Source organism: Lactuca virosa, chromosome 2 (genome assembly GCF_052849685.1).
Source record: "Lactuca virosa cultivar CGN04683 chromosome 2, Lactuca_virosa_CGN04683_v6, whole genome shotgun sequence".
NCBI classification, from domain to species: domain Eukaryota; kingdom Viridiplantae; phylum Streptophyta; class Magnoliopsida; order Asterales; family Asteraceae; genus Lactuca; species Lactuca virosa.
In genome coordinates this window covers 16,502,894-16,574,982 of record NC_136427.1, presented here as the reverse complement: position 1 = coordinate 16,574,982, position 72,089 = coordinate 16,502,894, and the positions used below count along the sequence as shown (strand labels likewise).

The 72,089-nt window shown below is 38.6% G+C and overlaps 2 protein-coding genes across 2 annotated transcripts; one reads left to right on the top strand and one right to left on the bottom strand.

Moving 5' to 3' along the window:
- The first annotated feature begins 29,674 nt into the window (after positions 1-29,674).
- Positions 29,675-33,792, top strand: LOC145158930 (mechanosensitive ion channel protein 6-like). The gene is made up of 5 exons (XM_079077791.1): positions 29,675-31,406; positions 32,154-32,277; positions 32,368-32,661; positions 32,955-33,157; positions 33,274-33,792. The coding sequence occupies exons 1-5, from the start codon at positions 29,890-29,892 to the stop codon at positions 33,560-33,562; spliced, it is 2,427 nt and encodes an 808-aa protein (XP_078933917.1). The 5' UTR covers positions 29,675-29,889; the 3' UTR covers positions 33,563-33,792.
- Positions 33,793-49,851: 16,059 nt separating this feature from the next.
- Positions 49,852-50,271, bottom strand: LOC145157263 (uncharacterized). Its single transcript, XM_079076326.1, has one exon. It carries the CDS (start codon positions 50,269-50,271, stop codon positions 49,852-49,854), a length of 420 nt encoding a protein of 139 aa, XP_078932452.1.
- Positions 50,272-72,089: the final 21,818 nt, after the last annotated feature.

The window sequence follows — 72,089 nt, the reverse complement described above, 5'->3', positions numbered from 1 at the left end:
TTTTAGGCATCTTCCCTAATTAAGTTAGTGCCCGTGTCTATTCAGGTGTACTTCCTAATATATTAGACACACTCCTCATGATCATTGCTTAGCATTCTAAGTTTAATTCTAGAAATAAACCCTTATTCCTAGTTCGCTTAAACTAATGCTCTGATACCAACTGTGACATCCCCATTTTCACGGCTAGAAAAGACCGATTTTTGTTTATGCTTTATAAAAATCAGAGTACCTCTTTTAATAAAAATGTTGCGGAATTTGTTCACAGAAAAACATGATAAATGTGTTATCAAAGCATTTCTGAAGAAATGTATTTTATTCATTTAAAAAAATTGGGATGTCATTGTTAATACATAAACATAAGCATAAACAGAACTTACATTCATTATCACTAGTGATTTATATCTCCTTAATCTCGCAGTGTAATGTAACTTCATATCGACACCTGTGATACAAATAAACTGAGTGGGCCAGGTTGGGAAACTGGTGAGTACATAGGGTTTTCAACCCACAATAATATAATTATTAAGTTTAAACATCAAATAATCAACCCAATGAACCCATCCCCATTATCTTCTTTACTCTTGATGATCTACCCTAAGAATTCGCTATTCCTCGTTCATTCATTCCTAAGGATCATCCTAAGAAATCAGCATGAAATCCATCATTGTCAGGGTTTACTCAACAGGCGCTAAGTCTCATAGTCGCCAGGATTTAGGCACTAAGTCTCATAGTCGCCAGGGTTTATACAATAGGCACTACGTCGCATAGTCGTCATGGTTTAGGCACTAAGTCTCATAGTCGCCAGGGTTATCACGTTTATCGACAGTATCGTTTCCGAGAATCCACTCGCAATACATGTCAATGAGTTTTTAGAGTACAGCTGGTGAATACACAGTTCAAATACACCTACAGGTTACGAGCCTGCTAGTGTTCCACTGGACTGTCTAGAATAGTCTGTGGTTGTCATCCATACTCTGCTAGATGACGGGGCCAACACTTGGGCAAAAGGCTTCTTTCATGGTTCACCTCTCACCCTTATCTCATGGTCTATATCACCTCTCATCATTTTGTATTTTGTCACACAACAACTATTTCATCTACCCATGTTTTACCCAACACATTTTGTAGATATAAAAAATATATACAGTTTAAATTATTTAAAACATGTATAAAAATCTTTCACCCAGCATAGACGGCAAGTATACAGACAATATGCACACATAGCATGTAATTTATATTAAATACTTCATATCTATGTGTAAGATGAAAGTAATTATTCACTCACCTGGTAAGGTGGTGACTCGGTACTCGGACAGCACTTCGTTATCTCAAAACAATTTTCCCTTGACAAAACCTAGTATCAATACCACTAGGCTTTAGTCTATCGTTAACCGCGACTAATTAATTGTTTAACTATTATTACTATTATATAAGCGTTAAGCAACATTCTTATATAACTCATAATAATAGCCCAAATAATTATTTTAAGGTCCTAATAATGTTACTATAATTAATTAGAAGCTATATTAAAAATAGCGTAGGCGTAGCTCACTTACAGCGGGTTTTCTCGAAAACCGGGCTTCGCTTGGAGCAGCGTTTCCAAACCGAAACACCCCTTTTTCTCGGGACTTCGGGAGCCTCGGGGCTTCCTTTGGGTGCTAGGGGAGTTTACCTAGGCTTAGGGAGGGTTTGGGAGCTTTAGAGAGAGAAAGAAACTAGAGAGAGTGAATTTTGGGGTGAAGAGAATGGCAGCCTCGGCCTTCTATTTATAGCAGCTGATCGTCGGACTATGCTGGGCGTAGCCCTCAGCTATGCTGGGCGTAATCTTGGATAAGACTGCTACGTGGCGAGTCTTCGGTGGGGCTACGTGTTCACTTCTCGGACCACACAAGACCGAAGTACGCTGGGCGTACTCGGTTTCGGACTCGGGGCATAATGCGAGGCGTCATGTTGCAAATCCGAAGCGAGCCCTGATCATCATCGAACGGCTGGAATTCAGCCACGTCATCGATCTCGCAACAGATTTCGCAAATTCACTTTCCGACTTCTAAAAATCATAACTCTCGCATACGAGTTCCATTTTCGACATTCTTTATATCCACGCGTAGGCGGGAACATACTCTACAACTTTCGTTTAGACTTCATTGGCTAATTTTGAATTTATTTTAAAATTTTTATATTTTTAATAAGCCAGGACAGGATTTGTCCGTTAAAAATTCATAACTTCTTCATCCAACATCCGTTTTCGTCTGTCTTTTTATCGTTACGCTACTATTAACAAGATATTTGATTCTCGTTCAGGTTGTGTCGGCTAAAAACCGCTCGATCTAATATTCGAACTTCGGGCTATACACTGCTAAGCCGAAACTTCGAAAAATCATAACTTCCTCATACGAAGTCAGATTTGGGCGTTCTTTTTATGTACGCTCTCGGTTTAACGTATTCTACGACTTTTGTTTAGATTACTAAGGTCAAAAATCCCTCTATCGCAAATTCGCTATTTACGTCTCCCGGTGTCGTGCCGGTTTTGCCGAAAAACTTCGACGGGCCATAACTTCTTCGTTATAACTTGGATTTCGGCGTTTTTTATATGTACGGAACCCTTGAGACATATTCTACAACTTGGTTAAGATTATTTTTTCTAAATAATCTTTTTTCGAAAATTCGTTTTCGACCCCTATTATCTCTAAATTGACTAGCCCGGATCTACGGGTGTTATATATATGTCTCAATATAGAAGTGTCTATCACTCGCATTTGAATCTTCCGTCAATTCCTTGTCAAAGTAGTGTGAAGTGTAATGACCGTCAATTCCTTTCCACTTTCAATTTTCTTCTCCTTGCTCAGAATATTTCGATACTGTCTCCTTAAGTCTCATCTTCTTTTGAATTCACTTTTCAAGACAAATGAAAATTTTTGAGATAAACATAAAAAAATAAAAGTAAACTTAGCACACTAAGAAATAAAAATAAAAGTAAAATACGCTCAAAAACACTATTTTTTTGGATTTTTGATTTTTATGAAAAAGAAATAAAAACATAAATGAAAATATTTTTGTATTTTTGAAATTTTATAAATTTCTTTTGTTTTGTTTTGTTTTTTTTTAATTCTCCCCCTTAAATTTATGCATATAAGAAAATATGAACAAATTTAATCAAAAACAAAAGTAAAATACAAAAACTTTTGGGATCAAAGTTGTCATGCAATTTAACTTGCCCTTTATCACTGAACTTCATATCATTTCCCTGATAATTACCTACCAAAGAAAGACACATTTTTTAATAATTTTTCTAATTTTTTGTATTTTGATTTCTCCCCCAAAAATTGAGCACGGGAAAGAAATAAAATAAATGCGCAAAATTAAAAGAAATTTGTCTTTGGAATGAATCGTTTTAAGAAAAACTCAGGAGCATCGAAAGAATTCAAACCGAAAGTCAGCAATTGAAGACGCAAGCAGCAACGAATTCAGCCTTAGCTGGGTTTCAGTCTCGGAACAGATCCAAAAATTATTCACATCATTAAATACAATCCTCATTTGTGATCCTCTCCTTTCTTCCTTTCCCACAAAGGACACATACTCTCAAACAAAGTTCTGAGTGATGTACAGTTGAGAGATGCCTCCTATCATGTGCTTGGAATAGCCACTATCAACAAACTGGAGTCTGATGATATTCCTCCATAGTTGCTCCAACACAGTGTGGAATTAGTTGGTCTTTGGAACCCAATCCATTTTGAAACTGGGGTGACCTTTTTCATCTTTGCAAGGAACTCTCTCCCATGACATATCCTTCTTATCACAAACAGAAGATGAAGAAATGTTAGAATCATTAGACGATTTGGGAGATTGAACCTTTGGGACCCATCTGTAGTTGGGTTTAACTCATTTCTTGTTCGAGCGGATGGGTGCCTCGACACTTGATTTTGAACTTGAGGCCGATCTTCGAGATGACTTTGATCTAACTGATCTTGGTTTCACTGGAGCATCTCTTGAGCTTGGCTTCTTGGCCGGTATTCCTTTCTTGTTCTTGGAAGCTTGATTCTTGGCCTTTTGCGCGTTCCAGTCACCATTGTGCGATTGTGACCTGGAAGGGTTTCTTTTGGAGGATCTCCCTCTTTGCGCGTTCTGCCAGCCTTGTGCATAGTAGGGAACGTATGCGCGATTTGGACAATTTCTGGCAATGTGTCCAGGTGTTCCACAGTGAACACATGTCTTTTTCTTCACGTAGGAATTGTTTATGCTTGCCCCTGGTAGCACGCCCTTGCCTTGTCTCTAATTGTTCCCACAAGCACACTTGCAACAGACACTCTGTTTAGCTTGAATTGGTGGCCTGTATTTACCAACAGCAGGTTGATTAGAAGTAACTGAGTTAGAAGCAATAGATTTGGAGTTCAAGGAGACATTGGTTTGACAGTCAACAGAATCAACAGAACTAGAAGTAGTTTTGTTCTCCTTGTCCTCATCTCCCACTACTTTACCTGCACAAGAAGTAGAATCATTAGTATCCTTCACCTCAACGCCCTCAGTTGGCCCTGATTGTTCAGTCTTAACTGCAGCTGGTGCAGGGGGTTGGCCATACTGAAGATGTGCTTCATTTGCAATTTCCTCCTCAATTAGTGGAGTAGAAGTGTAGTTATCATTAAAAGGAGGTGGAACATCGTGATACCCTAGACCCTTGTTTTGATTATCTTTAAATTTTAGTTGTTTCTCAATCATAGTCTCAACTTTCTCACTTGACACATCAAACTTTTTGAAGTTAAAATCTGCATTTTCAAATTTGTTTTTCAATGTGTCAAGCTCGGCAGTTAGACTGGCATGTTGTTCCTTAACATAATCATAATTCACACATTTATTACTGTATTCTTCTTGAAGTTTTCTAAAGTCCTTTGTTTTGGCCTCTAGTTGTGCTTTTAAGGGTTTTTGACCTTTCCTTAGTGTATATCCTTCATATTTAAGGTCCTCATTTTCCCTTTTTAGCAAATCAATTTGTTCCTGAAGAAACATAATCGTAGCTTCACAAGATTGAGAGCATGAAACTTCATTGACCGAGATGTTTGCGGAACTCATTGTTTACCAAAAATGCCCTTAGACTTGAAAACTCGAAAGTCAACCTTAAAAGTCAAATTTAAAAAGTCAAACCGAAAAGCTAAAAGTGAAAATTTGAAGGCTAAACGAGAAAGTCAAATTTTAAAGTCAAAGGTCAAACTTGAAAGTCTAAGTCAATTTTTAGGGTCAAAAGTCAATTTTAGGAAGTCAAAAATTAAAAGACAAAGCTTTGGGTTGAAAATGAAACTTTAAAATTTGAAAAGTTGATTTTTGGGCTAAAATTGTCAAAATTGCGAAACTGGACCGAAAATACGATATTTGAATTAAATCGGGAAGAAATATAACATGAGGCTTGCTAGATGGATTGGTAAGGCGTGGGTTGTGTATGCATGTGACCAGGGTTTGAATCTTGCCACAAACCGGATTTTTGATTTATTCGCTGCTGGCCGCGAATGCAAAGGCTGGATCCGAAGTGCTGGGCCGATAATTCGTGGACCGCAAACGAGTTGGGCCAAGAAATCTTCGGAAGCCGAAAACGTCGAGGAACCCTAATCCGAGATTTCGGCCGCCGTCATGAGGACCGAGGTCTGACCGAAAACGTGAAACCCTAGCCGTAAACGAGTTTCTGGCTGCAAACTCTAGCCGCAAACGTGTTTCCGGGCGAAAACCGCCGCCAGACCTTCGCAAATTACGTCAAAAAAATGCGATTTTCAACATTTTTAGCTCAAAAACTCGATCAAATACTCATTTTTATGAAAAACACGAAGAACAAACCCCCAGTATTTTGTCAAAAACTATCCAAAATAAATAAATCCTTCAAGAAAAAAATGAAAAAATGCTCCAGATCTTGCCAAAATGATTGATACAATTCAAGCTCTGATATCAACTGTAAGTCCCAAATTTTGCTTGATGTATCAATCAGATCTACTTGATGGTGCGGAATCCCAATCAAGTGGATGATGCAAGATCAAATATGGAAGAAGGAGAATAAGAAGAAGATGAATCTATGATGTATTGATGATAAGATTGATGCTCCAACACAAGATTCACACACACACACGCACTCTTCTTCTCTCTAATTTTCTCTCTGTACAATATGATTATGAATGAATGCTCCAGTTGACTCCTCACCCTTATATATATATATATATATATATATATATATATATATATATATATATATATATATATATATATATATATATATATATATATATATGGACCGCAAACTCAAGGCCCAAACCCAATGCTATACCGAAAACACATGGGTTTTCGGTCCAAGCTAAAAATCAACCAAATATTATTTTCGGCCCAAGACTAAAAACAATAAATGCTTAGAAAAGCAAAGTATAAACCATATTTTTGACCCAACATTGTCTATATGATAATTATATGAAAGACCAGGATCTGGCCCATTGCAATTGTATGAAGGACCAGGATCTGGCCCCCAACACTTGTATGTAAGATCGGGATTTGGCCATCGATATTACGAGGAAAGACCATGATTTGACCCATGATAGTAAGTGACTGTAAGACTATGATTCAGCCCATAACATTCATTATCTTGTGTGTGGTATGTTGTACTTTGGGGAAATCACTAACCTTTGAGCTTACAGATTTTTTTATGGTTTCAGGTAGTTCTTGTCCGAAAGGGAGGGGCTTGACGTGATGGAACAACATCCTCCTCTCATGATTTCCACATTCTGAATAATTGTACTCTGATGTTTTGAATATTATAACTGGGTGTTTGATTTTGAACAACTTATGAATGAATTGATAAAGTTGCAAATGAAAAGTTTTATCATTGTTTTTGAGTCATTACACTTGAAATAATTCCATGGTTGTGAAGTCTCAGTTTAAAGGTCCATTCTTTGTACACTTCTCTTGCATTAAAGTTTCCAACTAACATGTAGATTTCACAAACATCTCCAATTATGGAAACATTTCCATATTCCCATATGACCATCAGATTTGACCAAGAAATGTATCAATCCAAAACAGTTCACTATGGTCTGACATATTAATAATATACTCCTAGCTATCTATAAGAAACTAATTCTTCATTAAAACCTTAGAACATTCTTGACAATTGTTTAACAACTCAAGTCACATAAAATTCGAATCCTTTTCACACAATGCTAAAGGAATTTGAAAATTATAATAATCGTATATTATTGCATATGTAATTGATCCTATATCCGAAGCATATGGGCTCTACTTATAATTACAAGGGTCCAATATCTGTTCAATTTCATGCTTAATATTTCCATATATAGAATCTCCAATGTTGAAACATTTCAACATGCTATTCATACATGCCTTTGACTAAGTTAAACTATACAATCTAAACCTTTAGATTTGTAACGAAGTATGAGTGCCCTCTCCCTTAAGTTCACTTATAGCGAAACAGTTCCCAACTTGTGCAACTTGCAAATTAGAGACATTGCTCTATATGGATAATACTGTCAACATGTAATACCAGCAGAACAGTTATACTCCCACTAGCTTTAAAACGTACTCAAAAATCACTACCCTTTGACTTTCTCATGGAAATGCAGATTCCTATTTCGCATTACTTCATTAAGTCTCCAATTAGACTTCTTAAGCTTATGCATTTTGTCTGGATAATGTATGTGTTCAAACCCTTTCAAGACATGATAAACATATCTCTTGAAAGTTTAAATAATTCATCGCCACTCCTCACAATTCGAAATATGAAAAGGGATGTCATAATTGTTGGGTTTTGAGCACTATCACACTCCTATGGTGCACATGCAACCCTAAATGCTTTGGATCTATGTTTTCTCTAATTATACATGCATTTTCTTTTTCCAAAGCATTCTCCCTAGCTAGCATACAATTGAAGCTATATAATATAAAACTTAATTTGGATGCTTAACTCTTGAGTAGGGTAGAGTTCTTGACCTTTGAAAGCTTGAGCACCTCAAGTGTGATGCCTATATTGGTTCGCAAACACCAAAATGCAAGAGGAGGTTTTAGGAGAATAAGATGCTTGACTCCAAAGAGTGTGTAGCCGATTTTGGCTTATGGGGGGCACTATTGATAATGTGGCAAACACTAGGGTTACACTTTGTAAACCCTAATGCTCCATGACTTTTCACATTCTTATGCTCCATGGGTTAACCTCCATGGACTATCCATAGATTATCTTATTCGTTTAGCCCAACCATATAGTCATGGATCATTAGTCCACATTACAAGAATGATTGATTTACATAATCAATCCCCATATATTTAATTAGTCTCTTTTGATCACAAAATTAATTCCAAATTAATTCTTGATTAATACTAATTAAATAATATTAATACATTATACTAATAATATATTAATAAATCACAAATAACCTTATTCTCAAAAAAATCCTTCCTATCAGATTGCACTGGTGAAGGCAACCCAAAAAGGAACCATGCTACAATCGGGTCAAGTACATACCAGTTATAGTTATGGGCTTGGACACCAAATCCAACATTAATCATATTGTGAATTTGAGAATGCACTTAATACCACCAATATCCACATTGATCTTTATCAGATCTTTAAAATCTATCAGCAAAAATATTTCCTCATAATCACTTCCATGAATTAGCGTGAAACCTTTTGCCACCTAGATTTAAAGGTGTATACATTCCCATCCATGTGGATCTATCATTTCCATCCTATAGTAATAAGACAAGGTTTAAACCAAATTCAAAATCAATTTTCCTTCACTATTTTTAATTTCTTGCCTTCTGGCAGCTTAAGGGCCTACCGGTGCTTCCATGTTGTTAGTAGCTCACCCATATTGACCAATGTACTTTCACTGACCAACGTGCTTTTGCTTTTGCAATTAAATGTAGAACGTAAAACTCATAAGCCTTACCAATTCAACTAGAAGTGCACAAAAATATGTCAATTAAACACAACAGGTTTACAACCTCTGGTCATCTGCTATTGACTACTAAAAGGTTTGTTGTCTATTGACTCTTGAAACTCTCAACACTAATATGGCTCCCGCTGACTTCGTGATATATGACTTTTTTCTCTCAAGGAAGATTCCTTGATGAGCTAAAATAAATATTCAAAAGTCCGTCTGGATACTCGACAATAAAAGCACTTCATATAATAGGTCTTAGTTTATCTTTTGTTTCTTGATTAACGAAAACATCACAACTCCAATTATATATATGTTTAGAGTAAGAAAACATTTGTAGTCTACATATTACTAGGAGTTATCATCCTTCTTAGTTTAAATTTGAGTTTCAATATATGATTCATACTTACTAGAGTATGCCTTTAAAACTTGATTGGAACAAATTATGACTCATCTTATGATGGAACCATTTCCAACAATGTTGGATTTCTCTTCTTACTCATACAATTGCACTAAGATGTTCTTGGAGAATTAATTGTGATACAATTCCACAATTATTAAGATGATCGTAAAACATGAAACTAAAGTACTCTCCTTTCTTTTTCAGATTGGAGAATCTTTTATCTTTCTGCCTAATAAATTCTTTTATTCGTTATGTTAGTCTTTGAATCTTTTCAAAAGTATTAGAATTCTGTCTAATCTTATAAACACAACCATATTTACTGAAACATCAGTAAACCATTACGAATAGAGTTATCGTCCCTTGTGGTGGATCTAAATAGTCCATATCAACATGTACTAGATCCATTAGTCATTCACTTGCTTCACATAAGCATTTGAATAATGAATTTAGTTATAATTTCCAATGAAGAATATTCTCATATATTATATAATTCGACTTGTACAACACCAAGTATTTGTCCAGTTGGTGATGAGGTTTCTTTTCATTTGGTCAATTATGCCAATACCACAAGTGATACCACAAGAATCAAATCCATAATTAATATTTCTATCATTAGAAACATAATTAACCTTTTCATTGATGCCATTGCAAGGAAACAAGATAAGACAACTAAGTAAACCAAAACTTTGCTTTTATTGAAATAAATGAAAAATTGGAACTTGTCCTTACAAAGCATGAAATGAAAAACTATAGTTCTAAACATCCCAGAAGAGTAATAGAAATCTATTAAATTATCCTAACTCCTTAGTAGTAGCTCCAAATTCTGACCATCGAACCATGCAACCAAAGTCCATCTTTCACGATCACATTTAGCTCACTTTAATCAATCTTCCTTCCTTTTTTTAGATCTTGTAATGCCATCAAAATGTGATAATCACATCACGTATTAAGATTCTAAGAATAGGAACTTATGGAGTTAGATAATGGATGTACCTAAAGTAAAGTCATATGAATTGACTTCCCAATCTTTACGGTCCTTCAGGTACTTTGGGCAGCTTCGCTTCCAATGTCCCTTCAATTGATAGTAAAAAAATGGACTTATTGGGGTCAACATTGGGAAAGATCTCAGAACGAGCCTTTCTCTCTTTACCATACGACCAAACGGGTTGTCCTTGGTCGATCGCTTTCGATTGGGAAGAGAAAACTTTTCTTGATCACAAAATATACCATTGTCAATGTCCATGGAAACCTTGGAATTAGACCCTACAAGCATTTCTACTTTACTTGTGTTCTTAAGAATTTTTGCTTTAGCAACCATCAACATATTTGTTAGATCACTTAAGGTCACAACAAGATTCCTTATATGAAAGTTCTTAACAAACAGACCATATGACTCAAGAAGCGAGATAAGAACCAAATTAATGGCTTTCTCCTTTAGGAATATGACACCTATCCTTTCCAATTTGTCAATGTATGATTTCTTTTCAAAACATGCGCACACATAGAATTTCCATCTTCGTGTATACATGCCAATGGGGCTTGAGTTGTTTCATATTTCTCAACTCGAGGAAAACGTGATGTTAGGAGATGAGGAGATGGAAGAGTTAAATAAGGATGGTGTTTAATTCCACCATTTCCTAAGGAAGGGAAAACATTTTCACCTTGACTCGAATGTGGAAGACCATCTCCAGAAGATTGAGGAAAACCATTTCCATAAGAACGAGGAAGACCATCATTGTCTTGATTTAACATCTAAAATTTGGGAGAAGAGAGAATTAAAGTTAGTTGATTTTTAATCCTTAATTATTAATCCAAAATTTTAAATTAAGGATAGGATCCATATTTTCGATTCGACCTTTGAAGATGGATGTCATAATCAAATTTGAATCTATTTTAGGTAGGTAGAGTCGAATCACCAGTTTCAATCATATGAAACTCCTAGTTCTGTGAGATTTATTGAATCTTATCAATGGCATGTCTAATCTTTATTATGCTCTTACCAATTGTGACTGCGATGTCGGGGATCACAATTAAGATGTGAATAACCATAAAAACCCACTTAAACACCCTCGATCGATTTATGATCTCCCATTAATGTGTTGGTTAACCACACAAGATCCATCAACAATCATAAACATGAGTTGTTTCATCATTTCACATGTATAGTCCCAAATTAGTGTGTCGGTTAACCACACATGCTCCACAAACGACTCCTAAGGAAAGGATATGCGTTTTCATGGATTAGCATACAATTTCACGTTTTTCCTAAAGTAACTAAATTGAGATTTTAGAAGGTTTAGTTACTTTGTAGTATCATACTTTTAGAGGTTATGTCCTATCAAACCAGTTCGACTAACGTCTCTCCACCATACAAGGGAGAGGTCAGTGAGAGTGGACACCCATTCAATGGTCATTTTATAGGCTATTATCCTTATAATCCTCTTAGAGTATAGCTTTGTGAATGAGGCTTACTAATGATTTGACTGACTTATCTTATAAGTATAATATATTAAACTTTTAACCATATATAGTATAAGGTGTATTGTAAATACTTTCAACAATATTTAAATATTAATTATCTAGATTATCATATAATTAATTAATCAATTTAAACATATTATGAATTTATAATTATCTTTTTATTACATTACTATAAAATTAGTTATTAAATTCATAAGAGACAATTCAATTTAATATAACTAATCAAAAATTATCAAATAAGGATATCTCCTAATATTTAGGGTTTTAAGGATTATCACACAAGACATTCAAAATTCAGAATCTAACAGAATCAATATTGGATAATTACCAAAAATAAAACCATAAATCAGATCTGGAAGATAATTACCAAAAATCTGGAAAAAAAAATTGTGCTCACGTTGTGAGCACTAAACTCTCACGTCGTGAGGTCAATATTTTACGAAAAAAAGCTTAATTCGATTCAACTAATATGGAATCAATGTTTGACAAGCCTAATATCTGATACCACTGATGGGTTTTATAGAAAACAAAATTGTAAAATGCGGAAAACGATTAACAATTAATAGGGTACATGCATCCGATAAAAGATCTATGTCATACACTTTCATAGCAACATACAATTAACAACTAAACCTAGCATAACCCTAGTGTAATTCGAAATTACCAAGTATAGAGTTACATACCTTTTGATTTGTTGTAGTAAACAAATCACTTCAATCTCCTTGTAGTGTAGGTCTTGGAAAGCTTAGCACCAAAAGGATGGTGCCTCTAATGGCTCACACCCAAAACCTTGAACTAGAAGACAAAAGGAGAGAGGAGATTTTCGGCCAGAGAATCATTAAGGAAGAGTATGAACGGAAATTTATGGACTTGGGGTCCTATTTATAGTTTAGGTAACTTATGAACAAAGCAAGATTTGAGTGATTAAATAATATATATATAATCCCAATTCAAATCATTTCCTTATTTACTACCATGAGTGTTCTGAAAACCCTAAAAAGGTTCCCAAAACCGTCCACCATGATGGTAGGTTCTAGAATTACATTTCCTTTCTTAACTATGAAAAATTAGAATTCACCATTTGCACCTTTAATTAATTCTGATTAATAATTAATTAGTTATAATTGATTTCACATTAATTTATTAATCATATAAATTAACAAACCAATTTTCTATTTTAAATTAATATATTAACAAATTATTTCCTCATAATTTCCAATTAGTTTATCAATCATATAATAATCTAATAAATTATCCTTTCTCTATAAATGCCTTTCTCTCACCTGACCCTATCCCTAGAAGCATGCTTGACGTATGCATCAAGTCTCATGTTCTGATGAAACATTGAGCAAAATTGAATGGCTTACCCTGATTACATAGTCATCAACGTAAGAGTTACTTGTCTGGTCCTTAAATGAAAAAGGGTTGTTCATGTCCCTGACCTCCTAGTCTGAGGTATGATATGGTACCATTATGATTTAATGGTGAATCTTTGATTCTAGATTTCAACTTACTCCATGGTACGGAAGTTTAAACCACTTCTTTTTGATGAGTTAAATTGTTAATGATTCACGCTGATTTCACCTCAATGTGACTAAAACAATCCATTCTCTCCACAAGTCTTCTAATACGGAACTTGATGATTCACTGTGAAAAACCACACACTGATAAAAGTTTGCAATTATGTGCCGATGATTAGCCAATGTACCATAGACTATCACACGCACCAATCCATTCTTGCCGTGATATTCTTCTTTAAAATTTTATGATTCAGCATATGATACCAGATGCCGATGAGAATTCAAAAAATATTTGCCGATGGGTACATTTCATTCCAGAATATATTACATGCAACATACTACTCTTGCCATTTTTCTTCTAATAAAAGAGATTTATGATTCAACGTATGACACCACACGTCGATGAGATCTCACAATACTATGTCAGTGAATGGCAGTTTAAGCCCACACTATTAGGAGACATCACAATCATACTACACTACAAGTTGAAACTATATTTTGCTCGAAGTTAGCTATTGATGTCAAAAAGGGGGAGAGAATCGTGGTAAAGCTGAAAATCTTGCTACTAGAACTACAGAAAAGCACATTCTAAGGGGGAGTCGACTCAAGCTGATGTTAACGTTCTCAGCTCAACTCAAGCTCATTATCTGTTCGTCCACCGTCTGCTGCAATTCATAAATGCTTGATAATTCATTCATCTTCTTAGGGGGAGCATTCGTTAAAACTGCAAGAGTCAAGATTTTATTCTTACTCTCAGGGGGAGCACGAGCCAAAATCATTCATTGAAGATTAGTTTTGACATCATCGGATAGGGGGATATTGTAAGGTCACACCTTATGATCTGACATGTCAAACACACAACACGCTGATAGATCAGTGCCAACATCTACTACGTCTACATCGCCAACGTATCAAACTTATCAACGTCAACTTATAGTACAGTTATTCGATTGTAATCTTTTTTATATTATGTAATGATATAGATAAGTATATAATAGATCACAGATCTGGTATCTTTATGATTACATCGATTCTTAATATAGATTAGACGTAATCCCTTGAATCACGGGATATACATGTATAGATTAGTATATATACAACATTAGGGCAAACCCTAATGTTTTGATCGTGGCTTTGTGTCAATCGTCTTTGTGAAAAACCAGTCTTCTTGGTGAAGACAAATCTCTTTCTTTGTGAAAAACCAATTTGGAGAAATTTTGTGTTATTTACTTTCTAATTATAATTTTTCTTAGATTAGTTTTACGGTTGTTCTTAATACTTGAAGTGTATTTGATCGATACAAACCTTTAATGATCGCCTGAATTATATTGAGCGAATGGTGGCGATTCTCGATAGGAAGACGAAGGCCTTAAGCAACAAGGTGTACCCCTGGTCAAGGTGCAGTGGCAACACCAGAAAGGCTCAGAGTGGACGTGGGAACCCGGGTCGAGGATGCAAGAACACTATCAATATCTATTTCCAGTTAAGGATTTAGAGGGCGAAATCTAGTTCTAGTGGGGGAGAACTGTAACAACTATTTCAGGTAAATGGTTCATTTATTCTTTTAGTCTAATTTAAAATGAAAAATCATGGATTTTAGGATGATCATTACGTATGGAAAGAGGCCTCACAACGTGACCATCAAGGCAGAAACATGCATCCATTCTTGTGGGCCAAGACGTGACGAGCAAGTGGTCATGATGTGGCGACCACCTGAGGGCTAACCCTAATTTCTCTGTGATTTGCGCTTGATTTAAGGGATGTGAGGGGCTAGGGTTTTCACATCCTCAGCCTCCATCACCTCCCTTCTACACTAATCGAATATGCCTCTATTGTTGATCTTGAGAGTTCTTTTGGTGGTTTTTAGCTCCTTGTTGAAGATTAAGATTCCTTTGGTGAATTGTATCAGCAAGCAAGTCTCCTCCTCACCACCTTGTATTGTTTTTGGATCTATTTTAGTCCTCAAGTTCTTGCCTTTCTCATTTAAGCATGCTTGATCTGAGTTTTACCTACTTCTCTCCACGTATGGGTTGAGTTGAATGCATGGAATCCATAAAGTTAGCAACTTTATGGATCATTGAAGTCCTTTGATAAGCATAAGTCTCATATCTGAAGTTCGATGGTGGTTTGGACTCCATGCATGAAGTCTTGGTTCTTTTTTTCCCGTCTTGACCTAAGTTTGAGCTATAGATGTAACACCATGTTCCGAATCGTTTCCTAATTCGGGGTTGTGGCCCAAAGATCGGTTATCATAAGGCTTAGGGCCTTTGGAAAATAGGCATTTAGACCCATTTGGTTGCAGGTCATGTAATATGGATGATCCTGTAGTTCGGTGTGTGTTTTGGAGACAAGGGGTATATCGGTAAAGTGTCAGTTCGGTCTTTTTATGAATTTTGGATTTTAATTCGGGAAGTTTAAGGCAAGGATGAGTTGATAGAAGTGTAGAGCTTCTTGTTACCTTTCCGTGGATATAAGGATCGTCAAAATCGGACTCAGAATGAAGAAGTTAAGGCCTTTGGAAGTTGGTGGTTTAAAACGCTAAGCCTTGTATGTAGGGCGTACTAGGCAGAAGGGATCACGACACTTCATGGATTATGTTGGGCGTACTGGGAGTACGCGGGGCATACTCCAGCCATATGAAAACCCTAATTTTTAGGGTTTGCACCCTATTTAAGCATCATTATATCATCTTTTCGATATTTTAGACCAACCTCCATCTCCCATTACCCTGAAATCGAAACCCTAGAGTGATTTGGTGAGTTTTGAGCTTGAAAGAGTGTTTGTTGGTGGATTGTTAAGAAGAAGAAGATGAGCACTTGAGGGGATAGCTTGAGCTTGTAGATCCAGGATCTTTTTCTCATTTGCAAGCATTTTGAGGTAAAAAGCTCTCACATGGATGGTCTTTGGTGTTAGATATAGTTTATGGGGTACTTTGTGCACTTTTGGAGACTTTTGAGTCAAAGGTGAGCTTTTGATCTACTCTAGAAGCTATGGATGCTAGATCTTGGCTCCATTTCATCCCCATGTTCATAAAAATGTCAACTTTATGGAAGATGGTGGTCCATGCAAGCATTAAGACCTTTATTAAGCCCTTTGTAAGCTTTTGAGTCCCATTAAGCCATGCATGAGTGTAAAGTTGCCAACTTTACGTGATAGGTAGCCTTAAAGAATCAGATCTGATAGTTTGGCACTTTGTCTAAGTCGATTAAGTGCTTAATGAGATGGTTTGGTAGTCTAGGGAGTAGGTTAGGCATACCTAGCAGGTATGTTGTGCGTACTGACCCCAGACGGAGTACGGTTAGTGTACAGGCTGAGTACGCCTCGCGTACTAAGCAGATGGACGTTGGGCTTGGTATTCTCGGTTTGGGCCATTGTTTGTTCTTTCTTAGTTTGGGCCTTGTTGGTCCATTAGACTTCTATTTTGGGCTTGTAGTTTGTATTTTTGGGCTCCTTTGGATTTAGGCCCATGATGGGTTTTGGGCCCAATTTGGAAGATTGGGCCTTGGAAGTAGTTGAGATAAAGGGTAGAATGGTCTTTTACCCTTTTTATGGGCTAAGTAGCTTAGACTATTGGTTATAGGTCGGAACCCAATTAATAATTGGATGTCATTTGATGTTGATAGCGCGGGGATTTTCCAGACCAGAAGTCAAAGATTTATTGGAGTGTTTCATCAGCTAGATGTGAGTCTCCTCACTGTTCTCGTGGGTCGAAGGCACCAATGTCGGCCCACTAGGTTCTGAAATGTTAGATGTCTTTGTGACTCTTGCATGGTATGTTGGGCTAGGCCCATAGATATGTGGGGCTAGGACAATTTGTATGTTGGGCTAGGCCCATAGATCAGTAAGGGCTAGGCCCATTGTATGTTAGATAGGTGCAAACTGTCTTTGTGACTTTTGCATTTGTATGATTGGGCTGGGCCCATTGATTTGGCAGAGCTAGGCCCATTATGGTAGGTTGGGCCCAATATGTGTATTGGGCCCAATATGCATATTGGGCCCAATGTGAGGGCTAGGCCCAATGGTATGTATGGCATGTGGTATTTTGGGGAACACACTAAGCTTTGTGATTACGGTTTGTAACACCCATAAAAAATCAAGCCAATTTAAAAAAAATTTAAATCATTCAAAACCAATAATTATTACAAATTTGTTTTCAAAATGGTTTAGTGTAGGAGTATCCCAGAATCAAATCATAAAACATAAGGAGGTGCACGATCATGCCTTCTCCTTCCCACTGTCATTAGATGTACCTAAAACAAAATCAACAATTGTAAGCCCGAAGCTTAGTGAGTTCCCCCAAAATACCAACGCCATACAAGCCATAACTGTATCACATAAACAACCAACATGCATAATGAGTCATCAACCTGACTGGACTGCCTCGCAGGGCCATCAGTCTATTTGGACCGCTCTCCAAGCCTTCGGCACATATGGACCGCCTCTTAGGGCCTTCAGCCTATCTGGACCGCTCGTCGGGCCTTCGGCCCAACTAGTATGCCCTAATCGGGTCTGCAGTTTATCCGGTCCGCCCTGGGTATGTTGGCCTACAGCACAAAGCAGGACCTACCTCAACCCAAACCCTCAATCCAACAATCATGTACACATAAATATCATACGCTAGCTAGCATGTACAGATAGTCATACAGATCTAACAAATCACTAACATAATATTATCCTATAACGAGGATACCGATCTAACAGATCACTAACATAGCATAATCCTATAACCAGGATATCGATCTAACACATCACTAACATAACAACCATCCTATAACCAGGATACTGATCTAACAGATCACTAACATAGCAACTATCCTATAACCAAGATACGAATCATAAAGGGTCGGCCTTGGTGCCTTAGACCCTGTTGATATAGTGAGAAGAACTCACCTCACGACGTCGAACTGTAGTGATAAGATCAAACTCCCGAATCACAGGCACGAACTCAACCACCTATAACCACCATAGGACCAAGTCCATCAAAATCCCAAATTACCAAAATACCCTCAGAAGTCAACCCTTGGTCAAAGTCAAAGTCAACAGTCAAGTTCAACAGTACATGTTGACCCAACTCGTCGATTGTAACTCACTGACTCGTCGAGTTCTTCCAGAACTCGAGAAATCGTGAAAACCCTAGTTGACTCGCCGAGTTTCCAGACAACTCGTCGAGTCCATGCGATGTCCAGATGTCGGGGAAAAACCCTAACTAACTCGTCGAGTCATCTACCTGACTTGCCGAGTACCTGCAGAACCAATACAGGCAATCTTCATCTGACTCGTCGAGTTGCCCTGCAACTCGTCGAGTCCCTCTAGTCTATTTCTCATTCAGACGTTTTTAAGCTACCCCAAAGCTCCTAATTGCAGATCTAACCTCCTAGGGCATGGTTTCCACATAAAGTTGCAAAATTTACATACATGCAAGGTCCTAAATATCAAAACCAAGCGAAGGGAGAAGTTTAAGCTAAAGAGAAGGGACAAAGCTTGATAAATTCAGTAACTTTATGACTACAAGGACCAAGAGTAGTCCAGATCTGAAGTTACAAATTCAGATCATGCCCAATACCCGAAATGACCCACAAATATGCTAAGGATGGCCTTAAATCCATGAACAAGTAACACTAGATTGATAAAGATAACAACTTGTTACCTTCAAATGGAAGCCAACATGGAGTAGGTACTGGATCTGCAAGCTTTTCCTTGATCCAAGCTCTTGAGTCTTCAAGCTTCTTTCACAAATGCACCAAAACACTCTTTTAGCCTCACAAAACACTCAAGAACAAGGTTTAGACTGAATAAGGTTTCTTCTGGTCGTCAAAAGGTGGTAAGGGGTTGGGGGAAAGGACTTGAGTCCTTTAAATAGGGTGCAAACCCTAAAAATTAGAGTTTCCATGCACAACCTCTACTCGTCGAGTCGGGGTCCTCCGACTCGTCGAGTAGAAGTCATAAATCATGCGGGCTGACTAGGTTCAACACGACGAGTTGGGGCACCCAACTCATCGATTTCCCCTAGTAAAAAGAATATAAAGCTTTCGAAGATTATACCTGGGGGTCGGGATGTTACAATTATCCCCCACTTGAACTAGACTTCGTCCTCGAAGTCTGCTGTGGTGAACAACTCCAGATAATGCTCCCGCATCTCTGCCTCCGGCTCCCAAGTCCACTCGAATCCCCTCTGATGCTCCCATTGTACCTTTACCAAAGGTACTTCCTTATTTCGTAGAACCTTCATCTTCCTCTCCAGAATTGCCACTGGTCTCTCCATGTAATTCAAGCGCTCATTAACCTGAATATCATCTAACGACACCACTGCCTCCTCATCCAGAATGCACTTCCGCAACTATGAAACATGGAAAGTGCTATGAATCTGACTAAGCTCCTCTGGGAGATCTAGTCTATGCACCACCTTGCCAACCTTTGCAATGACCCTGAATGCCCGATGTAACGGGGACCTAATTTCCCCCTCTTCCTGAAGCGAATCACACCCTTCCAGGGCGAGACCTTCAGGAGTACCATGTCACTGACCTGAAACTCCAACTCAGATTGGCGTCGGTCAGCGTAACTCTTCTGCCGATTATGTGCGGTCTACAACCGCTGTCGGATCTGTTGAATCATCTTGGTAGTCTGCAGGACTACCTCGGTACAACCTATCACCCTGTGACTAACCTCCCCCCAACAGACTGGGCTGTGGCATCTCCGTGCATACAACAGCTCATAAGGTGGAGCACCAATACTGGAATGAAAGCTGTTGTTATAGGATAACTCTGCAAGGGGTAAGTAGGACTCCCAGCTCCCACCGAAGTCAATAACGCAGGCTCTTAGCATATCCTCGAGAGTCTGTATGGTCCGCTCACTATGGCCGTCTGTCTACGGATGATAGGCTGTACTGAAGTGCAGCCGCGTTCCGAGCTCCTCGTGGAACTTCTGCAAGAAACGGGAGCTAAACCGAACATCACGGTCTGAGACGATAGAGACCGGGACCCCATGGCGAACGACAATCTTGTGGATATATTCATTGGCCAGCTTCTCGGCCGACGAGCTCTCCCGAATGGGCAGAAAAGTGGGCAATCTTGGTCAATCGATCCATGATGACCCATATAGCGTCGAAATCCCTTGCCGTTCTCGGCAATTTGGTGATGAACTCCATCGTAATCTGCTCTCATTTCCACATGGGAATCTCTAGAGGCTGCAGCTTGCCATGCGGCCTCTAGTGCTCGGCGTTGACCATCCTGCAGGTCAAGCACATCTCTACGTACCAAGCGATTTCTCGCTTCATGCACGACCACCAGTAACTCAATCGCAAATCCTGGTACATCTTGGTGGCCCCCGGGTGAATAGAGAAGCGTGACTTGTGAGCCTCTTCCAGAACAATATGTCTGACCCCACCAGACATCGGAACCCAGACCCGACCGCAACGGGTCAACAATCCCCAACTATCCTGCGCAAACCGGGTGTTCTCACCCCTAATCCTCTCAAGCTTCCAATTCTCTTGTCTCATACCCTCAGCCTGAGCTTTCCTGATCAAGCTCACAAGTGGAAAATCCACTGATATCCTCATACACGTCGCTGGAGTAGAAGATCCAGCTGACTTGCGGCTCAGAGCATCCGCAACCACATTCGCTTTACCAGGATGGTAAAGGATCTCACAGTCATAATCCTTGACCACGTCAAGCCACCTGCGCTGTCTCATGTTTAGGTTCAGCTGATCCATGATGTGCCTCAGACTCTTGTGGTCCGTGTATATGGTACAACGGAACCCGTAGAGGTAATGTCTCCAAATATTGAGAGTGAATACCACCGCTCCCAACTCCAGATCATGAGTAGGGTATCTTGTCTCGTGCGGCTTCAACTGCTGCGACGCGTAGGCTATCACCCGTCCTCTCTACATGAGGACCGCTCCCAGTCCCATGATGGATGCATCATAGAATACTACAAAATCCTCAAATCCCTCCGGGAGAGTCAAGACTGGAGCCTCGCAAAGTCGCTGTCTGAGGGTCTCAAACGCCTCCTGGTGCTCGGGGCCCCACTGAAAATCCACCCCTTTCCTTGTCAGACGAGTGAGGGGTACTGCAATCTTGGAGAAATCCTACTGGAATCTCCGGTAGTACCCAGCTAATCCCAAGAAGCTCCTGATATCCGAGGGAGATTTCGGAACCTCCTACTACATAACTGCCTCGATTTTGGCTGGATCGACCAAAATCCCCTCCTGGTTAACGAGATGTCCAAGAAACTGAACCTCTCGTAACCAAAACTCACACTTCGAGAACTTGGTATAAAGCCTTTCTCGCCTCAAGACTCCCAATAGCTCCCGAAGATGCTCCTCGTGCTGCTCTCTGGTCTTGGAGTACACCAAGATCTCATCTATAAACATGATGACCGAGCGATCAATCATCGGTCTGCAGACCCGATTCATCAGGTCCATAAATATTGTTGGCACGTTGGTGAGCCCAAACAGTATCACCACGAACTCGTAATGTCCATAACGAGTCCTGAACGCGGTCTTCTCCACGTTATCCTCCCTAACCCTAACCTGATGGTACCTGGACCTCAGGTCTATCTTGGAGAACCAACATGCTCCCTGAAACTGATCAAAAATATCATCTATCCTCGGGAGTAGATAACAGTTCTTCACCGTCAACTTGTTCAACTCCCGGTAGTCAATGCACATTAGGTGTGAACCATCCTTCTTCCCGACGAAGAGAATCGGCGCTCCCCACGGAGAACTGCTCGGACGAATGAATTGCTTCCCCAACAGTTCCTGTAGTTATGATGATAGCTCCTGAATCTCCGGTGGTGCCAATCGGTACGGTGCCTTGGCGATAGGGGCCGCACCTGGCACAAGGTCAATCCTGAACTCGACTTGCCTCTCCGAAGGCACTCCGGGTAACTCCTCCGGAAATACGTCAGCGAACTCCTTGACTACTGGAACCTCTAAAACCGTTGTTTGATCCCCGACCCGCGTATCCACCACATACGCTAAAAAACCCGCACACCCGTGCTGAATGTACTGCCGAGCCCTGGAAGTTAAGCAAGACCCTGATCCCAATCTGGTGCCCTCGCCGAAGATAATCAGTTCTCCCCCACTTGGGGTTCGAACCATCACTCGCTGACCCTCGTAGTCGATCATGGCACCGAAGCGACTAAGCCAGTCCATACCCACAATCACACATACCTCCCCCATGGGAATCGGAATCAAGTCTATCGGGAAGGATACCCTGAAGATCTCCAACATGCAATCCCGATAGACCGAAGAAGCAGAAATCCCGTGTTCGTTGGCGATAGAGACTCGCAACGGACACTCTATCTCCTCTACTGGCAAACCGAACTCCCTACTAAATGACTGCGAGACAAACGACCGACTTGCACCCGAGTCAAATATACCAAAGTAGGTAAGGAGTTCACTAAGAACGTACCTAATCATAGGTATAACATATAAGCATAAAACATATATAATCAACAAGATAAAGGGTAGAAACATACCAGCAACCACATCCGGTGCTATCTTGGCCTCCTCAGCTATAAGCTGGAAGGCACGTCCCGGAGTCTTTGGAGGCTCTGCTCTACCCTGACCCCTGTCAGTAACTATCAGTGTAGCCGGCATTGGAGCCGGCGCCAGCCTGGCAGCGAGTTGTGGACAGTCGGTCTTCACGTGACCAACCTGATGACAATGGTAGAAGATCCTCATATCCTGAACCGGGGCTAGCTGGCGACAATCCCTCGCAAAGTGCCCCTGTTTGTCGCATTTGCGGCACGCACTACCTGATCTACAAACCCCAGAGTGACTCTTCCCGCAATTGCCATAAGTGTGGTCATGCTGACCTCCCGACCTAGAATCAACGGTCTTAGACCGCTTTGGCGCCGGCTGTGACTGTGTCGGGGCCTGCCGCTGCTCTCTCAACTGCAGCTCAATCTCTAGCTCACGCCGCCTAGTGGCCTCCTGTAACTCCAAGAGAGTATCACAATGGTGGGTAGCCACAAACTGACGAATGTCAGTCATGAGCATGCTCAGATAACATGTCATCTGAGCCTGCTCGGAAGCAAACTCTGGGCAAAACATCGCCCTCTCAGTGAACATATGGGTGATCTCCGTCACCGTCTCAGCATCCTGTCTAAGCTCCAAGAACTCCTAAGCTAGCTGCTCTCGCTCGACCCGTGGAATGTAGCGAGCGCGGAAAATATCCCTGAACTGATCCCAAGTGACCGCAGCTCTCTGCTCATCAGTGTACGAACCTCTCATCAACCTCCACCAGTCCTTTGCCCCGGACCTCAGCAGGTTCAAGGCACATCTGACCTTCTGGTCAGTAGGACATGAACATGTGAAGAAACACCCCTCCACGTCAGATAGCCACCTCATGGCTTTGAATGGGTCCTAAGTCCCATTAAAAGTCGAGGGCTTCGTGTTATCGAAGTCCCGGTACTAGAATGCCTGACTGGCTCCTCTCCCTGTCGTTACAGCTGCGGCAGCCGTCTCAGTGAGGGCTGCATAACGCTCATCGAAATACTCCATCATAGCGGTCTTGATAGACCCAAAAATCTCCGGTAACTGAGCCTGGAACATCGCAGCAACCTCATCCTGCAGGATCTCCCGGATCCTGGCATCCATCTCGTCTGGCCCTATATGGCCGATAGTCTCGGGTACTGCTGGTGCCTCCTGTCCGCCCTCTCCTAATCCTGACCCGGATCCAGTTACAAATCGTCTAGTAACCACCATGCTGAAAATATACCAAGAAGATATCAGATATTCCATATAACAATTCGGGAACCAACTCCCAACAAAACCTAGGGGTTGTGACTTCCTTGCTACGCGTATGGGTCATGTGCTTTCAGTAGTACGGGCCCATACTACCTTCCACACATACCCATATTTGTCTCAAGTATCATCACAACGCCCTAACACTATACGTAAGCATGGCATGTGCTCAATACCCACTCCTAGAGGAAGGCTAAATATCTCATAACTGGCGAACCGATCCCACACAACCCATCCATGAAACTTCCACCAACCCTGCAGCACTAGTGTATGCTAGCCATACATAACGCTGGACCCTATAGACTTTCAAATATCTGATCCTAACCTAAGCACTTAATCAGACAAGAACAAGAAATAAGGCCAAACCAAACATTCTCAGGCTATAAGATCTTAATTATGTACAACTATGATGCATACACTAAGCAACTACAGTAATGATGTCAATTTCATATAACGAAAAACCTTAGGCTATCAGGCATCATATAATCAGGTAATTCTATCATGCAATTCCTAAAGATCCCTAGCCTAATAATAGCATGTTGTTCTAACATATCACAAAATCAAATAACCCGTAAGGTATTTTGGGGTCTACTTACTGGCTCCGGCTAATCGTACACTTGCATCCTCCTTAGTATTTTGAAAACCATTTGAAAATCATTTTAAAAATCTTGTCCTTAGTTTGAGACTGGATATATACGAGTGTTTCCTCCATATCACTCAAACCAAGGCTCTGATACCAACTTGTAACACCCATAAAAAAATCAAGCCAATTTAAAAATAATTTAAATCATTCAAAACCAATAATTATTACAAATTTGTTTTCAAAATGGTTTAGTGTCTGAGTATCCCAGAAACAAATCATAAAACATAAGGAGGTGCACGATCACGCCTTCGCCTTCCTGCGATCATCAGAAGTACCTGAAACAAAATCAACAACTGTAAGCCCGAAGCTTAGTGAGTTCCCCCAAAATACCAACGCCATACAAACCATAAACTGTATCATATAAACAAACATCATGCATAATGAGCCATCAGCCTGACTTGACCACCTCGCAGGGCCATCAGTATATCTGGACTGCTCTACGAGCCTTCGTTAAGTCTGGACAGGTTCTCAGGGCCTTCAGCCTATCCGGACCGCTTGTCGGACCTTCGGCCCGACTATTATGCCCCAACCGGGACTGCAGTCTATCCGGTCCGCCCTGGGTATGTTGGCCTACAACACAAAGCAGGACCTGCCACAACCCAAACCCCCAATCCAACAATCATGTGCACATAAATATCATACGCTAGCTAGCTTGTACAGATAGTCATACAGATCTAACAGATCACTAACATAATATTATCCTATAACCAGGATACCGATCTAACAGATCACTAACATATCATACTCCTATAACCAGGATACCGATCTAACTAAAATCACTAACATATCATAATCCTATAACCAGGATACCGATCTAACAGATCACTAACATAGCAACTATCTTATAACCAGGATACCGATCTAACAGATCACTAACATAGTAACCATCCTATAAACAGGATACGAATCATAAACGGACGGCCTTGGTGCCTTAGACCCTGTTGATATAGTGAGAAGAACTCACCTCACGATGTCGAACTGTAGTGATAAGATCAAACTCTCGAATTACAGGCACGAACTCAACCACCTATAACCACCATAGGACCAAGTCCATCAAAATACCAAATTACCAAAATACCCTCAGAAGTCAACCCTTGGTCAAAGTCAAAGTCAACAATCAAGGTCAACAGTCCATGTTGACCCAACTCGTCGAGTGTAACTCACTGACTCGTCGAGTTCTTCCAGAACTCGAGAAATCGTGAAAATCCTAGTTGACTCGCCGAGTTTCCAGACAACTCGTCGAGTCCATGCGATGTCCAGATGTCGGGGAAAAACCCTAACTAACTCGTCGACCCATCTACCTGACTTGCCGAGTCCCTGCAGTACCAATACATGCAATCTTCACCTGACTCGTCGAGTTGGCCATGCAACTCGTCGAGTCCCTCTATTCCATTTCTCATTCAGACGTTTTTAAGCTACCCCAAAGTTCCAAATTGCAGATCTAGCCTCCTAGGGCATGGTTTCCACGTAAAGTTGCAAACTTTACGTACATGCAAGGTCCTAAATGTCAAAAGCAAGCGAAAGGAGAAGTTTAAGCTAAAGAGAATGGCCAAAGCTTGATAAATTCAGTAACTTTATGACTACAAGGACCTAGAGGAGTCCAGATCTGAAGTTACAACTTCAGATCATGCCCAATACCCGAAATGACCCACAAATGTGCTAAGGATGGCCTTAAACCCATGAACAAGGAAATCTAACACTAGAATGATCAAGGTAACAACTTGTTACCTTCAAATGGAAGCCAAAATGGAGTAGGTACTGAATCTAGAAGCTTCTCCTTGATCCAAGCTCTTGAGTCTTCAAGCTTCTTGCACAAATGCACCAAAACACTCTTTTAGCCTCACAAAACACTCAAGAACAAGGTTTAGACTGATTAGGGTTTCTTTTGGCCGTCAAAAGGTGATAATGGGCTGCGGGAAGGACTTAAGGTCCTTTAAATAGGGTGCAAACCCTAAACATTAGGGTTTCCATGCACAACTTCTACTCGTCGAGTCGGGGTCCTCCGTCTCGTCGAGTAGAAGTCATCAATCACGCAGGCTGACTAGGTTCGACACGACGAGTTGGGGCTTCCAACTCGTCGAGTTCCCTCAGTAAAATGAATATAAAGCTTTCGAAGATTATACCTGGGAGTCGGGATGTTACATGGTTTTTATGGTTATGGTTTCAGGTACTTTCGGTTCGAAAGGGAAGGGCTCGACATGATCGCAGCGCATCCACCCATGTTTCCACATTATGATGATTTTGGGATTTTACTCTAATAACGGTTTTTTTATAAAGTACTTTTGAATATTTATAAAAAGGATCGACCTTTGTGATATGTTAAGCTCTATGAAGGTTTCTAGAAAGATAGAAGGAGAGGCTTAACAGATTAAGAGTTGAATCTGTTAAGTTGTGGAAACCCAGTTCTCACGACGTGGCATTCAGGTCGCCACAACATGATGTCTGGGGGAGGGGGGGGGGGTAACCCGACTCTTTTATGATGGAGTGCCAATGATGTGACCTATGGGTGGTCACTATGTGGAGACCTGCTGAGGTTGACTTTGACTGTTGACCTTGACCGTTTACTTTTGACCATAGTTGACTTTTGGTCAAATTAGGATTTTAGGGTGTAGAATGGGAGAGTACTTCTTTATTGTTGATAAGCGTCTCGTAGTATCTGTCTATCCTGTGTGAGCTGTTGTATTTTAGCTGCTATCTACGAGGTGAGTCTTCCACTATATTTATCTTTGTGATAGTATATGCATGCTGACCAACCGGGTCTTATTTATTGATTGTTGTTAATGTGAAACTGAGTTGTTAATTATTTTTGTATTGCTGTGAGTCCATGGGACTGTTGATAGTCTCCATGGTTACGGATAACCCTTGAAATATGTTGTTAATCCACGAGACATGGTGTTATCCCACCGGGATTGCTAATAATCTTCAGGATTGCTGATAACCCATAGTTGTTTATTATGTTGTGTTGTATGTAATATTTTGGGAAACCCACTAAGCTTCGTCCTTACAGTTGTTGATTAAATGTGTTTCATGTACTTTTGATGATCGCGGGAAGGCAAATGCTTGACTATATACTTTGGCTTGCATATTTTTATAATTTTCGTATTTTGATACTCTGATTTTGGATGATCGTATTTGATACACCTGCAATTTTATTGACTTGATTTTTATAATACTTGAGGTTTTCTATATTAAAAATTAAAAATTGTGTGGTAAAGAAAATGGGATGTTACATATAAACTAACAACGTCATTTAGACGGTGTTGGCCAAAAGGATCAGGCGAGCAACAAAAACAAACAAACAAACTAGAGGACCAAGCATATAGGAGTTCCAATAGCTGCTCAGGATTAGCCTATTTCAGCAAAACACAAGCACCAATCATGTAATTTTTTCAAGATTGTTTTTGTTCTAATATCATAAATTCAAAACTAAACTTAACGTCGATTAATGTTATTCGTTGCTTAGGCCTTGTTATACATGACATGAGGAGATGTGATTTGATTGGGTGTGACAAAGTGGGCATTTTAGTCAAGATGATGATAATGTTCACGTTCATGTCTTGTGTTTATAGGATAAACTCATTAGCATTTCTATCAACTCATTAGCATTTTTATGGGATATTGACAAAAATGATCATTAGGTGAGATTTGACTAAAATAACCAAGTTTTATGTGTTTTTGAAAAATTATCTATATGTATGGAAGACATTTCATATGTATGGAAGACATTTCACACCAATTTAAGTAAAACTAAAATGGGGTCCTTCTAGACATTTGAGACCAATTTAACTCGAACTAAAAGTTTTTTTTTTTTTAATAAAAAGTATATTTCAGACTAACACTTTGGACATAAAAAAATGTTAGTCCAAAATTAAAGAATAAGTCTGAAATACGATAAATAATTTTATGATTTTGAGAAAATGCTTTGTTGTTAACGAAATCTAAAAGAAAAAAAACATGGCAAATGAAAAATAGATACGATATAATTGCTTAAAATTTGACATTTAATTGAAAAACAAGTACATTAGATGTTTAGAAATAGTTATTCGTGTTAGATGCTTAGAAATAGTTATTTTGGATACGAAAAAAAAAAATATTTTTGAAAGATATTTGACACAAGTAAAACAAAAAATACACATGATATATATTTTGATGGGGCAGAATTGCCAAATTTCTAACAAAAATATCATCAATGTGAAATGAAAAAGTTACTAAAAAACAAAAATCTATAAATCATTTTTATTAATGTTTTATTAATTGAGCCAAAAACTCTACAATTTTTGTTGTCCGTAGGCTCTAGCCGACAAATGAAAAACATAATGCAAAATTCTTAGGATGTGAAAAATCATCTTTGGGTCCAAACATCTTTTTCACTCAGATGTCACGTTAGTATTTCTTCTACTCTTTAGTTTCATTTTTTCCAATTCTCAACATAAAAAATCCGTTTCATTTTTTCCAACTGTTACATAAAATATCCATCTTTCCCAAGCTTCCCAACCGATATAATTTTAAAAACGTATATTAAAACATTTATCAAAACGATAATTAAAATTTTAATGTATATACCAAAACATATAAGAAAAAAAAAGGTGTTGGTTAAAAATATCATCAATCCAACGAAGTCTCTTCCTATTGAACCAGGGTGGATCGGCGGGCCTCCATTCCCACCATACCAACTATGATGGGGACAAAAATTTCATTGATACCGTGCACCATTAGATCATATTAGGTTTTGGCATATTTTATGTGAAATGGGGCCTACAAGGTTGACACAACACAAGGTACAGTTGTGCAGAAATTTTGGAGTTTGTAAAGAAAATAAAAGTCAGGGTTTAAGTTGAAACAACTGTTTTTAGGAGGGTTTAAAGTGAAAACCAACATAAAGTTGAGGGTTTTCCTCCTTTATAAACGATAAACATTCCCCTGTTGCTGTCAACATTATTATAGCTGATATCTGTGTCGCTTCAATTATGATTCAATCACCTGGTTCACAGTCGACTGAAGGATAATAATTTAATCTGAAAACTCTGATTTAAATTCTTCAAACCTTTTCGAATTGTATTATAAGTTGAGAAACTGACAGATCACCACAAAGAGAACCACAAATCGAACCAGAAGAAAAGCAAATCCTTTATAACGAAAACAATTACACCATTGATCAATTTACATCCGCGGTTCCTACTATGCCTTCGTCTCCATCGTTTCGGGGGAAAGCTACAGATGATAATGTCGCTGCTACTACAGAAGCAGAGGGGGCGTCATACAATTTCAACAACTCTGTTGTGGACCTTGAAAACGCTAACTATAACACAGTGTGGAGAGAATCGAGTTACAATTTCTCAAAAGACGGTGAGAAGTTCGATTTCTTAACGACGTCTGAGCCGCCGTCACCGCCGTTATCAAGAATAGCTGAGAGTCCGAATAACTATGGCACGCTGACGCCGAAAGAAGTTATGGTTTATTTTCACGATGAGGTGATTGAGCCGCAACCGATAAGGCACCGGCGCCGGTCCAATGGTAGTGGTCGTACGAGCGGCGGTGGAGAAGAAGTGACGCTTTGCTCCGGGAATGCTTCATTTAAGAGAAAATCGACCTTGATGAGGTCGAAAACCAAGTCCAGGTTAATGGATACACCGGAGAGAGATAAGAGGTCAGGTAGAATATCGAAATCTGGAATTTTGGGAAAAGGTGGTAGTGAATTCGATGAAGAAGATCCATTTTTGGACGATGATTTACCTGATGAGTATAAGCAGTTAAGGTATAGTAAATGGACTTTACTTCAGTTATTTTGTTTAATCCTGATTCTTGGTGCTTTAATTTGCACCTTCATAATTCCTTATTTTAAGCACAAGAAACTTTATGATCTTGTATTGTGGAAATGGGGGGTTATGATAATGGTTTTGATATGTGGAAGATTGGTTTCTGGTTGGGCGATTAGGCTTCTAGTAATCTCGATAGAACGAAACTTCCTACTACGAAAAAGGGTTTTATATTTTGTATATGGTTTGCGAAATGCTGTTCAAAATTGCCTTTGGTTTGGGTTAGTTTTAATTGCTTGGCAATGTATATTCCATGAAAAAGTCAACCATATGACACATGGAAAGGTTTTGCCTTATGTGACAAAGATTTGGATATGTCTTTTGGTGGGGACAATCGTTTGGTTATTGAAAACATTGTTAGTCAAAGTTCTTGCATCCTCTTTCCATGTGAGCACGTATTTTGACCGGATTCAAGAATCATTATTCAATCAATATGTAATTGAAACCCTTTCGGGTCTACCAGTGATTGAGATTCAACAAGAACAAGAGGAGGTGGATGAGATGATCTCGGAGGTTGAAAATTTTCAAAATGCTGGTACCAGTTTGCCACCCGATCTTAAGGCGAATATATTCAAGAAAACTGGGAGGTTTATTGGAACTCCAAGAAACAATAGTAAAAGTGGTAAATTTTACAAAGTTAACATGCCACTTGAAGATGGGATCACGATTGATCACTTGCATAGGCTAAATCAGAAGAATATATCGGCTTGGAATATGAAAAGATTGATGAGTATTGTTAGAACCGGAGTTTTGTCTACCTTAGATGATCAACTCGGAAAGTCATGTGATGAGGACGAGTCTGCGGTGCAGATAACAAACGAAATGCAAGCTAAGATTGCAGCCAAGAGAATATTCTGTAATGTTGCTATGGAAGGCTCAAAGTAAGTTTTTAATCTTATAACCAATTACGTATTCAAATTTGTTGGAAAACATGTCAACTTGATATGCATTAGACCGGGATCGGGATTGATGTGAACAGGACAAATTGCAAATAAAATTTTTCCAAAAAAAAAGGTTGAATGGGGACTCATTCTCGATCTATCGTTTGTGGAAAAAACGTGAATGCCCTCATACTCATCCTCGAAATAACCCTAGAAAGTTTGTCCAGTTCCATCCCATATAATAATTTATAAACGTGTGCCCTTGAAGATCATCGCTAATATTACGCTCCCCTCTGCGCTCCCTTGTTATTTTGAGCTCCCTCATTAGCCGTGGCTAAATGCAAGAAGAGAAACATACTTTCATTTAAATACGTATTTTAGCATCCTGTTTGCATTACTTTAAATTAAAGTAATGTACTTTCTATGTTTTTTATTAAAGCATTGTACTCTGAAAAATCTATTTAGTTACAACATTGTACTTATAATTATTACAATGACGTACTTCTAACATTTTTTTTTCTCATTAGAACATTATATTATGAAAAATCTATCCAATTATAGTGGTGGTGCATATAATGAAAGTAAATTGCATTTCATTACATTTAACCTATATGTAAAATTTAGTTTAGGTACATTTGACCAGTCATCTATAATTGAAAGCCAAAGTACACTCTCTATATTCAAAAGCCTTATCTTATTTCTGTATAGATCATCTTTTCACTATGTCTTGTTTTTTTCCCCTTATAGGCGCATTTATATAGAAGATTTAATGCGCTTTCTGAGAGAAGATGAAGCGTTGAAGGCAATACGGCTCTTTGATGGAGATAGTGAAACCAAAGGAATCAGCAAGGCACTTCTCAAAAATTGGGTGGTAAGACCTTTTTTCTTCTCCATCATCAACTTTTTTCCATAATCAACAATGATTCGGTTCACAGGAATTCCAAAAATATCGTTTTTCCAGGTTAATGTGTACCGAGAACGAAGAGCTCTTGCATTGTCTCTGAAGGATACAAAGACAGCCGTAAAGAAACTCCATCAAATGTTCAATTTGGCTGTTAGTATCATAATAATCGTGATTTGGCTTCTTATACTTAAAGTTGCAACCACACAATTCTTTATATTCCTAAGTTCACAACTGCTTTTGGTTGTGTTTGTGTTTGGTAACACATGCAAGACGACATTCGAAGCCATTATTTTCTTGTTCGTAATGCATCCGTTTGATGTCGGTGATCGTTGTGAAGTTGACGGTGTTCAGGTAAAGCATTAGAAATAACGACGTATGATCATTTATTCGAAGCCATTATTTTCTTGTTTGTAATAGCATTGTAATTTTAATTTTTTTTCCTTATAGAACGTCATATTTTGAAAGTCTATCTAATTATAGAAGTGAAATTTGTTTTCTATTATATTAACATTGATATACTTGCCTAATTCGGTTGATTTTTTGTTTTTGAAGTACAATACTATAATATAAAAAATAGAAGTAGAATGCTATAATAAAGAAAACAATAATATTTATGTCTTTGGTATATTTATTGTGGATTGCAGATGGTAGTTGAGGAGATGAATATATTGACTACGGTTTTCTTGAGGTTCGATAACCTGAAAATTATATATCCAAACAGTGTCTTGGCTACGAAACCGATCTCCAATTACTACCGTAGTCCGGATATGGGGGATGCTGTGGACTTCTGTGTACATGTATCAACCCCTGTCGAAAAGATTGCTCTCATGAAGGAGAGGATAACAAGGTATATCACTATAATAAATGACCATTTTTAGGCTTGTATTTACTAGCGATGCTCAATAACAAATTACTATTGATTTGATAAATGATCAATGAATGACTGGTTTGTTGCGACTGCAGCTACATTGAGAACAAGAGCGACCATTGGTACCCTGCACCTATGATAGTCTTGAGGGATGTAGACGACATGAATCGGCTAAAGATTTCGATATGGCTTTCACACCGGATAAACTTTCAAGACATGGGTGAACGATGGCTACGAAGAGCTCTTTTAGTTGAGGAAATGATTAAAGTCTTCAGAGATCTCGATATCGAGTACCGCATGCTGCCTATTGACATTAATGTCCGTAACATGCAGCCTGTGTCCTCAAATCGGCTTCCGTCTACATGGACTACTTTGGCAAACTGATTTGGCATTGCGGTTGACACTTTGATCTTGTGGTTAGATGGTACAATACTTTATGTGTATACAAAAATACTATAAAATTTCGTTGGAGGCCATTCCTTTGGTCCATTTGTTCGAAATTTGATTTTATTTTGTGTGTCTTATTTGTATTATATATTTTATGAAATGAAGATAAATAAAAGCTACAAACCTACAAATGTAGAATGATAATGGAATTGAGCTTGATGTTTCAACTCGTTTTGTTATGTGGGTCTTCTTCGTATTACGTGATAAAGAATGAAATTAATGGAGAAATAAAGGCCAGATCTTGGTGTTTTAAGTTGTTTTGTTTTGTGGGTCTTCTTGATGTTGCGTGATGAAAAAAAAATGGAATAAATGAGAAATAAAGGCCATGTGATGTTGTCATTTTCTTGTTTTATTTCGTTTTCAAGCGTGTTAATTAGGGCAGCATGCATTATTTGTCGATTGGTTCCATTCTGAAAACAAAAAAGTAAAGGAAAACAGGAAAAAACGTAATCGAGAAATAGAAAACAAGGAGAAAATTAAAGAAAAACGAATAAAAATACAAAAACAATGGAAAAGCCGGAACGTTCTAGCAAACCAATGTCTTTTTTAAAAATAAAAATACAAGAAAAAGACCGGACCGTACAAAAAAGTTGAAAAAAATAAACAATAAAAACCAAAACTAAAAACAAATAATTGTTGTAACTCATAATATATCATTTATCAATGTTATTTCCATTTAAGTGTTTCATAAATAGAAACTTTGTATGTAACTTTTATAATCTTTGGTTTATTTAGCTTTTGCCTTATATATATAGCATGTTCTTATGTGTTTATAAATATTTACAGAAAACATATATTATCAATGAGAATGAGAATGTTAAAATGAATCATGGAGTTGAGTTAATTTGTCATACAATGCGCTATCAACATTTTGCTCAAAGATCGAGGCATCATGGTCCACTTTTGTCGCTCGAGGAATAGAAATAAAAAAATAAAAAAAAAAAGTTCGAGATCATTCTTCTCTCTAATTTACAAGTAAGCTTTTCTTGATATTCATAGATTACATCTTATTTTTTATCATCTTGTAGTTGTGTGTTTATATAAAAACAAAGGGAAATCAATGTTGAAACCAAATGCATATTTATGTAGATTAAGAAAAGATTGAGTTCATTTTCATTATTGTTTTGTTTGGTAAATCCTTTCAATGAATTAAGGAAAAACATTCATTCATTAAATTTTTGAATGAGTTTATGAGAATTTATCTTGATCCATTTACAAACTCACTTTAAAAGAAAAGTAACACTAATAATTATATTTTATTGACAAACACTTTCAATTTTGTATGAGACAATAATTATTTATTTATGTCTAAATGTGTTTTTAAATTTCTTAACATCAGCATGAAAAAAATAATAAAGTTTTTAACTCAAACATGAAATTTTTTAAAATGTTTCACCATTTACAAAATAGATATATTCACAATTATTTTTGGAAAAATTATGAATCATAGCCAAATAGGCTCACATATTTTAAATACGATGTCTAGGAAAATTATAGGATGTTATTTATATCCTAATAAGGTCGGTTTTTATATGCGTTTACTATCCTCATCATTATTTTTACTGATCGTATTTAAATAGAGCTACCGCAAAGGGTTGAGTAAATAATTATTTCCCCAAATGTATTTATTTATTGATATTGCACCGGTGTCTCAAAATCGACATGTGGTTAACATGTGGTTTGATTACGAGGAACCTATTCACGGGTGAGCTTCTCGAACATATCGTTTCGGAAACAAAGTTCACTCTAGCAACTCTAGTGTTTCTCGAACCCGCCGTTTCAAAACTCTAGTGTTTCTCTATTACTATGGTCAATAATTGACTGACGTTGATTTATTGGAGAAGCTTACACCACCTTTCCTAGTTCTGACAACTTGCTTCAAAAGCAAAAAACATCAGTCTAAGTTCACAACGTTCCCTAAGCTCATTACCCAATTGCTATTTGATGAAAAAATAGCATCATTTTAATGAGAAATAAAAATTATCTTCTAGTTAGGACAAAGACAATTCCAATGCATGATGCTAATAATGTTTGTGGGCCTCAAACTTGAAACGAGAACTGAGACAAGCTCCAGTCGTCCCGAAAGACAAGGAATCATGGTGAGACTAAAGCTTGCAAAGTCAAGCGAGGTTCAGACTCTAATCCGAGCCAACGCCATGTGGCTCCTAGGGAATCTCGTACTAGGAACAACAACAATAGGACAATTCGTCCCAGAGTAAGAGATTATGCTAATGAGAAAACTTTATGTTACAAATGTGATGGCTATGGTCATATGTAATAGACTTGTAAGGCTACTCTCGAAGAAGTTCAAAACTATCATTATGGAAGAAAATTTAAAGCAAACTCTACCGAAACAAACAAATTCCTTGATAACCCTGATTTTGTGGGTAAAATGGAATAATAGACCTATTGTCCGACTCCTAGAATATATTATTTTTTCTTTAGGATTATGCTTTCCCATTTGAATATTATCTATCTTTTGGATTTTGGTTTGTTGTACCTCGATCATGTTTCTTGAAATAATTTAAAGTTTGTTCCTAGAACACACACAGCTTTATCTTATACACCGGGTCAACCCATTTATAATCAATTACAACCCGCGTGACCTTTCATGTTTTCAGAAATTGCTCCGCAGTCCAAAACATTCTCCAACTTTGCATATAACACCCTTCCTGCATATATCTAACAATACAAGAGCCACAACTAAAATAAATAATAAATACAAATTAAGGAAATTAACGATAAAAGGATATATGAATTATAAGTTTGAAGACCAGTTAACTCAACACCCCTACTCAAACTTAAAATTCAATTAAAACATCAACAAGTCCCTTGAAAAGGATCAACAAGACCCAACTTTTTACAAACTAATTCATGTTGTGAAACACTTAATCCTTTAGTAAAAATATCAGCCACATTGTTTTCAGAACTAATTTTAAAAACCTCAACAATTCCTTTTGAAACACGATCTCTAATAAAATGAAAATCAACATCAAAATGTTTTGTTTTCTCATGAAAAATTGGATTAAGAACAAGCTTTATAGCTTAGTCATTATCACAAAATATAGGAACATGAGTTTTGTTCTTAATTCCAAGATCAAAAAGAACTTTTAAAATCCACATTATCTCACAAGACACAATACCAAGAGCTCGATATTCAGACTTAGTAGATGAGCGAGAAACAGTTTCATGTTTCTTACTTTTCCATGAGACAAGATTATTACGAAAGAACACTGCATAACCTGTTACAGACTTCCTTGAAACAAGGCATTTTGCCCGATCTGCATCAACAAAACTCTTAAGACACAAGACATCTGATTTCACAATTGAAAACCCCCTTCCAAGATTATTCTTTAAATACCTTAGAAGTCTTATAGCAATATTAAAAAGAGATTTTCTAGGACTATGCATGAATTGACTTAAAACATGCACAGAATAAGATATATCAGGCCTGGTAATGGTTAAGTAGATAAGCTTACCAACCAATTTTTGAAACAAAACAACATTAGGAATTAAACTATCATTTTTATCCAAGCCATCTGCCCTTATAACAACATTATTATCCAAGGGCATTTTAACAGGTTTACAACCTAACATACCAAATTCATGTAACAATTCAATACAATATTTCCTTTGGCACAAACAAATACCATTATAAATATCTACAACTTCAATGCCCAAAAAAACTTTAACTTGCCCAAGTTTTAAATTATAAACTTAGATTTTAAAAAACTCTTTACTTTATTAATCTCTTCAACACTACTACCAGTAAGTATAATATCATCAACATACACTAAAAGAGCAAGAAAACAGTTGTTACCAGTCTTAACAAAAAGTGAGAAATCATTTACACTTTGTACAAAACCAAATTCAAACAAAGCACCACATAATTTTTCATTCCACTTTCTAGGAGCATGTTTAAGTCCATATAAAGATTTCAACAATTTACAAACTTGATTACTATTTTTATCATGATACCCTGGAGGCAAAGACATATAAACATCCTCATCCAGTTCACCATACAAAAAAGCATTATTTATATCAAGCTGAAATAACTTCCATCCATAATTAACAGCAACAGTAATAACAATCCTAATAGTAACCATTTTAGCTACAGGAGAGAAAGTTTCCTCATAATCTAAGCCTTCTCTCTGATTATAACCTTTAGCAACCAACCTAGCCTTATATCTTTCAACCTCACCATTTGATTTATATTTAATTTTATAAACCCATTTGCAACCAATAGGTTTCCTATCAGAAGGCAAGTCACAGATAACCCAAGTTTGATTTCTATACAAAGCTTCCATTTCATCATTTATAGCTTTAATCCAATTTGGATCTAAGGAAGCTTCATAATATGAATGGGGTTCAACAGTCTTATTAAGATTAACTACAAAACACCTACTTTCAGAATTCAAAAAAGAGTAATTAACAGATTTCTCAATCCCATATTTATATTTTCCTTCAACAACAAAATCACTAAACTTTTTTGGAAATCTAGATTCTCTATGAGATCTCCTCAAAGATTGACTATCAGAAGAAGATGAACTAATATTTTCCTCATAATTGTCTAGAGGTTCAAATGTAACTAGATCAGGTTGCAAACTATGCATTTCACAACCTGGAGAACCTTCCTGACCAGGAAGAGTTGCAGTTCTATTTGAACTACCTTCAAGTCTAGAATCAGTTGCACTCACAGGTTGATCAATACAAACATCACCCTCCTGACAGGTATCATCTAAACTCCTAGTATCTTGACTATCATCAAGACTATCAGATAACAATATCTCATCATTGGAAAAAGGATCCCATGTACCATGATCATTCAAAGAAGAAAACTCAAGAGAATCAAGGAAATCATCAGATTTAGAAGCCATTTTAAAAGGAAAGACTGACTCATAGAACTTCACATCCCTGGAGAAAAAAGAAACTCCACTATCAAGACAAAACAATTTATACCATTTTTTAACATTTGAATAACCAATTAAAACACACTTTTCAGATCTTTCAGAAAATTTATCTTTAATATCAAGTTTAGTTGAAAAACACAAACATCCAAAAACTCTGATTTTATCAAACACAGGCAAACAATTATAAACAAGCTCGAAAGGAGTTTTACCATTTAAAACAGAAGAAGGATTTCTATTATTAAAAAAAACAGTTGTAAGAACAGCATCTCCCCAAAACTTTCTAGGTAATCCAGATTGAAATAAAAGAGATCTAGAAACATCTAGAAGATGTCTATGTTTTCTCTCCACAATACCATTCTGTTGTGGAGTATGAACACAAGAAGTTTGATGTATAACACCCTTATTTCCAAGAAAAGTTTTCATATTAAAATTCACAAACTCAAACCCATTATCAGATCTGATTATTTTAATTTTAACACCAAATTGATTTTCAACTAAAGCATGAAACTCTTGAAAACAGAATAAAACATCACTTTTTGACTTAATAAGATAAACCCAAGTAGCTCTAGTAAAATCATCAACAATAGTGAGAAAAAACCTAAAACCACCAATAGAAGGAACTTTATAAGGACCCCAAACATCCAAATGAATGAGTTCACCAAGCTTACTAGTTTTATGTTCACTTAAAGGAAAAGGTTCTCTAGTTTGTTTAGCCTTATGACAAACTTCACATGCCATAACATTTTCATTTTCAAAATTAAGAACAGGTTTCAACACATTTAAAGCTTTATCAGCAGGATGACCTAACCGATTATGCCACATAAATTTAGAAACACAACACTTAGAAGAATTAACAACATTTGACCTACCTAGTGAGTTATTGTTATTTTCAAGATAGTAAAGACCTCCAAACTCTTTACCAGTCTTCACAGTCATTTTTTAGAGAGAATCCTGAACATAACAATTATTTTCATCAAAAGTAACATTGCACTTATTTTCCTTACACAACTTGTGAACAGATAAGAGATTTACATGAAAATCAGGAACAACAAAAACATCAGTTAAAGTAATAGAATCTGAAAGATTCATGTTTCCAATTTTATCAATCTTGGTTGTAGACCCATTAGGATGATCCACCCTCAAGTTTAGCTTGGAAACATCAACCTTATCAAAAAGTTGTGACTCAGAAGCAGTCATATGTTGACTAGCCCCTGAATCAACAACCCAACTTTTACTCTTAAAAGAAGCATTATTACACACCATACCTGCCATATTGGCATTTCCTGTAATATCTTCTGATGACTGTTTCTCATTAAGAAGAGCCAAAACTTTAGAAAATTGTTCACTTGTTAATAAATGCTGATCAGACTTATCAGAAGAGGTTATTGATGAATTAAAACTCTCACTAGCATGTGTACTAACATGGGAAGCAGTACCAGATGAAGACACCTTGTTATTATCAGATTTAAACTTAAAATCCTTGGGATACCCAATAAGTTTATAACATTTTTCAATCGTGTGTCCCTTTATACCATAATTTTTACAAACCAAATTCTAAATTCTACCTTTAAATTTCCTGTTATCACTAATTTTTCCAGCAAAGGATGAAGAAGAGCTGCTTTTGTTAGACAAAACAGAAGTAGACCCATTTTTTTATTAGACTCTTCTCTAGACACAACAGAAAAGGCAGTTTTAACATCAGGTAAAGGTTCCATTAACAAAATGTGACTTTTAACCTGATTAAAGGACTCATCTAAACCACTTAAAATTTGCATAAGCTTCATGAGTTTAGAGTGACTTTTAGATTGAACACCAGCCTCACAAACACACTCTGTACACTTCGTTAAACTATCAAATTCCTTCCACAAACCATCAAGTTTGTTAAAGTAATCAGCAACAGACAAACCATTTTGAGAAAGAGAATTTATTTGTTGATGAACATTAAAAACAACAGACCCATCAGCCTTATAATAAGTATCACATAGATCATTCCAAATGTCCAAGGCAAACTCAGAACACACATGACCAATATAGATATTCTCAGACAAGGAATTAAGAATCCAAGAACAAACAATAGCATTTACTCTGTCCCACTTAAGAGACCTAACAGGATCCTTTTTATCCTGAACTTTAGTACCTTCAATAAATCATTTCTTATTTCTAGCTTTCAAAGCTCTAATCATAGAGCTTTTCCAAACTCGGAAATTCTCAGTTCCTAGTAGTTTAAAACTAATAATAGTACTACTAGCATAATCAGAAGGATGAAGATACAAAGGATCATCAAAATCAACAGTTTCAGATTTACTAGAAGAAGATCCTTCAGGTATTTCACTAGTCATGATTACCAAAACAACAAGACACAAGAACTATCACGAATCCAAACCCTAATCTCAGATGTTTACAACTAGTTTTTGTAAATCAGTCCAGATTCATAACCACATAAGGTCAGAGCAAGATGAGATACAGACGTAAACATCCAAGACTAGCAGATAGATGACAGATCTGAATCACCACAAAAACAGATTAAAAGAAACAAGAAGAAGGCGTGCGAACACTTATAGTGATCCACCAAAAAAAGCATAGTAAACAGCAAATTCGTTTCGATAGATGAAAAGATCTACCACTGATCACCACAGGGCATTCAAATGCCAGACACCAAATCTGTTTATGTTACCCTGTTTGCACAAATTTGACGTTGACCGTCAGGACAATGTATATGCTAGATTTAATTCAGGTGAAACCAACATACACAAGATCTGATCGTTTACTCTCAAGGCAGTGACAATATAACACCAGAATTTAACAGAGAGACAACTTCTGGATCTGAAGATAGATTAACGAACAACCTCACGATCTAACACAGATCGATAACAAAAACAATGCCAGATAGACACAAAAAAAAACTAATCTGAAACGCTAACAAAAAACCCTAAATCAGAACCAAGGAAACACACGCAACCGGGTCTCTGATACCATCTAAAGAAAATTGAGACATATAAACTCAAGATATCACAACATCAACATTTCTTATTCAAGTAAGAATCAGTTGGTTTTCATCAACTTACAAACGAAATCTCACTACAATCACACTCATCTCTCGGACATAGTTCTAGACTATTTACTGAATACAGAAGAACAATTGGAAAAATTAAGAACAACACTAATTTGCTTAGAACAATATTACAGACTCGAAACTACTCAGAGAGAAAAGAAAAGTTTTCATGAAGATTATGAATGAATGAATGACCTAGAACACACGCAGCTTTATCTTATACACCGGGTCAACCCATTTATAATCAAATACAACCCGCGTGACCTTTCATGTTTTCAGAATTTGCTCCACAGTCCAAAACATTCTCCAACTTTTCATATAACACCCTTCCTGCATATATCTAACAATACAAGAGCCACAACTAAAATAAATAATAAATACAAATTAAGGAAATTAAGGATAAAAGGATATATGAATTATAAGTTTGACGACCAGTTAACTCAACAACATCCCAAAAATAAGGCCATAAAATTTCATTTTTAATCGAATAAAAATAGTGCTCCAAACATTATCCATACAAGTTAAATAAAGAAAGTGTATGCGTATTATTTCAAATCAGAGTAAATTATAAAATGCAGAAACATGTGGTGCGTGCCCTGCAATCATCCGGAGCTCCCTTGTTTAAAAATCGAAGTACCTAAAACACAAACTGAAAACCGTAAGCACAAAGCTTAGTGAGTTCCCCCAACATTCCACATACAACACAAGCTTACAGTCAGGCATATCTGTGTGCACGACCTACCCTGTCGAGCATATCTGGGTGCTCGACCTACCCTGTCAGGCATATCTGGGTGCCCGACCTACCCTCCGGTTTATTTCAACCGGTTACGGGGTCTATTTCACCCCTACCACTACCACGTAATAACATGCATAAACATATTGTCAGGCATATATGGGTGCCCGACCTACCCTCCGGTTTATTTCAACCGGTTACGGAGTCTATTTCACCCCTACCACTACCACATAATAACATAGCAGACAAGCACATAAATCTCAACAGATAGTAACATACTAGAAAATTATCACAAAGACAATCATCTCTACTATCACAACTACTAGTGGGCCCGTATTGGTGCCTTTGACCGATTGATACAGGGAAGGTAACTCACCTCGCACTGCTGAAGTCCCGCGGATAAAACTCTAGTTGCTGGATGACAGATTCCCGAACTGTCAACATCAAAACAACACCCAATTAATAAGTAGGTTCCAATACATAACCATAAGTCCGTGCTTGGGGTAAAAAGACTACTATACCCCCAACCTAGCTTGATCCTAGCCCAAGGCCCAAACACACACTCTGAAGGCCTAAAAGCCAAACAATGAACCAAGGCCCAACATATGGCCCAATTTTCCAAATTGGGCCCAAACCCCTCACATGGGCCTTACCCTAAAGCTCATCCAAATACCCTAGTCCATATACTTGTTCTTAGATGGCCCATCAAGAATTTAAACATCTAAGCCCAAAAGAAAAGCCCAACTTAAAACCCAGCACAATGAGGGTTTTCACATAAAATGACGATTAGGGTTAACTAAAAACACTTAACTAATTAAGGACTTAATCCATTAACTCCATCATTCTACTAGGTCAATTATACGGTGTGGTCGGGCATAATTCATCATTCAATTCCAATGGTCCAAAACGCGGGTCCCGACAAATCAAAAACTAACATTTCTAAAATTAGGGTTTTCTAAACCCTTATTAGAGTTTTCAACCCAATCACAAGCCAATTAGTCCAATGGTTAAATTTTAGGTTAATTAATGTTAAATAAGTCAGGCACCACCCACTACCACCTCGGGCAGTGGTGGTCAACGGGAGTTCATGGCTGCGGCCACCACCACACGGCGATGGTGGTGGTTTTCCTTCAATTCTTCCGCCAAGAAATGCTTGAACAATCTCATTCCATTAAAGACACACGTGAACACCATAACATACACAAACACAGCCACCACCACACGACGACTGGTGGTGGCAGAGCGGTGGTATGTTGGCCGCCATGGTGGTTCCCTCACAGTTTTCGGGCAACAGAAAACACGCACACGCACTCAAAACACGAGATCAGACCCCAAAAATACACACCAACTCAGCCACCCCGTGGCGGCATAAGGCAGTCGGAGAACGACAACACGCGGAACAGCCACTGCAACGGCGACAGCGACCGCGAACCACGACGGGGATCCGAAGTGGGTGGAGAGGGACATTGTAGTTCGACCGGTCTCCCCACATTCACAGCGTCGGGCTCGAGCTCACAACCCACGTCTTCGTCGGTGAATGAGAGCAACGACGGTTGCATTCGACGGTCATTACGTGATACCGGTGAGGTGACTGATGGCGAAACAGAAGAAGAATGATGAAACGCGTCCGAGAACGACAGCAACACTGCCACAACATCGGTCTTCAGCAATCTCAACTTCATCGGGAGCAGCCACGGTGGCATTGGACTGGTGGTTTGCGACCTCAACAGTGGGGGTGGCGGCGCCGGCCGGAGGGAAGAAATGAGGTTGGCGGCTGGAGGATGACAATCTAGGGTTAGGGTTTCTTAGTGATGTAGCTTCAAACGGGAAGGGAAGGGGCACCGGGTTTAATCTCATTTCTCTTTCAAACTTATTTTATTTTTTCCAAATTTAGTCCCTCTCCACCCGATCTTTTTCAAACTAAGCCCAAAAAATTACCAAACAACCCCCAGCTTCGAAATTCATTTCACATTAAGTCCAAATGTTACAATTTACACTGCAAATTCCCGAGTTTATAACATTTGGCTCCCAAGGCTAACTCTGAAAAATTATTACAGATTTAGGGCTACTATTCGTTTATTAATTTTATCTATTTTTTTATTTAATAAACGAGATGTTACATTTCTCCCCCACTTAAATTAGATTTCGTCATCGAAACCATTCCTTACCATTCCTGACACGCCGGACAACTTGAGCGACATGGCAACAATCCTAAGCATACCCCAACCTTTCCAGGGCAACTGAAACCAACCTTCGCATGGCCCTACAATCCGCAGATGAACGAATTCCTTGTAGCATAAATGTTGGGTAATATATGCATCAAATACACTCAATAACTAGGCAGCGGAAGAATCGAAACAACAAAACGATTTACCTAAGTGTACATGCACCCTATGGATCTATGGCTTCATACTATTACTTCTACCCTATGAAATCCGAAAATACAAGGAAGAATACTAACCTCTTTAGCAGCTAATGATCTTCAAGCTTGACTCCTTGTGCGTGCCACCTTGTTTGGATGATGAGGATCCAAACCAGAATCCATCTCTTGGTTCACACCCAATGAACTCAAAGAGTAGAAACATATATTAAACTAGGAGGGATGAACTATAAGGAAAGTTCTTCCACAATGAGGGAGAAAGAAGGTGGCGAATACTCAAGCCAAAAATGAGCAAGGAGGAATGAATCCCTAAGGCCCTATTTATAACCTTGGATACCTCCTAGGGTTTTATCCTTCCATCCATGTGGGATGGGATAGGATAAGAACGAAATTCCCTTTATCCAAAGGGAGATTTCGTCCAACCCCATTCATTGTAGGGTTGTGGAATGTTTCCTGATCAACCAACTATTGATTAATTCACATTCAACCCTTCTATTAATTAAACTGTTAATTAATTCCCAAATTGTTTTCCAATTAGTTTCTAATTAATTATTAAACAATAATAATTAATAAACTAATCGCTCCTATTATTTATTCTACTCAATTTTGAGTCTTGAGGGCAACCCAAGAGGACCCTGCTATTATTAGAAATATCACCAATTAGTTAATGACCTTGGACACACTTCCAACAGTCTCCCACTTGGACAAGTCATCAACTACATATAGTCTTATATCCATCTAATAATCAACAGAGAGAATGTCATCCAATGCATCTGCCGAACTCTGATTTAATCAGTTTCAGCCCTCAGATAAGTGATCAACTATTCCTTCATCCTCATGATATCTGTATGAATTCGAGACATGGATAATGGTCAATCTCAGAATTCAAAATTATGTTTCCCAATATAGATTTTTGATGACTACATCTGACTACTAAATCGAATACATCAATTCTAGTCAGCACCCAGCCAGGTATTTTAGATGTCAGCACCAAATCATCGAGGGGCCCATAGATATCGCTTCTCCTATTAAGGCAGAAGGGACGAATAAACTTTGACTACATAGTCTTTGTCTATTTCATCATGTCACACATGAATACACCCGTTATAGCCACCATTTACGGATAGCGTTGGAGTATACCAATGCATGACAGAATCTTAGAGCAAAGCCCCACATGTATCTCGGTTTGAAGAACAGAAAATATTATCATCTTAGAATTACACGTGACTTAATCCATGAAGTAATATCTAAGTGTGGGTTGTTCCAATACTTAAATCACTATTAAGCACTCATAAGTGTTGACACAATCACTGTGTCATGCTCAATCAAAATGGTCAATCCATCAACACTCATGACAATCTTAAATCACTACTTACTTCCAAGAGTATGATCGACTGTGGAGATTTGAGTACTTAGTACTTGGGAAGTGGGTTCTAAACATGCAAAAGTGAAACACAGTAATAAATAAATAGAAGTGATAGCAATCCAGCACTTTATTAAGTCTCCACAAAATAAACATCAATTCTATTACTAATTCATACTGTTAAATGTTTCAAGGATTATCAAACTAAACAACTACACCATATCTTCAGCAAATCTAATGCCTATAGATCTAGTATGACCATCATGCTTGATCCTTGATAGTGGTTTAGTGAACGGATCGGCGAGATTCTCTTCTGATGATACTCTACTCACAACAATATCTCCATCGTCGACTCGATGTCTTACATAGTGGAACTTTCTAAGTATATGTCTTGAGTTACCATGGTCTTTGGGTTCTTTAGTCAAAGCGACTGCACCCTCATTGTCACAGAAGATTTTCAAGGGATCCTTGATGCTCGGAACGACACCAAGATCATCAATGAAATTCTTCAGCCATGTAGCTTCTTTTGCAGCTTCACTAGTTGCTATATACTCTGACTCGCACGTAGAGTCTGCCACTGTCGACTGCTTGGAGCTCTTCCAAGTGACCGATCCTCCATTGAGCAAGAATACCCATCCTGACTGCGAACATGAGTTGTCCCTATCAGTCTGGAAACCGGAATCTGTATAACCTGTAACTTTCAACTCATCTTTACCCCCATATACCAAGAACATATCCTTTGTTCTTCTTAGGTATTTCAAAATGTTCTTTACTGTCGTCCAATGACTTTTGCCTGGGTTGTCCTGAAAACGACTCACCATACTCAGAGCAATTAAGACGTCAGGACGAGTACATGTCATGGCATACATGATCGATCCTATAGCAGAAGCATACGAGACTCGACTCATTCTTTCTTTTTCATCACTAGAACTAGGACATTGAGTCTTACTCAATTTCGTGCCATGTTGCATAGGTAGATAACCTTTCTTGGAGTCTTGCATCTTGAATTTCTTCAAGATCTTATCCAAGTATGTACTCTGGCTCAGTCCTATTAGACATTTTGATCTATCTCTATAGATCCTTATACCAAGTATGTACGCAGCCTCTCCTAGATCTTTCATAGCGAAACAACTCCCAAGCCACGTCTTAACACTTTGAAACGTCGGGATATCGTTTCCTATAAGGAGTATATCATCCACATACAACACTAGGAAGACTACATTACTCCCACTAGCTTTGATATATACGTAGGACTCTCCTTCACTTCTTGAAAAACCAAACTCCTTGATCTTTTCATGAAAGCAAAGGGTCCAGCTGCGAGACGCTTGTTTTAGTCCATATATGCATCTTTCAAGCTTACACACTCTATTTGGATATTTTGGATCTATGAAACCCTCAGGTTGTGCCATGTATACTTCCTCTGTGAGTTTTCCATTTAGGAAAGCGGTTTTCACATCCATTTGCCATACTTCATAATCATGAAAAGCTGTTATGGCAAGTAATATCCTAATAGACTTGATCTTGGCTACTGGTGAAAATTTTTCCTCATAATCAATTCCTTGAGTCTGAGTGTAACCCTTTGCAACCAACTTAGCCTTGAACGTGTGCACATTCCCATCCATGCTTGTCTTTTTCTTGAAGATCCATTTGCACCCGGCAATTTTAGTGCCAGGAGCAGGATCAACCATATTCCAAACTTGGTTGTCATGCATTGACTGAATCTCGCTCTCCATGCTTTCCTTCCACTTAGCAGCCTCAGTGCCTGCCATCGCTTCCTTATAGTTGGATGGCTCATCCATATCAACTAGTGTACGATCACTGATCAATACGTCTCCTTCTGTGCTCACATGAAAACCATAGAACTCAGGAGGAGCACAAACTCTATTGGATCTGCGAAGGGGAGGTGGAGATATATCATTTTGCTCAACAGGTTGATCAGCCCCGATTTGAGGTTCCTTAACGGGTTGTCGCTCCTCAGGTTGAGTGCTAGTGTCTACTAAAGGTTTTTCTTCATTTGTCTCTTGAAGCTCTTCAAGGTCTATGTGGCTCCTACTGTCCTCTTTGGAAATGAGATCCCTCTCAAGGAAGAATCCCCTTCGAGCAACAAACACTTTGTTTTCCGAAGGCTTGTAGAACAAGTATCCAAACGACTTTTATGGATAGCCAATGAATTAAATCTTCTCTGACCGGGGTTCGAGCTTGTCATTCGCCTCGCGGCGAACAAAAGCTTCGCATCCCCAAACCTTTATATGTGCTAGAGAAGGACGTGTCCCACTCCACATTTCAGAGGGTGTTTTAGCAACCTTCTTAGTAGGTACGAGGTTTAGGATATGGGCGGCTGTCTCTAAGGCATACCCCCAAAAAGATATCAGAAGTGTAGCTCGACTCATCATAGATCGAACCATGTCCAACAAGGTTCAATTTCTCCTTTCAGCCACACCATTCAACTGTGGTGTTCTGGGAGGAGATAATTGTGAAACTATTCCACAATTCTTAAGATGATTGTAGAATTCAAGACTTAAGTATTCTCCACCCCTATCGGATCGGAGCATCTTGATCTTTCTGCCCAATTGGTTCTCTACTTTGTTTTGAAACTCTTTGAACACCTCGAAAGTTTCTGACTTATGCTTGATTAGATAGATATATCCATATCTACTGAAATCATCGGTAAAAGTCACAAAGTATCTTTCTCCATGTCTTGTGGCAGATTTGAAGGGTCCACAAACATCTGTGTGGATGAGGTCCAACAAATATTTGCCTCTTTCACAGTGGCCTATGAATGGCGCTTTTGTCATCTTGCCAAGTAAACAAGATTCACATACATCATCCGATTTTAGGTCGAATGATTCCAAGATTCCATCAGATTGGAGCTTGGCAATGCGTTTGTTGTTTATATGGCCAAGTCGACAATGCCACAAACATGATTTATCTAATTCACTATTAGACGAACCAACATTCATAATTAGTTTATCAAAATCACCATCACAAACAACACTTTCATATACACCTTTACAAGGACTAGCTTTAAAAATAAAACAACCATTCTTATAAACCAAAATGGCACCATTATCATTATCAAAAGAAAAACGACAACCATCCTTATAAAGTGCATGAAAAGAAATAATGTTTCGTGCCATATCAGGCGAGTAGCAACAATTTAATAAACTAAGATAAACACCACCACTAAGCATGAGCTCATAGTTCCCAATCCTTGTAACAGCTGACTTGCGCCTGTTTCCCATGATTAGGTTGAGCTCACCATGCTTCAACTTCCTACTTTGTCTTAGTCCCTGCATATCACAGCAAATGTGAGTACCACATCCTGTATCAAGAATCCAAGAGTTAGAAGTAGATGTGCTATGGAGTTTTATCATGAACATACCTGAGGTGTTAGCCACCTTGACTTTGCCGTTCTTAAGGTCCTCGAGGTATTTAGGGCAACTACGCTTCCACTGTCCCTTTTCCTGACAGTAAAAACAAATGGCTTCACTTGGATCAGCAGAAGGAGCTATTTTAGCTTGAGCCCTTTTCTTGGGAGCAAGTTCAGACTGTCTGACCTTACCCTTACCCTTTCCTTTGGGCTGAGGCGCCCTTTTCCTTTTAGCAGAACTACGATCAACAGCCAATACTGGAGCAGTAGGGTTAGAGTTGTTGGGTTTCTTCATGCTCGCTTCAGCAGTTTTGAGCATGCCATGCAACTCCATCAAGGTCTTGTCAACTCCATTCATATTGAAGTTCATGATGAACTGCGAATATGAACTAGTAAGCGAGTTCAAAACCATGTCTGTCTATGTACCAAGTCTGTCTATGTACCACTTCATCTTTTGGATGTACGTACACACATAAGCTCCCTCTTGTAGTTTACATGCCATGAGGGACTTAACGATCTCGAAACGTTCTTGCCTAGCTTGCTCTTGGAACTTCTCCTCGAGTTGCTGGTTTATGTCAAATGCACCCCATGTTTCAAAGTTTTTATGGAGACCAGAAGACATGGTCGCTAACATAAGGCAAGCCACTTTGGTAGATTCATCGTAATGCTTGTTGTAGGCAGTAACTTCTTCTGGGGCAGGGTTCTCTCCAAGTATGGGAACATCTTCACCGAGAACATACTCTTTGTTCCCATATCTTAACGTGATCCTCAAGATCCTGATCCAATCAAGATAGTTGGATCTATCCTCCTTGAGTTTCTCCCTATTAAGAATCGGCATTAGAGAGAAGTTTGAGTTTTGAGTTAGAGGAGGAGGAGGGGGGAGGAGGAGGAGGAGGAGGAGGCTGATTGTTGTTGTTGTTGTTGGCTTGGTTCGACATCTACAAAAGACAAGATTCCAATTAGTTTGATATAAGTCCTTAATTAATAATCACCCTAAATAAATTATTTGATTAAGGCTAGGATCCATATTTGGCTTCATGATGTGTAAAGGGATGTCGTAAGCACACCATAAAGTTATTTAGGTAGACAAAGCTCTTTGTCAATTTCAATCACTATGAAATTCCTAGATATTTGAGATTCATTGACTATCAATGGCATGTTAATCTCGGATTATGTTCATCTCAAATTCAATGACGGGGATGCCGCGGATCATTGAACAGATGGTGAATCACCCATACAAAATTGCGTGGTCCTCGACTCAAGTTACGCTTGAGATTCGCGAGTCTCACATCATTCTCTACCTATACTCTCAAATTGACGTGCCGGTTAACCACACGAGCTACATCAACAAGTTATAAAGAGAATGTGCAATTTCTATGGATAAAATAAGATTCACTTTTATTTAAATAAAACGGGATTTTGTTTTATACTTGTATTTAGAATACTTTTAGATTGACCATCATCACTATGAAACCCTTTCGGTAACTCCATTCTCAAAATGCAATAGGGCGGTGAGGGTGGTAAGCGCGAAGCATATTAAAAACCGACCTCACTAGGAATTATAGAGACCTCCTTTAAACCCCTACATTAGAATGGGTGAGCCTAGTCGAGGTAAGACTGACAATGTCAATATTTAAAATATACGAGGACGCATATTGTAATTCTCTTATACATACAATATATGAATCTTACATATATAAGGGGTAAATTTAAAACACTTTAAATTTAGTTGTCTATTATTAATTCAAATTAATTACAAGGATGCAATATAACAACTAATAAAACATGAGGGGTTAATATTCAAATTTATAAAACTCTATTATAAATAATATTAAATAATAATAAATATTCGAATTTAAAATATGATTAAATAATATTTATCCATAAATATTCAAATTTAAATAAACACATTTAAATAATATTTAATTTTCCAGATCTTAATCCAATTAGGTATTTATCCATGCAAGATAAAGCTTGAATTCAAAAAATAAGCAAGATTAAAATCGATAATGCTGATCTGCTATGTTCATGTCGTGAACTACTGTTTCACGTCGTGAATTAGGGTTTTTATCAAATTACGAATTTTTCAATTAAACTTTCATCATTCAGTTCCAAAACAATATTTTCAGAAAACATGGATGTAGGGTGAAGGTAACCATGAACCATTGGCTCTGATACCACTGTTGGGTAATATATGCATCAAATACACTCAATAACTAGGTAGTGGAAGAATCGAAACAACAAAACGATTTACCTAAGTGTACATGCACCCTATGGATCTATGGCTTCATACTATTACTTCTACCCTATGAAATCCGAAAATACAAGGAAGAATACTAACCTCTTTAGCAGCCAATGATCTTCGAGCTTGACTCCTTGTGCGTGCCACCTTGTTTGGATGATGAGGATCCAAACCAGAATCCCTCTCTTGGTTCACACCCAATGAACTCAAAGAGTAGAAACAAATATTAAACTAGGAGGGATGAACTATAAGGAAAGTTCTTCCACAATGAGGGAGAAAGAAGGCGGCGAATACTCAAGCCAAAAATGAGCAAGGAAGAATGAATCCCTAAGGCCCTATTTATAACCTTGGATACCTCCTAGGGTTTTATCCTTCCATCCATGTGGGATGGGATAGGCTAAAAACGAAATTCACTTTATCCAAAGGGAGATTTCGTCCAACCCCCTTCATTCTAGGGTTCTGGAATGTTCCCTGATCAACCAACTATTGATTAATTCACATTCAACCCTTCTATTAATTAAACTGTTAATTAATTCCCAAATTGTTTTCCAATTAGTTTCTAATTAATTATTAAACAATAATAATTAATAAACTAATCGCTCCTATTATTTATTCTACTCAATTTTGAGTCTTGAGGGCAACCCAAGAGGACCCTGCTATTATTAGAAATATCACCAATTAGTTAATGACCTTGGACACACTTCCAACAATAAACGCATTTACTCAATCTGAAATCTGAAGTCTCGAGATGGTCTGACTCCCTGTCAGACCACTCATACTGACCCATTGTTGAATCCATCCCATTAATTTCCCAACTGGCTACTCAGCTTTAGAGATTCCCATTAGAACAGAATCAATGACCAATTACTCCTGCAGATCACTTATACTTGACCAAGGCTCAAATAATCCTTCAAGTAGGAGACTCGTCCCTGCAACGGTTAGACTCGGACGAGAGCTGCGCAACAGGATCAAGTCATTTACTCTGAGATTATCCCAACTCATCTGCAAGTGACCTAACATCTCCTCAGAGTAACAAGCTACTCCACACTCGAGTTCCAAATCAATAATACTGCCTTGACTTATCTTGATGCCCTTTACCAATAGAACCATTCCAAATCTCAACATAAAAGCTTGATTCATCATCAAAACTGAATCCATTCATTACCCTTGAACCCTTCGATCGATGTCCTCGGCACATCGATACCCTGATCCTCAACCCATGAAAATGAAAATTCAGCACAAAACACTTGCAATACCCGTCTCGAGATCTCAACCAAAACCAACCCGACACTCAACTCATGAACCAAGATCCACAGATCTGCACTTGCATCTCACCCAACACCTTCTGATAATAACAGTCCTTGCTAGACTGAGATATAAAGGGTCCCAAACCAACGCTGAGACTACAAGTCTCACACCTGGCCAAACCACCAGGTCCTTAATAGTCCAAATAACAAGGTTACCCAGCCAATAAACCTCCATGCGTCACACACTAACCACCCACCATATTCTGCAATTTAAGATCCAAATCCTTGACCCAACGGTCTCGACCAGGTCTCACCTATATTTTCCAATATCACACGGGCCTCGCCCACGGGTCCCACCCAAACTAGGGCTACATAGGCTCAGCTCCACCTCGGACCTTAGTGGTCCTCAATCCTAAACAAGGAATACTCCTCGGCAGACCTGGCCGGCATGCCAAAGGAATAATTGATTTCCTTTATACCCTTATGTTCATTGCCACGATCGACTACTTCAGTCTAGTGCATCCTAGAATCCCATCACAGTCTTACAATACTTCAAATCGACCATGTTTACCAGCCATAACCTTACCACACCTTAACAATCACAACCCCATGCACCTGAGTCAAAACCCACATCCAACAGGTGTTCGGGTCATACTCTGAATTTTGAAACCCTCATTAGACAAGAACAAGCAGCGAGGCTCTATCATGTCCCTCAATCTGGATCCATCCACAAACCTGCTATGCAGAACAAGAAGATGCCGACCAGATGTTGGGAGTTCCCTGAACTCCCACTTACACCACCTCAATCTAAATGGCCACTTGGGTCACCTTTATTCCTGACCAATATTCGAAACTTGCCCTAGTTCCACACCCGATACAACTCTCAAAAATTCTGATCGATTCTCCCCCACTTGGATTCTATGGACTCTCTCATTCCATAAGTCTGATGGATTCCCAAACCATTGAAACTCATATAGCGTGAACTGTCTATGCCCTGCGCTTACCATAACTAGTGTTCCATTACTAGCCAATCTCAACGATTGCATAACTCCTGGAATCCGGAAGAATACTCTTGAGACCTTAACCAGTCTGATGATTCAAATCACCTCCCATGATACCAAACCTATTCCTTGAGTTCCTATACCTGCGACTAAGAACCATAACTCTTGTCATGCACTGACGAACCTATACTCTAATTTGTATCCTCAAGGAATCATTGAACTCTAACCGACTTCAGTCCATGCGAAGATACGATTCCCTTGACACATCCAATGATCAAACAACTCATGTAACTAACACCACCATCTTCATGATACCATTCCTGTCCTAGCAACGGTAGTGCCTTGAACTCCAAAGTTTATCCTTAGGCAAATGTCGTTCGTACCCGAACAGATGATAGAGCCACTGAACCCTGGCTTCACTGGAGAACTACCCAGCTAATTCATGACCAAAGATCCTCCAAGCAATACTCCTGAACGGATCCCGGCAAAGACTAGGAACTATAACGGTACACGCGGAGCCCACTCCGCAAGATACGTCCATCTGTAGGTTCATCAAAGGACTTATCGGCATGCAGAATGGCATATAACAATCCTTGATAACCCAGACAATAGCAGAGAACTGACCCGAGATGTAAATTATTCAAACTCAATGAAAATTCCAAAGTGATACAATTTCCCGATATCCCCTTTGAAGTGGCAGAAGATAACATACCCACAAACATCTAAAGCAATCCTGACCACCTCCTCCTGAGTTACCTCGACCATCCTGAGGACATGGTGCAACACTCCCTTCCGATCTCAATGACAGGAACTATCAGTAGGATCGTCCTTCTTGAAGGATTCTAGAGATTCACAAGTTTTAGGCTCTAGATGAGTCCCAAATGCCCTAATACAACCTCGGCCTGAAGGCCCCAATATCACCATCCAAAAGCTCCAAAATCTCTTCCTTGAATGAACCAAAGACCACCAAGGTCCAGTCCGAAACACCGCGAGTAATCTCTGATGAGGTGATCTCCCGTGATTGCGCATCGATTGGCACATGTCCTGCTCCTGAGCCGGAACCAGAATATGAATCTCATTCCTGAATGCTCAACACCATACCGAAATAAGATGCAAGAGATCCGAATATTCCCAAGAATCCTCATCCCACAGGCTTCTTAGATTTTCCAAGACTCCCTGATTCGAGTATGGATCATGTACTTTCAATAGTATGGTCCCAATGCTACCTTCCACACCTATCCATACTTTCCTCAAGAATCGTCTCGAATCCTCCAACTCACCCTCTCAAACTGGTACTGTAAATGTTCGCTAACAGCGCAATCAAATCCACTAAATCATTTCCTAGGCTTTCCTAGGTTTCCATCCTCACCCTGCCATCAGTTGCTGAAGAACTCCTCATAATGTCAGTTAGCTACCTCATGAATATAGTCACATGCAATAAAACTCAGATAATCCTTCGAGTAAAAGACCCATCCCTATAATGGTTAGACTCAAACGAGAGATGCGCAATAGGGTCAAATCCATCACTCTGAGATTATTCAACCTTTATTACATGTGACTTAACACATTCATTTAATAGCTAACTCACATCACTTAAGAGTCCCACAAAGCACAAAGCAAGCAGCATTCGTGCAGTAGCACTCCCATCCATAGAATTATCAAAGAACATTCAACTCATATATTACAACTCCTGGTGGATCTTCAACTCTTACTTCCGATTGCCTTATGCATGCAAATTATACATAATACAAGATCGAATAGACTGTCGAATAAAAGACTGTACCCTAGGACCATAACCAAACAAGTAACAGGAAATAAGGCCAAATCAATCATTCTAGGGCTATAAGATCCTAACCGTATACAATTTTAAAGCATACACTAATCAAGCCATTCTATCCACTGATCTGAAAACCATATTAGCATGCAGTTCTACAAGCTCATACAATCAGGCATAAAAAGGCATCTCTCTAATCAGAAAATCCTGAGCAGATCCTTAGCCCTAATCTAGCTTGCAATTCTCATAATCATATCATATATCATAATAAACATGTATGGTATTTTGGCAAAACTTACTTGAGGTCGACTGATTGCATGCACCACACCCTTTCTTGTCTTAGAAAACTCTTTTCTCAAAAAATGTATTCTTTTTTAAAAACTTTACTAAATCCTCAGTTTTAGTTCAGACACACCCGAGAGTATGTCTGAATCCCTCAAACTAAGGCTCTGATACCAACTTGTAACGTCCCAAAAATAAGGCCATAAAATTTCATTTTTAATCGAATAAAAATAGTGCTCCAAACATTATCCATAAAAGTTAAAAAAAACAGTGAATGAGTATTATTTCAAATCAGAGTAAATTATAAAATGCGGAAACATGTGGTGGGTGCCATGCAATCATCCGGAGCTCCCTTGTTTGAAAACCGAAGTACCTGAAACACAAACTGAAAACCTTAAGCACAAAGCTTAGTGAGTTCCCCCAACATACCACATAAAACACAAGCATACGGTCATGCATATCTGGGTGCCCGACCTACCCTGCTGAGCATATCTGGGTGCTCGACCTACCATGTCCGACATATCTGGATGTCCAACTTACCTTGTCAAGGATATCTAGGTTCCCTACCCTCCGATTTATTTTAACCGGTTACAGGGTCTATTTCACCCCTACCACTACCACATAATAACATGCATAAACATACTGTCAGGCATATCTAGGTGCCCGACCTACCCTCCAGTTTATTTTAACCGATTACGGGGTCTATTTCACCCCCTACCACTACCACATAATAACATAGCACACAAGCACATAAATCTCAACAGATAGTAGCATACCAGACAATTATCACAAACACAATCATCTCTACTATAACAACTACTAGTGGCCCAGCATTGGTGCCTTCGACCCACTGATACAGGGAAGGTAATGATGGGTTTTAGTATACTACAACATCCTATGGTGCACATACAACCCTAAATGATTTGGATCTATGTTTTCTCTAATTATACATGCAATATTGTTTCCAAAGCATTAAGCCTACAACTAGCATATAATTGACATAAACAATATAAAATACTAGTTAGGAGTTTACCTCTTTATGTAGCTTGTAGAACTTGTTGTGTTTGGCCTTTAAGAACTTAGCACCAATAGTATGAATGCCTCAAATGGAATCACAACACACCTAGAACAAAGGATGACTTTTTGAGAGAGTTTCTTCCACTCAAATCGGCTATAGTGACTCCAAGGACACTAGTGTGCCATTTTGGAGGCTAAGGGGCTTCTTATATAGTGTGGCTAGGATTGGGGTTACACCATGTAAACCCTAATGTGCATGACCTTCCATATTCCTTAGGCTCCATGGGTTTAAACCCTCTTGGATCATCCATGGGTTGTCACATGGGTTTAGCCCAACCTAAGGAATCATGGATCATTGGCCCACACCATAAGAATGAACGATTTACCAAATCAATCCCCATATATTTAATTAGTCTCTTTTGATCACAAAATTAATTCCAAAATAATTCTTGATCAATACTAATTAAATAATATATTAGAACTTATAATATATTAATAAATCATAAATAACCTCTTCTCAAAAGTCCATCCTATTATGCAACCCAAATGGACCATGCTACTCTCGGGTCAAGTACATACCAATTATAGGTATGGGCTTAAACACCTAATCCAACAGTCTCCCACTTGGATAAGTCTAATAACTATTATTGCAAGTACGACTCCACAACCCGACTAGCAATCATAGCTCTTAAAAGCCACTGTCGAACTCTTACCTAGTCAATGACGCGTCCATTAGATATGGGATCATATATTCATCTATTTTAGATATCATATAGACATGAGACATGGATTATAATCATTCTCTCTGTCCATCTGTTGTTTCTCGATTTCCGATTTATGACGACTGACTAATTGAACAAATCAAATCAGTCCAGGCTTGGCCAAACACTTAGGGGTGTCATCACTAAATCATCTGTGACAACCGTCAATTTTTGGCCAAGTCAAAGTCAACTAAAGTCAACGAGCCAAACCGGTCAACTCATCTAACCCTTGTATATTAGGGTTTCCATTATATTTCTTATTGAACAACTCGCAATCTTAATGCAAAGTATCACTTAGAGTTTTCACGTGTTCGGAAATTCTAAACCCTAATTAGGGTAAGTGATGAAGCTACTCGATAAAACATTATGCCATACCCCTCGGGAGCGTATAACATTCATAACAAGGCTTAACAGAGTGTAAGAACCTTGCGTTGCGAAGCCAAACACTCAAAAAGGTCACAAAAGAGGTCTCTCCAAATCTTTTTCACTCTAACTCTCCCAAAACTCTCTAAGTAAGAGAAATCTCTCCAAGAATGTGAAATCTCTCCCAAATCTCTCCAAGTATGTAAAATCTCTCCCAAATATCTCTCTGAATGAGAAATCTCTCCAAGTATGTGAAATCTCTCCCAAATCTCTCCCAGTATGTCAAATCTCTCCCAAATCTCTCTCTGTATGAGAAATATCTACAAGAATGTCAAATCTCTCCCAAATCTCTCCAAATATGTGAAATCTCTCCCAAATGTCTCTCTGAATGAGAAATCTCTCCAAGTATGTGAAATCTCTCCCAAATCTCTCCCAGTATGTCAAATCTCTCCCAAATCTCTCTCTATATGAGAAATCTCTCCAAGAATGTCAAATCTCTCCCAAATCTCTCCAAGTATGTGAAATCTCTCCCAAATATCTCTCTGAATGAGAAATCTCTCCAAGTATGTGAAATCTCTCCCAAATCTCTCTCGAAATCTCTCTTAACTTCTTAGAATCACCCGGGGCATCCCGACCTTAATTTAGTCGAAAACCGCTCGAAAACGGAAGTCTACGCGAAAAACAGCCTTAAGGAGCCGAAACTCCTCTTAGGAACCGAAACTCCTCTTAGGAGCCGAACCTCCTGAGAACCGAAACCCTCTCAACCGAAATGGACCGAGCGCTCGGTCTATTTCAGTCCCCTAATCATGCTGAACCGAGACTGACTTTCGGCTCTCCTTCTCACCTTCGGTCCGAGGACTTGACCTCCGGATCCGAGATGCAAGCCAAGATCGAGCCTCGCCTTCTGTCCCTTCTCGTCGCACTCTCGGTCTCCTCTTCTACTCTCGGTTCTAAGCTCTTAAGGAGCCGAACCTCGCATCCTCGGCCAGAACTTCGGATATTGACAGTTATTTCCCGGTTTTTGACCATTTTCACGTATTAAGCCCGTTTTTCGAGATTTTAACGTGGGATTTTCACCCAAACTCGTATTTTAACATAATAAACCCCAAATATTCATATTTTAATTATATTTTGGGGAAAATCCTTGCCTAAGAATAAAATATAGTTGGTAAGATATTTAGGAGGAGTGTTGACTTATCCTTTGGACAAGGACACAAGCAACCTCCCCATACCTTCATAGTACAACCCCTAGTCACTATTCACCCATACCTAGTCAATCATTGTCCTTTTCTCACTCTTTTTCAGCCATAATGTTGAACAAAAGTTGGAGATATCCTCCTATCTCCTCCCACTTTATTCACTCTTTCTTAAGAAGGATCAAACCCATTTCTCTCTCACTTCCTCTCTCTAGATTTCGAGATTCAAGGCTTGTCTCCAAGCATTCCTTCTACATTTGGTCTTCAAATCTTCAAGCATCTCCCAAGTGTTCTTGAGCTGAACACTTCTTTTCTCCATCATCCACCTACTGAAATCACTCAAGGTGAGTTCATACCCCTATCTTTTCATGTTTTTCTTAAGTTTTAAGGGGGGGGGGGGGGGGGGAATACAAGTTAAAACACCAAGAACACAACTAAACTCATTTAACAGCCTTCATCAGAAAAGTTTATCTCCATGCACGGACTGTTTTGGTCAACTTAAACATTTTTGTTTTCAAAACTGTATTAGGTGTAAGTAGTTCAGGTTCATACCTTTAAAATGACTATTTGCACATCTTCATACGATTTTTCTAAGATTTATGGTGATTTTTACAAAACTGCCTATCATTTCATAAACGAATTCGGACCAGTCCGTGAATATGAACATTTTAACACAAGTTAAAGACTTCTAAAAATCATAATAAAAATTATGAATAAACTAGACACATTTTGTGAACTCTCAGAATTTACGGATTCAGTTTTCGACTTCGTATGATTTTTCTATAATTCTTCTAAAACAGTGTAGATAGGTCAAAACCTAAATAACATCTTATAACTTTCAACACACTTTGTAACATGTTGAGCAAAGTGTTAAATCCTTGATGACTTCATATTTTACATATGTTTCTTGTTGTGGTATAATTATATAACAGAAAATACTCACTGAATTGTAAGAATCCTCCACCATTACCATTAGTACAAAACAAAGCAAGATAAACATAGTTATATTTTGCTATGCATTCGACTTACATAGAAAAAGGTTCTTATACACCACAAACAAACATACTAAACTATAATAGGTATAGTTAGGTTGCATATACATTTCAAACATTTTGATAAACTATAATAGGTATAGTTTATGTTCATTTACATTACAAAAGGTTTTCATACGAAAAGGGGTACAAATACAAAGTACCGGTTCTATACAAAAAGGGGTACAAATACAAAGTACCAGGTTTTCATACGAAAATGGGTACAAATACAAAGTACCGGTTCTATACAAAAAGGGGTACAAATACAAAGTACCGGTTTCATACCAAAAATGGGTACAAATACAAAGTACCAGGTTTTCATACGAAAAGGGGTACAAATACAAAGTACCGGTTTCGTACCAAAAAGGGGTACAAATACAAAGTACCAGGTTCACACAAAATAGTTTTTATGATATTAAAACTATTTCATCTAGAATTGTGTCACACCCCTGAAACCAAACGGCGGAAACGTCTGGGGGCTCGCGTGACTTAAATTGAATACCATCACAATGAATATACATGAATCATAACATAAACATCACCATGCATCAATACATTACAACTGATATTGTTTACATCCAGTACATTGTTTTAAATATTACACATTCATAACACAAATTGTTTCAGAGTTTTCAAAGCAAAACATCCTAACATAATTGGTATTACTCTTCCTCTTACCTGTTACCTGAGAATACAAGTTATTTTGAAAAACGTCAACATATGAAATGTTGGTGAGTTCATAAGCAAAGTCGTGAATAAAATGATTTGTGTAGTTTGTAAAACCCAGAAAATCCGATATTTTCTGAAAAGACAATAGTTTATCAAAGTGTGAAGATCCATAAGTTGATGCATGAATGATTTCAAAACATATATATATATATATATATATATATATATATATATATATATATATATATATATATATATATATATATATATATAAAGGGTATTTTGTATTATAGTTATAGAAATCCCGAGCAAGTAGTATTGATTTTTCCCGGAAAACCCGATGTTTCCCGATGTCGAAAGATAACGTGATTACTAATTGATATCCCGCCACAACGAATGGCTTTTGATTACTCATCCTTGTATACTCGGATGGTGTTGGATAAACCTAGTGAGTCGTTGTAACGAGGTCCGGTGAAGACAAGTTATAACAGCCAACTACGAACGTCCCATAAAGGTGTCGTCCGTTGTTACTCACTTAATCCAAACCACCTTGATTACTGTTGAATAACGTCCTAATTCCGTCTACTTTGATTACTCATAAGCCTTAGCGAACGAAGAGAAGAGGAGTACGAAGTCCTGCTACTTATCGTAAGTACCTTAGGCTGTTGCGGATGCGAAAGACACGTTGGCCCAACTCGCATTTGATTACTTTGACCTTACTAGCAATACTAATGGACCACTAGGGCCCAATAGCACATAAAAGCCATTGAAAGTCCTTTTATATGGAATTCGATCATAGGAGGCCCAATAACATATAAGCGTTATCCCTTTGGGCCCAAAGATCATGTTATTGGACTTGCAAGGTCCAACAAGCATGATTTGAAACTTTCAAGCCCAAAGTTTGAATATTTACTCGTCTTAGGTATCGCATATCTATTGGAGGGTTTGATTGAATGGTTATTGTTTTTGTATCGATTCGAGACCGATCAATTCGTTTATAACGATATTTGGAGTTAAACGTGTATTCCTCTTTCGATTTTTCGTAAGTCGTGATTTTGTATTTTGACTCAATGAAATGATTTGCTTAAAAATAGTGGTTTGACCTTTTCAACACCTTTCTTTTTATAAAAATAACAGTTTTAGTCCTTTATATAAAAGAAAAGACATTTTTAGTCCTTAAAACATTTTCTTGGCATTTTTGCATCATAAATTTGTTGAAATGATAGTTTTAACTCAAAACTTATTTTGTTAATAGTTTCAGCCCTTTTAGAATAGTATTTTCTGGTTGGAACCCAACTTTTTGCAATTTTTACAGTTTTGGCCCAAAATCCAAAAACTTTACATTTTTGATCCTTTTTGGAAATGAAAAGCATTTTTAATCCTTGAAATAGTTTTGTTACACCTTTTATCCCCTGTTTCGAAGAAATTATCATTTCAGCCTCTTTAAATGTCATTTTTTGCAATTTTGGGCTTATTGGGCCGAAAAGCCCAAAATTAGCCCATTAAGCTAAAAATTTACATTTCAAGTCCTTTGAAAATTTTAATATTCAGAATAACAATTATTGTAACTGTTTTGACTCTTTTGACCCTTAAGAAACCTTGATTTGGCAACGTTTAACCCAACTTTTGTATATTTGACAATTTAAGTCCAAAAATGGGTTTTATGTAGAAATATGTTTATCATAATCTTATAAGTTATTATTCTTGACTTGTTTAGTGTAAAATAACTTAGATCATGTTTTTTTTCCTTTCTCATGCCATAGATCTCGAGTTATCATCCCTTTTTGGTTACATGTTCATCACAAAAACACATAAAATCATACATACATGCATAAAATCACACATAGCATACACATACACATAGATGTACACATTTTTCTTGTATTCTCCCCCATAAAACATATAAAAACTGAAAAGAGAGGGGTATGAAGCTCACCTTGAGTTGTGGTTTCGGTTTTGAAGGAAGAGATGAAGAAAGTTTTGATCCTAGCAAGTGTTCTTGGAAGATTTTTGACTTAGATGTGTTCTAAGGGACAAGATCACGAATTTTGTATGAGATAAGGGAGATTGTTGATGAAATGAAGAAGATATGTTATGAATCAAATAAATAGCTTACCAAGGATGTGAACTACTTGACGAAAATCCTTAGACTTCAAGCCAAATTTTCGAGATCTTCAAAGAAGAAGAGGATGATCTTGAGAGTGATTTAGAGAGAATTTTTTTTTGGTGAGGTGTGTGTGTGTTTGTGTTGGTTTCGGCCGAGAGAAAAAGAGAGAGGAGAAGAGAGAGACTTGTGAGTTGACATGCATGGAGACATGGGAAATTTGCATGGAGAACCAAGAGGTATTAGTGAGGTGGCAATGAAAGTCAACTCTTCCTCTTATTTTTGGTGTAGTTGGGCCGAGAAAAGGAGAGGGGAAAGAAGAAGATTTGGGCCTTGAATGCTTAAGCCCATATTTTGGTTCAATTAGATGATTTTCGGCCCATTTAATCCAAAGAATGATTTTTATGACCCATTAGGACTATTTTAAATTGGTTGTGTCCCAATAAGGCCCATTAAAGTTAACCTAGTTTATTTTAGGCCTATAAGGCCCAAAATATTAAGTTTCATGTATATGGGTCCAATTAGGGCCCATTTGAGAGTTCTATGTTCAAGATAGTTAAATTGGAAGCTTATTGGTCCATTAGGCCCAATAAGGAAATCCTAGTCCAAAATGGACTTAAATCGGGATTTCTAGGGTTTCCAATTCTTTATTGACTATTTGTGTGCTTGAATGAAGCGTTTGATGAAAGTTTTGTTGTTATTGAATAAGCATCATACATGCTTTCACATTGTTGACTCATAATTGATATAATTGTTGTAGTTACAAAGCATCAAAATTCCTAGTTGTGACATCATCCCCCCGTTAGAGGGAATTTCGTCCCGAAATTCTTTTGAAAGCTAGATGAGAATGCGATAATAGGTGAGGGTACTTCTGCTTCATTTGATCTTCGCGTTCCCATGTGAATTCTGGTCCGCGTCGCGCGTTCCATCGAACCTTCACAATCGGAATGCGGCTCTGCTTAGTACGCTTCACCTCTCTGTCCATGATTTCGACTGGTTCCTCGATGAACAGAAGATTCTCGTTGATTTCGATTTCTTCTAATGGAATGACGAGAGTCTCTTCGGATAAGCACTTTTTCAAATTGGAAACGTGGAACACAGGGTGTACACTACTGAGCTCAGCGGGTAGCTGCAGTCTATAAGCCACTGGACCGCTTCGGGCAAGAATCTCGAAGGGTCCAATGTATCGTGGGTTTCGTTGATGTAGATTCTTGTCAGGTGCTCCATCTTGTATGATTCTTTTATTGGTAGGAAATGGGCGGATTTCGTTAATCTATCAACTATTACCCAGATGGCATCCAAACCATCCGTCGACTTGGGTAGTTTGGTCACAAAATCCATGGTAATCCCTTCCCATTTCCACTCGGGAATTACTGGTTGCTGTAGTAATCCGGAGGGCTTCTGGTATTCCACCTTTACTTTAGCACATGTGAGGCACTTGCTAACGTAAGTGGCAATCTCTGCCTTCATGTTAGGCCACCAATAATGTTGCTTAACATCCAAGTACATTTTGTCTGAACCCGGATGGATGGAGTATCGCGTCTTGTGGGCTTCGTTCATGACTACTTCTCTGAATCCCCCAAATTTAGGGACCCAAATGCGGTTCATGAAGTAATTTGTTCCGTCTTCCTTCACTTCAAAGTTCTTCTCCATTCCACGCAACGCTTCGCTTGTTTTGTTTTCTACCTTCATGGCATCGAACTGGGCTGCCCTGATTTGAGAGGTTAGGTGAGATCGAATGGTTATGGAGAGAGTCTTCAAACGACGATTCGAGTATTCCTTCCGACTCAAGGCATCGGCTACCACGTTAGCCTTGCCTGGGTGGTACTTGATTTCGCACTCGTAGTCGTTCAGCAGTTCAACCCATCTCCGTTGTCTCATATTCAACTCCTTTTGGTTCAAAATATGTTGGAGACTCTTGTGGTCGGTGAAGATGGTGCACTTGGTACCATAAAGGTAGTGCCTCCAAATCTTCAGGGCGAAGACCACTGCTCCTAGTTCCAGATCGTGAGTGGTGTAGTTCACCTCGTGCGTCTTTAGTTGTCGGGACGCGTAAGCTATCACCTTTCCACGCTGCATGAGTACACAGCCTAAACCCTGATTTGACGCATCGCAGTAAACTATAAAGTCTTCTGTTCCTTCGGGTAGCGATAGCACTGGCGCACTGCAGAGTGCTTGCTTCAGAGTCCGAAATGCAGCTTCTTGCTTACCCATCCATTCGAAGGGTACGCCCTTTTGTGTAAGCGAGGTAGGTAGCTTTGCTATTTTGGAGAAATTTTGAATGAATCTCCTATAGTAGCATGCGAGGCCTAAAAATTGGTGAATTTCGGTAGGTGTTGTTGGGATTGCCCATCCTTCGATGGCTTGGATTTTAGAAGGATCCACACGAATTCCTTCCTGACTAACAACATGTCCCAAAAAGTTCACACTACGGAGCCAAAACTCACACTTAGAGAGTTTTGCGTATAACTTTTCGGTTCGCAGGGTTTCCAGGATTTGTCGGAGATGTCGGCCGTGTTCTTCCTCACTTCGAGAATAGACGAGGATGTCGTCGATGAAAACGATGACAAAGTTATCGAGGAACGGTCGGCATATTCGATTCATTAAGTCCATGAATGCGACAGGGGCATTCGTCAGACCGAAGGGCATTACGACAAATTCATAATGTCCGTAACGAGTTCGGAAGGCGGTTTTAGGAATATCCTCCTCCCGGACCTTGAGTTGGTGGTAACCAGATCACAGATCTATCTTTGAAAAGTAACTAGCTCCTTGGAGCTGGTCAAATAAATCGTCGATTCGCGGAAGTGGATAGCGGTTTTTGATGGTAAGCTTATTAAGTTCTCTGTAGTCGATACACATCCTGAAGGTACCGTCTTTCTTTTTGACAAAGAGAACCGGAGCTCCCCACGGTGAGAAACTGGGTCGGATGAATCCTTTGTCCAAAAGCTCGCTGAGTTGACTGGACAACTCTTGCATCTCCACAGGAGCCAATCTGTAGGGCGATTTGGCGATGGGAGTAGCTCCTGGCACTAGATCAATTCGGAACTCGACTTGTCTTTCTGGGGGTATCCCTGGAAGATCTTCTGGAAAGACATCCGGGAAATCACAAGCCATAGGGATGTTTCGAATATTGATCTCTTCTTTGGACTTATCCACTATATGAGCTAGGAACGTCAAGTCCTTCTTTCTTAGGTACTTTTGTGCCTTAATGCACGAGATAAGACGAAGATTCGTGGTGGGTTTGTCTCCGTAAACAACTAGGGTTTCGTGATTTGGGAGATGAAGGCGAACGACCTTCTCGTGACACATAATTTCAGCATGGTGGGGGCTTAACCAATCCATGCCGATAATCACATCAAAACTCCTAATGGAAACAGGCATTAAGTTTATTGGAAAGAGGTGATGATTTAAGGTCAGGGTACATCCGATGTAGATTCCCCCAGTGGATTCTGTTTTCCCATTAGCCATTTCCACCGTGAAGGTTTCATTAAGCTTCTGGGGTTGTTGTTTTAATAAGTGTTTGAATTTATTGCTCACAAAACTTCGTTCTGCCCCGGTATCAAATAGGATGCATGCATAAGTGTGGTTTAGGAGAAACGTACCGGTAACCACAGCGGGATCCTGAACCGCTTCTCCCTGACCCATAGCTAGCACCCTTCCTGTTCCTCCGTTCCCAGGGTTGTTGGTGTTGGGGCAGTTTCGACGGATATGTCCAGTCTTTCCACATCCATAGCAGGTGGGGCTTGATCCTGTGTTATTGCCGCTATTGTTGGTGTTGTTGTTGTTGTTGATGCGGTTATTGTTGTTGTTGTTTCCTTGTGGTTGGTTCTGGGGAGGATAGGTCCTGCAATACCTTGCCGTGTGACCCTTCCGATTGCAACTGGTGCATTGCATTTCCTTGCATTCGCCATTATGATGGAAATTGCACTTGTTGCACTTTGGGAGATTCCCAGAATACTGCCTGGGAGTGCTTGGATTAGCTGAGGCTGGAGCATGTGGTGCGAAGGGTACTTGGGTGGTTGCAGCATTGACTGTCACTGTTTGTTGTTTCTTTGTCGATTCCGAGCCTTGTCGCCCTTTTCTCTTGTTGTTCTTTCCTTTCTTGTTGTCACTCTCTTTCTTTCCTTCAATTTCCGCTGGCTTTTCGCCCTTCTTGTTGTTGTGGTCGTACAGCCTCTTGGCCAATCTCTTGGCACTGTCGAAGGTTTCAGGATTTGCAGCGATTACATTTCCTTGAATTGGGGAGGTCAATCCCCAGATGAATCATTCGATTTTCTTTCCTTCTGTCGTAATCATGCCAGGGCACAACAATGACAGCTCGCTAAACCTTGATATGTATGTTGGATATAGTGTCTAAGTCCATAACTATATTTGGTATGTACTTGACCCGACCCGGCATGGTCCATTTGGGTTGCACTTCACCCGAACAATTTATGGATAATCGTTTGAGAATAGTATAAGTTATGATTTATTAATATATTATAAGTCCTAATATATTAATATAAAATCATATTATTTAATTAGTATTGATCTATAATTAATCTAGAATTAATTTAGAGATCAAAAGTATGACTAATTAAATATGGGCTCTTGTATTTATATAGTGTGGGCTAATGCTTATTTGGAATGAGTTAGGCTTGCATGGAAAGTCCATGGATACTCCATGGAGCTTTAGCCCATGGATCTCATTGAAATGAAAAGACATGGGTATTAGGGTTTACATGAATGTAACCCTAATCCACCACACTATATAAAGGAGGCTTTGGTTCTTGAAATCACACTAGTTGTGGTGAGTAAAGTAAGAGGGCCGATTTCAAGAAAGGTGATTACTATTCTCTCAAAATTCCAAGTTTGTGGTGATTTGTGATTTCCATTTGAGGCATCCACACTATTGGTGCTAGGCTCTAAAATCCAAGCAATCAACTACAACTACAAGGTAAGTAATTCTACTAGCTTTATTTGATTCAAGTTCCCCATGCCATGCTAGATAGGATAAGAACCTTGGAAAAATAATTATTTGCATGTATCATAGTCAAACATAGATCCAAGGTTTCTAGGGTTGCATGTACACCATAGGAGTGTTAGAATGCTCAAAAACCCATCAATGTATGCATCTATATCAGAGTTCCGAACGGTGAGATTCCACAGTTCTTGCTCCATCTTCTGAATTTCGCCACGAGGGTAGTACTCAGCCATCAACATTTCTTTCAGCTCCATCCATGGCATAGCGTTGTCTACGGGGAGAGTCATGGCCTCTACATGTCCATTCCACCAGGTGAGAGCCTGGTCGACAAATGTGCATGCGGCAAACTTCACTTTCACCTCCTCGGGGCATTCACATATTTCGAACACCGATTCCACCTTTTCCACCCATCTCTTTAGGGTTATCATTCCACCCGTGCCATTAAAGGTTCCGGGTTTGGCGTTGGTGAAGTCCTTGTAGGAACATGTCCTGGTAGATCCGTGATTTGTTCCATTGTTCGAACTACCAGCCCCTTGTCCATTGACTCCACCGTTGTTTCCTTGCTGGATTTCTGCCATGGCTGCAGTAACTGCAGCAGATACAGCTGCTTGGAGTGCAACTGAGTTGACTTCGGGTGGGGTTGGTCCAGGGTTTCCACGAGTTGGTCGTTGAGGCATCTTTCTGTCATGGAACGGAAAGATGTTGAGTGCCTATAGTTTTTGTGAGATTGTGGTCCTATAGACTAGGTGTTTCGCATGAACTTAAGTGGTTTCACAATTAAGCATATAATCATGTATATATAACACATAGCAGATCACAACATTACAATAGAACACATAAAGTTTTTCATTAATATTATCCGCATTTTTGATACATGAAAATTTTGCTCAGAAGAGCATACATAAGTGGTGCAAGTTCGGCAGCGTAACGGCTCTATGAGTAGTGTAATCACTTAAACATAGAGTCGATGGTACATAGCATAGATCACATAAGCATAGTACTAAAGATAGATATGACTAGTCCTAGTCATGGTGGGATGCGCCAGGGGGTGGTGCTGAAGAAGTGGACGCTCCCTGAAGGTGAGCCACATGTCGTTCCGCATCCCGGAGGCGAGTCTCCCATCTCACCTGCCTCATGTGGAACTCTCGAATAACCTCTCGCGTCTCCTGTTCTGCACGCTCAACCCTAGTCCGCATCTGGTGTATCTGATCAGCGGTGCTCTGCGCCAGGTCGCCAGTGTTCCGCAGTCGTCTCACCATGACCGGAAGTGCACGATCAGCTGGTCCTCCCTCCCTCAAGTCATAGAATTCGCGTGACATGCCGAATGGAGGTCGCTGTCCCTGCTGCCTGCTCCATCTCCAAAGCTCGATACCCCAGGGGGGTGTAGGGCCGGTCGGGCCCATCCGGTGAGCGGGCACCCTAGTCGGGTAAGGGGGGTTGATCACTTCGAACTCTGTGTCCGAATCATCATCATCGCCAGGTTCTTCCTCGGAGTCCTCTCCGACTTCTTCTTCTTCCAGGACCTCCACCGGCTCGGCAGGTCCACCCTCGACTTCCTCCTCTGGTTCCTCTTCAAACCCTTCCTCGGAGTCTTCTTCGGGTTCCTCTTCCAGCCATCCGTTATTTCCCTGGTTAGGGAAATACGGATCTTCGGGGTGATGGAAGCCGGCCATACTGTCTGCGAGAGTATATAAATGTACTATTCATTATTTCTAAGATGTTTTAGTTACTATGTAATTTGAGTTAATGTTCTTTTCTTGGTAATCAAGGGTATGTTTTTAGGTTTACTGACCATCGAGGTTTTCCCGGAGTATGTGATAGTTGCACTTCGGAGGAAATGTAGTTGATCAGGCTACATTCACCCTTTACTACAACCATGCACAGTCCCGACTTAACCGAGATGTCAGCGTTATTTTTTTTTGATTTGGAATTATGTTCTTTTTCCTATATCACACAAGTAAGGATGTTTTATCGTTGTGTTTTATTTGTTTTGTTCAGAGTTATTTTAGGCCCTCTTTGGTTTATAGTTGCATATCAATGTGTGGTTAGATATGCCAGTTCACTATAAACAGAGCTTTGATACCAACCTGTCACACCCCCGAAACCAGACGGCGGAAACGTCCGGGGGCTCGCGTGACTTAAATTGAATACCATCATAATGAATATACATGAATCATAACATAAACATCACCATGCATCAATACATTACAACTGATATTGTTTACATCCAGTACATTGTTATAAATATTACACATTCATAACACAAATTGTTTCAGAGTTTTCAAAGCAAAACATCCTAACATAATTGGTATTACTCTTCCTCTATCCTGTTACCTGAGAATACAAGTTATTTTGGAAAACGTCAACATATGAAATGTTGGTGAGTTCATAAGCAAAGTTGTGAATAAAATGATTTGTGTAGTTTGTAAAACCCAGAAAATCCGATATTTTCTGAAAAGACAATAGTTTATCAAAGTGTGAAGATCCATAAGTTGATGCATGAATGATTTCAAAACATATATATATATATATATATATATATATATATATATATATATATATATATATATATATGTATATATATATATATATATATATATATATATGTATATATATATATATATAAAGGGTATTTTGTATTATAGTTATAGAAATCCCGAGCAAGTAGTATTGATTTTTCCCGGAAAACCCGATTTCCCGATGTCGAAAGATAACGTGATTACTAATTGATATCCTGCCACAACGAATGGCTTTTGATTACTCATCCTTGTATACTCGGATGGTGTTGGATAAACCTAGTGAGTCGTTGTAACGAGGTCCGGTGAAGACAAGTTATAACAGCCAACTACGAACGTCCCATAAAGGTGTCGTCCATTATTACTCACTTAATCCAAACCACCTTGATTACTGTTGAATAACGTCCTAATTCCGTCTACTTTGATTACTTATAAGCCTTAGCGAACGAAGAGAAGAGGAGTACGAAGTCCTGCTACTTATCGTAAGTACCTTAGGCTGTCGCGGATCCGAAAGACACGTTGGCCCAACTCGCATTTGATTACTTTGACCTTACTAGCAATACTAATGGAACACTAGGTCCCAATAGCACATAAAAGCCATTGAAAGTCCTTTTATATGGAATTGGATCATAGGAGGCCCAATAACATATAAGCGTTATCCCTTTGGGCCCAAAGATCATGTTATTGGACTTGCAAGGTCCAACAAGCATGATTTGAAACTTTCAAGCCCAAAGTTTGAATATTTACTCGTCTTAGGTATCGCATATCTATTGGAGGGTTTGATTGAACGGTTATTGTTTTTGTATCGATTCGAGACCGATCGATTCGTTTATAACGATATTTGGAGTTAAACGTGTATTCCTCTTTCGATTTTTCGTAAATCGTGATTTTGTATTTTGACTCAATGAAATGATTTGCTTAAAAATAGGGGTTTGACCTTTTCAACACCTTTCTTTTTATAAAAATAACAGTTTTAGTCCTTTATATAAAAGAAAAGACATTTTTAGTCCTTAAAACATTTTCTTGGCATTTTTGCCTCATAAATTTGTTGAAATGATAGTTTTAACTCAAAACTTATTTTGTTAACAGTTTCAGCCCTTTTAGAATAGTATTTTCCGGTTGGAACCCAACTTTTCGCAATTCTTACAGTTTTGGCCCAAAATCCAAAAACTTTACATTTTTTATCCTTTTTGGAAATGAAAAGCATTTTTAATCCTTGAAATAGTTTTGTTACACTTTTTATCCCCTGTTTTGAAGAATTTATCATTTCAGCCCCTTTAAATGTCATTTTTCGCAATTTTGGGCTTATTGGGCCGAAAAGCCCAAAATTAGCCCATTAAGCTAAAAATTTACATTTCAAGTCCTTTGAAAATTTTAATATTCAGAAGAACAATTATTGGAACTATTTTGACTCTTTTGACTCTTAAGAAACCGTGATTTGGCAACCTTTAACCCAACTTTTGTATATTTGACAATTTAAGTCCAAAAAT

Excerpts from the sequence above, each read along its gene's own strand:
- LOC145158930 (XM_079077791.1), top strand. The coding sequence starts at position 29,890 with ATGCCTTCGTCTCCATCGTTTCGGGGGAAAGCTACAGATGATAATGTC. Across the intron at positions 32,662-32,954 it reads GTGAAGTTGACGGTGTTCAG|ATGGTAGTTGAGGAGATGAA; the intron begins GTAAAGCATTAG and ends TGTGGATTGCAG. Across the intron at positions 33,158-33,273 it reads ATGAAGGAGAGGATAACAAG|CTACATTGAGAACAAGAGCG; the intron begins GTATATCACTAT and ends TTGCGACTGCAG.
- LOC145157263 (XM_079076326.1), bottom strand. The coding sequence starts at position 50,271 with ATGCCGATTCTTAATAGGGAGAAACTCAAGGAGGATAGATCCAACTAT.